General features: G+C 34.2%; 1 protein-coding gene across 1 annotated transcript; it reads left to right on the forward strand.

Annotated features, from left to right (window-relative positions):
• Positions 1-35,571: 35,571 nt before the first annotated feature.
• LOC123658832 lies at positions 35,572-60,148 on the forward strand. Its single transcript, XM_045594130.1, has 9 exons — positions 35,572-35,607; positions 38,102-38,283; positions 46,391-46,620; positions 48,250-48,699; positions 50,698-50,965; positions 52,903-53,002; positions 55,857-56,043; positions 58,207-58,356; positions 59,241-60,148. The coding sequence occupies exons 1-9, from the start codon at positions 35,572-35,574 to the stop codon at positions 59,570-59,572; spliced, it is 1,935 nt and encodes a 644-aa protein (XP_045450086.1). The 3' UTR covers positions 59,573-60,148.
• Positions 60,149-60,948: the final 800 nt, after the last annotated feature.

Here is a 60,948-nt window from a genome sequence, read left to right on the forward strand (position 1 = left end):
AATTAGGTCGCCATTGTGGGGGTCCTTGCGGAACCATTGGTTGTACGAACGAGTTCTTAGATGGCCCGGGCATATTAAAACTGAATGGCTTAAACTGCGGTATGCTATAACTTTGTACGGGTTTTTGAGGCGTCATTTGAGGTATCGGTGCTGTTTTCTTATCAGGTAATTGACTATTACGTTGCTGTAAATATACGACGTTTTGTTCCTCGTTGACGAACTCTAAGGCTTTTTCGATACTCTCCGGTCGCATACATCTAATTCGTGAACCTAGTGGGTCTCTAAGACCACGTACAAAAGCTTGTAAGGTTAATTTTTTATAAAGTTCCCTTTTTGCCTGTACGGTAGTTTCTACATTTTCGTGCAGTGAAACGTAGGTCATTATCGTACTATATAAATTTTGGCATTTTTCGTAGAATTCCTGAGGGCCGTCAGACCCCTGTGATAGTAAAGCTAAATCATTATATAACGCGGTTTCGTCGCGTTGATCAGAGAAGTTATTGACGAGAGATTTTCGTATGCCCGCCCAATTTGATGGGATTCCGTTCGAATTGATCAATCGGGCCGCGGCGCCAGTTACTTTATTTAATATTCCATTAATAAGAGCAATCTCGGAAAGTCTATTGGGTGGATCTTGGTTTGTAACGAATTCTACTACTAGTTGATCACATAAATGTATGAACCTAGTTAGCACATTGACATTCCCATCAAACTCGGGTACTAATCTAAGAGCGTTAAAAATGCGATCTAAGTCAGCCATTTCCCCTTTTGAATTATTTAAACTAATTCTCCTATTAAAATCTTGAACGCTATTCCTATTACTAACCCTATTCTCTAACCTAACGCTCCGTGATTCTCGCGGATGGAAAATCTTGGAAGGATATTATATAACACAGGACTTAAAATTAGGAGTGAGCAATCCACTAAAAAGAATTTAATGTACTCACATGAATTTCATTTCGGCTTCCTCGCTGTATCGATGGCTGGATACGCTTGCTGAAGGTCACGACGTGTAGATTCGGGTCCTCGAACGGGCTTGATAACCACTAGGATAACTCGAGGATCCTACCGACTGCGCCAATTATGTCAGTCCGACAGACAAGTTGCAAAAAAAACCGAAATTATTACAACTAATTTATTTATTACAATTACAATTTATAAAAATTAATATAACATGACAATCGTGTTCGATGTGAGAACAGAAAGTGAGGTAAAAATGCCGTGAACTTGATTCCGTTGTTTGTCGCAACTGCAGGTCACGTTGAGCCGATTCAGCGTTCCCATACTCGTCGCCAGGCTGATGCAATATTTATGAATAATGTAATCATTTCCCTTATCTTGCGTAATCCATGGAGTCAGGATACTTAACAAACTTAATAACCTCTCTCTTTTTCAAACTTTAATGACTTGTTATATGTATCAAAACTTTTATTTTTATTTTGGTCATATAGAACCTCTTTATTAGGTTACAAATCGTAGCTGTTTACAATAATAATTAAAGTAAACTACGATAGAAACGGTACTTCTGATGATGTTATTGCGCGTTTCTGAAAGCCTATAATCTCTCAATAAATAGTTCAAATAACACGGGTTAAATATTTGAAGGATCAATCTAATGGTAGTTCCTTTCAACCACTTGTATATTTTGTTTGAGTAAATTTCACTCAGAACAAATCGTTTATTTGATTTGTAAGTGGCTATAAATATATTTTATCATATATATAGCATAAACGCGCTATAACATGCCTTAACGTTTTATACAGCGGCTTTATCATAATAGCATCAAACAGGAATTTATATCCAGCATGTTTTATACCACATCATTATGCACCATTTATATCATTCAGTCCAGCACGTTCTACCAGAGCAAAAAATTTCCATAGGCATAACCTCCTTCGCACAGCTACAAGAGATAGAGGTAAGTTTGTTGAGCTGAATAATCAAAAATAAAAATAAAAATTCAATTTTAATAAACGTATGAATTAGTGAAAACAACAAACCTAGAAATGAAAACTATCTGTTAACGAGGATTCCGTGGCAAATAATCTGGAATATTCCAGTAACCGCTATACTGAAATTCTTGATAAACTGAATTCACTGGTTGGCAACACAAATCAAACTCAAAGATTCTTTGAATTATACACATGGACTGGCTAACATATTTAAAAAATATAAAAACATATCAAAAATTATTTTATTCAAACAAGCTTCAGACATTTGAATCGGCATTTTACAATTAAAAATTATATTCGATAGGCATAAACTATTAATAGTTAAGGAGAAGCTACCGTTGATTCAGAATGTAGATTCTGCAGAGAAGAATCGTTAGAGAATAAACGTTATTTATATCCATTTCATTTTAGCGAGACCTATCTGCTAATTATACAGACATAAAAAATAATAAAAAAAGAAACAGCTTGAATTCAAATGGCAGCGGTAAATCGTACCGTGCAGTTAAGAAATGAAACGAGCTTTTTGTATATTGTGTAGGATTGTGGACTGCAAAGCCTTTATAAAATAAAATTTTATAATTTTCATAGACTGGACTTATGTATGAAATTATGCTTCCACATAATATCCTTATATACATTGCTCGAGGTTGGACTTTTTTATTTTTTTTTTTTTTTTTTAAATAAAGTTATGTCCACAGGCTTAAAGTGCCCATGCTTTTGTTATTCCGATTTTAAGTTTTATTACTGATCGTTTACTTGTTACACTACTGCAGCTTACACTAAGAGACCTAATTATTCTATCTTAGTATCCCTAATGCAGACGTGAGTCCACCGACCAAAATTATGCTAAACTTAATTGATATCTTACATGCAAAAAGACATAGAATTATATTGCGCCTTACTTTAATTATTGTTGTCACTATTATAATAATTATTATTATCTATGTTTATATATACACTTACTTGCTATCTATAATATATGTACACTTATTGTCTAGCTAACGTATATGTACACTTATGGCCTACTTGGCCTACTTACAATATACACTTAACCTATGTTATTATTAGTAATTTTTTTTTTTTTTTTTTTTTTTTTTTTTTTTTTTTTTTTTTTTTTTTTTCTTACTCCTAAGTTTTTTCCTTATACAATTTATTCCTACAAGTAAGGTGTGCTACAATTTTAACATTTCGAGCACACCCTCAATGACGGCGGCATCCCTGTGGTGAATCGCCATCCTGAGGCTGTGCTCGAGGATATCTTTTTCAGAAGTTTCCGCTGCCTTCGTCACAAAGCGACCAATTGCGTCGTCACGGTCGTCGGTGTAATAGACACAGGTGTTGGTATGCCTAGTCACCGCGACTACAGCGTGCGAGACGCTGTCGTGAATCTTGAGCCTCCTTGTCTTCGTCTGGAGGACAACGACGTCCTCATAGGTCTGGCCCTGCGCCTCATGGATGGTTAAGACGCGCGATCCCTCACCAGACCCGTATCCCTGGTCAGTCAGCAATCTCTTCTCCTCTTGCGTAAAGACCAGGTACAAGGTCCGGTCCCTTCCTACAGGAATGCGCGCGCCCGTGAGGCTCTCCACTCGCAAAGATCGGATCTTTGTGCTTGAGCTGTACACGGTCTTGTAAACCTCACTGATGGCAAAGGCGACGTCTTTGGGGTTACGATGCGTGCATGACAACTCACATGAGATGGTTGTTAACAGGTTTGGTCTGCGGTACCGCATTTCGAACAGGTTGTCCCTGTCGATGTACGGCAGCTGATTTATATCTCCAATGAGGACTACCTTCTCTGCTCCCGATAGTCGGGCGGCCATTACTATGGCTCCGAAATGGTTCATGAGGGCTTCGTCCACCGTTAGGCGTTTGATTTTTGAGCCCTCACGGAAACCATTTACCAGCACGGATGCCATAGTGCGCACCTTTTGCTTGGCCTTGTTGCCATAGCGGTGCGCCAGTTTTTCCTTTAGGTCTTTGGCCGCCTCGACTGTGGTCGTAATCACGACCTCCGTGTCCTCATCGAAGTCCCTGACTATGCGAGTTGTCTTACCGCATCCCGGTACACCGTTTATCCACTCCAGCGATGGTAGCCCCCAGGTCACGGACGGTAAACCGGCTTCCCGGTCGCCCGAGATGGTTTTCGCCATCCGCAGCATCCGGTCGCCCAGCATTACTTTCGTGCATCTGGCCACTACCACCACCGGGTCACCTTCAGGTGTGTCGAAGGTTTGAGACTCCTCGTCACTCCCCTCAGACTCGACCGCGCTCACAAAACCTGCTGTGGTGTTATATGCAGCCATATACCTACCCGACATCTTGCCCTTGAGTATTTGTCGGGTTTTGCTGTTGTATATGGCTGCTTCGGCTTCCTCGAGTTCCACCTCCAGTAGCCTTTGGTGATCGTACTGGTAGGCCTGCATGATCTTTTTGCAGGTGGCCAGGCTTACCTCGCGGTTTGCCTTTATTATGGCCAGGAACTCGATTAGGGCGTTCTCTGCATGTTGAAACGGTGTGGACGCAGGTCGAAGTCTTGGTGGTTCTACTTGTCCCATATCGGCCCTAGTTCGAGCGGCGAGTGACGCCTCCGGGTGCCTCGGACTGTCGTCTTTGGTGAACCCGCTCAGCGTCCCCGATAGTCGCTCTCCCTGTCCAGCCTTTTTGGGAGAGGGGTGATGCGGGAGCTTACCTTGTTTCGGGGAGATGGTTGCCTGGATAAAGGTCGCCAATGACATCGAGCTCGGCTTAGACTCAGGTGCGGCCCTTGCTTTGCGTTGTTCAACCTTCTGGTTCTCGATCTTTTGTTGTAGGCGCTCCGAGCCACTAGGTGCGGGTTCGCTGACAGTCGGCAATGCAGGGGATGAAGGTGTTTTGGATTTCGGTCTTAAGTAACCAAGATCCTCCCCCCTGTCTTCGTAAACAATGACCTCACTGTTCTTAGAAGCCATTAGGCAACCGTACCTATCCGATACGTTGCCTCTATCATAACCGACTCTCATCGAATCGACACTGATTCTTCCGGGGATTCCCCCGGGGATCTCGCCCAAGCGCTGTAGCCACAAGCTGGACTGCGCGAAGGCGGACGTCTCTCCCCATTCGAAAAGTGCGATCTCTTTGTTTTTCAACCGCAATAAACGATAGGTCGGGTCGCCCTCCTGCTCTTGCGCTAGCGCTGTGATTTTTGTGCGCTTTATGCTTGTCTTTTGGGTGCTACCGTTTATCAGTAAGGCGAGCCCCGGCGAAATCGCCAGCTGATTGCGTTCTTCAGAGCGACAGAAGCTTATTCCCATCCTCTCCGTTTCGCTGTCCATGAATAGAGCCACGCATCTGGTCCTAATACCAACTTCTCCACTTCCGTTCACTTCACTGGGCGAGGATTGTGTCATCCTGCTCTGAGTCGGTTGCGGAGGTGCGTTTTGGTTGGCTCTATTCCTGAACAGGTTCTGCAGTGAGGAAGACATGGTCCTAGTTATTTGGCCCAGAAGGGTGCGGCCAGGAGACATCCGCGGAGCCGTGATGTTGTCCTGCTGAGTTACTTGTTGGACACGGTTTTGTTCTATTTGTGTTTGTGTGTTGTGTGTCTGAGTGTGTGTTGTAAGAACGACGGTGTTGGCATTCTGCGTAGGTGTTAAAGCCGGTGGTGGAGAAAGCGTGTTGTTCCTCTTTGCGGCTGTATTGACGGCCTTTCTCGCGAATGTGAGGAAGGACGTTCTGCTAGTCTCGCTCTCCAGGATGGTATGGAGCGATGGCTGGTCTAATTTAATCTGGAGTTTGAGTTCCAGATCCAGCCTTTCCTTACTGAACCTCGGGCAGCTCAGTATAATATGCAGAACTGTCTCCTCACAATTCGGGTCGCAGACGCACGAAGGACTGTCAGTGATGTGGAATCTGTGAAGATACGCCGCAAATCCTCCGTGGCCGGTCAGAATTTGTGTGTCGACAGATGTTGGTGCCGATTTCCTTACCAGTCTGCGAGCGGTCTTTACATCCGGTAAGAATATTTTCGTGACCGAGCCAGTCTCCGAAGAATTGTATCTGTCTTGCCACACCCTGGCAGACGCTTCCCGTATCTGCCTTTTGACATACGAGAGTGGTACTCTGTCGTAGTCAGGTGCCGTCTTTTTCGTTAAAGCCGCCCTTTTGGCTAGTTCGTCCGCTCTCTCATTGCCCGGTGTTCCAACATGGGCCCTCAACCAAAAGAACCGTACTGTCTTATTCTCCTCCCGGAGCTGTCTGATTTGACTCTTCATTTCCACGGCCAGAGGGTGAGTTACTGAGGGGCTCCTCATCAGATCTAAAGATGACCTCGAGTCGCTCAGGATGTTGATGGAGCGTGACTTTGAGGTTTTTGCCATTTCCACTGCTCTGAAGAGTGCGTACATCTCGGATTGAAAGACAGTGTTGTGCGGCTCTAACCGGAAAGTGGAGTATCTTACTTCCCTGTCTTGATCCCAGCATGTGAGGGCAGCTCCTACTTTACCCTCTATTTTGCTTCCGTCGGTAAAGATGAGAGGTCCGACGATGCTGTGTTCCTCAAGGACTTCGGGGTTCAGACTCTCTAAGCGCTCGTACTCTGTTGGCATGAGTAGAGAAGGGTGGGGGTTTTGCATTGGTCCCACCCTGCGCTCCAGTTCTCTTCCCGGTGGAAGAAGGTCCGTGCTGTAACCTTTTTTTGTCTCAAAAAGTGAGGCCGCCTCTCGAACGCGAAGGTCTAACGGGAGTAAGCCTGTGAGGACTAGTGCCGATGTAAGCGACACCGTTCTGTACGCCCTGCACATTTTCAGTGCAAATCCTCTCTGCAGGGAGTTTAGTTGCTTTCGTATGGTTAACTTCTCTGCTGCAGAGGACCATACGCTCGCTGCGTACAGAACGATGGGCTCTATTACCGCCACATATATGGTCCGTACGATCTCTCCATTCAGACCCCAAGTTACTCTCGCCGCGCGCGCAAGCTGTTTATAAATGTCCGCAGCTTTTTTGCATACGGCGGATACGTGCGCGTTAAAAGTGAGCTTCGAGTCCAAAATGAGCCCCAGCAGTTTAATTTGATCTACAAGCCTCAGTCGGGTGCCGGACATATGGATTATGGGGGTATCGTATTTCAGCTTTTTAGTGAGCACCATCGCGTTGGTCTTATGCGCGGCGAAGCTCAGTTTGTTATGTATACCCCACTCTTGTACGGCAGCTAAGGCGGTTTCGGCTGAGGTCTGTAGGTTGCCGGATTTTTGGCTGGAGAAGACGAGGACCACGTCGTCCGCAAAGGCCTGGCAATACACTCCCATATCGCTGATCTTTCTCAGCAGCGAATCCAGTATGAGGTTCCAAAAGGTTGGCCCGCCAATGGATCCTTGGACGCAACCCTTCGTGGTCTCCTTCTCACTGGTCGCTCTGGCGTAGTTAACAATGACCTTTCGATCCTGGAGGTATGAGGCGACCATAGTAAATAGGTTTCTCGGGCAATGCTTGTCCACCAGCTGTTTTTTGAGAGCCGGCCACCATGCATTATCGAAAGCGCCCTCTATGTCAAGCGATACCAGAAGTACTATCTTCTTTGAGTCCATTTCCTGCCTGATATGCTTGACGAGATCGTAGAGGGCGTCTTCCGTTCCCCTCTGTGGCATGAATCCGTACTGGCTTCGGTGCAGCGTAGGGAAGAGCCTCCACTGAAGTCTACCTACCATCATTTTCTCAACTGTCTTTCCTAGGATCGACAGGAGTCCGATAGGTCTATAGGACTTCGGGTGAGTATAGTCCTCTTTGGCTGGTTTGCGGAGGATGCATACGTGGGCGACCTTCCACTGCTTGGGGAAGTAGGATAGCAATAGGCATTTGTTCGCCAAAGCTAGGAATAACTCCCTGTCGCAGTTTATTGCCGCCGCGCATATATCCGACGTCAACCCGTCTGGGCCTGGAGCTTTTTTGGGATTTTGGCTCAAAAGAACCTGTTCCAGCTCCGCGGCCGTAAACGGCGGGTCGTCGTCGGACAGATCTTCTAACTCCGCGGGAGTTTTGCTTTCTACGGCTTCTCGGATCTGTTTGTGATAGATGGTTTCGGTGTCTACAGAGTCGTCTGGGTAGAACGTTTTGGCCAGAAGTTTTGCCGACTGTTCTGGTGACAGCGTTTCGCCGGATTCGTTTCTTAGCAGTACGTCCTCGTGCCTACGAGAGGTCTTTCTGATAACTCTGTAGATACCGTCCCATACGCTTTCACGGTCCTGTGCCGTACAGAACTCCTTCCAGCTCCGAGTGGCTGCTTCGTCTGCTGCCTTTTTGTATTTCTCCTTGGCCCGTACGTACTCTTCGATGACGCCAGGCCTTCTGCAGGGTGCAGCGTTTCTTATGCGACGTTTGGCTCTTAATTGCTCCCTTTTCAGGGAGTCTAGCTCAGACGACCACCAGGGTGGTCGGGGGTCGCCTTTCCACGGTTTTATCCTCGGAATGGTCCTCTCACATGTGCGGTGAATAATCGTGACATATTTTGCGATCATTCCCTCCAGCTCATCCTTGTTCGAGACTTTATGGACGGCACTCAGAGTGACGCTTTCTTCTGCGAGGCTGGATGTTAGGGTCGCGGTGAAATCGGTCCATCTCGCTTTTTTAGTGTTGTATCTGCGCGTCGAGATTGGGACCAATGGTTTTAAGGGCCCCTCAGTGCGCAGTCTAAACGTTATGGCGTTGTGATCAGATGTGATCAGATTTCGTTCCACTTGCCAGGTTTCCAGTCTCGCGAGAAGTGACTGACTGGTTAGGGTCAAGTCCACGCAGCTCGAGTATAACCTGTCTCCTCTGTATGTCTCGAACGTGGGTACATCCCCATTGTTATGAATGTGGAGGTCCATTTCAGTGATAAATCCGTGGAGTTGTGCTCCTCGCTGGTCTTCGGAGCTGCTGCCCCACCAGTGACTCCAGGCGTTGACGTCACCGGCCACTATGTGATGGTGTGTGGGAAACTTCGCGGTAGCCGTTCTCACCTGTTTGAGATATGGTTCTATATCTTGGTCCCTTGGTTCGAAGTAGACGGACAGTATGCCAAGCTCGAGTCGGCCGGCCTTTACGAAGACGGCGGCCACGTTCTCGGTGACAATTTGGGGATCATAAATGACTTCCACGTTGTCACCGAACACGATACAGACACGGACTTTTTTATTTGTTACTATTGCTACAGAAGTGGTGCATGGTTTCAATTTGGCTAATAGTTCTTTTCTTCAATACAATACCATAGTGATTTTTCACTGACTTCGTGATGGATAAAACTTTAAACCAGAGCTCGATGTTTCAATGGAAGCAAGTTTATAGCTGTAAGTGTATGTAACATACAAATATAGCATACAAATATGGCAACTGACATGTTAAATAGCTCTATCGAACTATTTGTGGAAACTAAAAGCTAATAACCAGAAATTATAATAATCTCACTAAACACACTTAAAACTTGTTATGCCAACTCGGCTATCTTTAATTTAGTTGATTGAATATCGACATTTTTGCATGACTCGCAAGATCAGAACAAAAAATATAAATATTATAGCCACTTAATCATAGTTGAGTTTTTTTTTTTTTTGATAACTTTACTTATCTTTAATTAATTTAAATTTACACTGTTCTAACAGAATAGAAAAAAATATTACCCATAATGTGATTTATAGGTAGAAAAAATTTACCAATACAATATTTTATTAAATTAATTATTTGTTATTGTACAAAATTTACTTAATGAGCATTTTGAATATTTTTTATAAAATATGTTTTAATCTCATTTCCAATAATTACATACAAAAGTATAATGCAATTAAATAACAAATTGAAATTAAATTTGCAATCTACGCTAAACTAACTACATTGATAATTGTGAAATACGAGTAGTTTTACTATTTCAAAGATAAACACATTGGATGGCAAGTTTATCAAATAGACATAACATGATATGTATCGCTGACATACATAAATCATAATAGTAACTATTGTTTTTATTGCCTATAAAACGACTTACGGCCGAACCCAATATTCAATCTAAAGATAGAGATAGGTAGTTATCATCGACTGCTAATAACTAACTATCTATCCTTTGTAGTTGTCCCAATAATTCGCATAGGGGACTACTATCTCCAGTTAGCTGTAGATAGACCGGCTACCTGAGCTCTTCCTTACATTCCAGTATACGCAGCGTCACAGACGGCCTCAGTTATGTTACACAGATGTTTTGTAGTATTTAAATTTGTCATACAAATTTTATTCATATTAAAGTAATCTTGTTTTATAAAAATATGGACAAATTAATTTTTACATAGACTTTTTAATTTATAATAAATGATATTATTTTAATATGGAATCCATGGTAAATCTAGTAACGGAACGTTTTAACACGACACGAAAAGACGCTACGACGCCATTACGCTTTATTGAATCGTCGTTTCGTTTGTATTTTTTTTTTTTACAAATCAAAATTCAAATTATACAAATCATTGCAAATTATACAATCATTCACCAAATTTTTTGTTTTATTCACAAGATGAGTAAAGTAAGTATTATTTCACAAGAAACTTATTATTTTTATTCAATTAATTGTTGCAAAAGAGCAATATCACTTGAACTGCTACTTGAACTTGAGTCTGCCATTACTTTTCACTCGAAATTAATTTTATTTTAAACAAAGAAAATACTTTTTCAATAAATAAATCTTAGTTATCCCCCGAAAACTATAGATCGGATATTGTTGTTACTAAAGATAACCAACGCTACTGACAGATAGAACTCTATTATTATTGGGACGTTTACACTGTCATTTTCATACGAACTGTTATCTCTGGTAAGCTATCCTCCCTCTCGTCGATAGACAGCTTTGAAGGATAGGATTGCCTATCGTCGACAAGTTTATTGGGTCAGTAAAATGAATGATAGATAGATATTTCTGTCTCTAGTAGGACATAACCAGAGATAGATTGAATATTGGGTTCGGCCGTTAGTGTATAATTATTCCTAATTAGGTACTTCGCTGTTTTAAGTAGTATTATATTTCATTACTTATTTATATATGTTATAAAAATATAATATTACATTTTTAGTGCAAAATGTTTGCTTCCTGACTTATTTCTAATCGATAGAAAATGTAGTCGGACGATAGATACGGAGATGTTTAACTATCATCTGATGAAAGACCAATAATATCCTTAATAATATAATTGTTGACCATTTTGGCTATAGTCAGAGACTCTCATAAAAAGTATATCATTCGAATAGAATAATTGTCGAATACACTTATCTATAAACAATAATTATATATACATTACTTGATATAAACTAATATTTATTCTGTAAATTCTTTTTATCGTCATATTTACATATTTGTAGCCTATTCCATTACCATATTGCAATAAAATACGGTATTGTGTCGCAAGTCGATGCCATATAGAATCACTAATAAGACTTTTTGACATTATTTTCTGTATTCCACATAATATATCATTGTTTATTGTTTCATAGCCTTCCTCTTGAAATGAGTAATCGAATTAACTATGTAAAACAAACGTGCAAATACCTAAGGTATATATAACTAAGTAAGTACATAAATGGTACACAAATGGGCCTTATTATGGACTGCAACCTTTCTTGGAACGCTCATGTTAATGAAATCAGCAAAAAAATACATTACTCGATCCACTCTCTCAAGCGTCTCCAGTATTTTCTTCCTTTCAAAACCAAATATATGCTCGCGCCTTCTACTACCTATCCTTGACTATGCCGATGTATGCTATCTGGATGTGACAGAGGAGCTGCTTAGAAAATTGGAGCGACTTCAGAATCTCGCAGTACGTTTCATCTTTGGCCTACGAAAGTTTAATCGTATCTCTCACTTCCGTGCTCAGATCAAATGGCTCCCTATTCGCCTTCGCCGTGATATGCATATCCTATCTACTCTCTTTAACATCATACGTAACCCAAACTCTCCTTCTTATCTTCGATCCCGTTTTCACTTCCTACCCTCTCCTTATCGTTCCAGGCGCCCTGGCATTACACCAAAGCTGGATGTACCAAAGTGCAATACCAAATTCAAACTGAATTCATTTGCGGTACGCGCCTCCTTACTGTAGAAAAAAAACTCCCAGAAAGCATTCAAAAGAACCCTTCCCTTGTTTCCTTCAAACGTAAATTAAAGGAGCATTTTATTTCTCAACTCAATTTACAATCATCTACTTAATGAATATGTAAGTATATAATTACCTATAATATTATATCATATATTTGTATTTATGTGTGTACGTATGTATGTATGTAAGTAGTGTGTGTGTATATGTATATGTATGATATCTATATCTATGTATATCTATGTAAGTGTATGTATTTATACCTGTAAGTATGTAATATATTACAGTTCTTTAGCTATTACGTTATTAATTCTTGCACTGTGTTCCCCGCTATATGACACTCTCTCTCATGACCATTGGTTGACTGGAAGAGATCTCTTCTAGAGATAAGTCCACCTTTGCCATCAACTTTATGTATAATTTTTCTGTACATTAATTTTAGTGCAACAAAGTATATATATATAAATAAGAAAACGTTAAGGAAAATACAATTCAGTTAGCTATAAAGTGCCTCGTAAGAGATATCAGGCAGTTAGTCACTGACTGTGAAGTACATCGTAATAGATATAAAAACGAGTAATTATTGAAACGATCACGTTTTTGTTCAGTGTGACAACAGTTGACACACTTTAAAGATAACGGTTGATAACAAATTAGCGTGTTGATAAAGTGACTTTGCGAGTAAGACCGCTTTTGTTCTGGATACGTATAAAATTTTACGGTGCTACGTATAAATTGAGGACTACTTTTTGAGTAATCTTTGATAACGCGGATTTACTTGACTGTTTTGCGTATAATTATTACGTTGTAATACTTGTCGATGTAATTGAAGTCGGAATGCAGATTCTGCAGAGAAGAACCGAAAAGATACTCCGCAGTTACTCTTTTAAAAAATATATTATATGAACTGTATTTTTATGCAGGTAATAACTTGCATGAAAAACAGCGTCACACATCTTTATCTTTTATTTTTTATCATACATGTGAATACCATAACCCAAAAAAGAGATGTTTACTTTGCACAGTCGGAAACGTGGAGTTACAATTTTGTGTTTCCTTCTCGTGCAACTCAATTTTTATAAAAAATATTTAATGCACCGAAAAACAACACGTTAGACTACTATGAACTCAATATATTAACAACTTGACATTATATAGTAGAAGCCTTATAGCATTCTATTTTCAAAAGATTAATTCATTCCAACAATTCCCAACACGGCATGGTCGCAAAACGAATTGTTTTTCGAATATAGAAACAGGACTTAAGACAACCCCGACTAGAAAAAAGGTCAAGCTCAACCAGATCATGTATCTGGACCGGAGCAGGATAGAATGAGGCATGCCAGATCCGGCAAGCTCTATCAGGACCAGGTCTGGTCCAAACAAGGATAGCCTGATGTAAAATATAATCAAGTATGTAAAGCATACTGGATCAGAACCCGGTCCGGTCCAGATCAGGATAGCCTGATGTAAAAAATATAATCAAGTATGGTAAGGCATACTGGATCAGGACCCGGTTCGGTCCAGATCAGGATAGCCTGAAAGAAATTACGCGAACTGAGCCTAAATCACGCTATTAATGTTTTTAAGCGCACTTAGTATATCTACGGTTATCAGCACAGTCTAGCAGGGAGTCCATTTCTACACAGTGGAGCAGTCGTAAGTAATAGGAAATAATTAATTAATAGTTAATTATTAGAAGTTAATAAATAAAATTTAATTAATAATAATAATTAATTAATAACATAAAAATAAATAAAAATAATTAATATTTAAAGTAAAAACATAAATAAAAAAATAATACATTGGAAAAAATAAACGGAAATAAATATCATAATAATTATGTTAAGTAACATATTTATAATATCACTTCGCTTTATTTATTTATTTTTTTTTGTTAAACAATTTTTTCAAGAATATTCGTGTTTTTTAAAAGGACCGGACCGAACCGGCTGATGATGATGAGACTTCCTGATCTGGACCCGATCAGGAAATCTTATCTCATCCTGATCGGGTCTAGACCAATCATCTGCGTTACATGCCTTATCTAGTCCTGATCAGGCATGCCTGGTCCGATCCTTCTAAAGAAGACGAACAAATTTCTACTCGGGACCTCTCGAACAAAAGTATAGAAATGATGTACAGATAACAGTTGAACTAAATTCCGTACCACTGCCTAATTCGATAATATTCTAACAAATTAGTTAGTCGAATGTTTCGTTATGTAGTACGTACTACAAATTATATAATATTGTTTCGAATACCTTGTAGATATATCTTGTAATCATAGTATAGTTATATGTTACGTAATAAATTACTCCGCATGTGCGTACGCGGCTTTTAGTTTGACTGTATTAACAGCATGTTAATCGAATATCAAACTACTTAAATACGTAAAAAGATTTTGTAAATTAACCTATTAATTTTACCTTACCTTTGTTACTAATAATCTCCTTTTACCTGGGGTTTGCTGGAAGAGATTGCCTAAAGCAATAAGACCGCCTTTGCATGCTGTCATTGTAACTAGTTTTTGTTTAATTTTATTTCTGTACTGCTGTTTTTTTTTTCCTTTTTTTACTAAGTAAAAGTGTTTAACTATATTTATGAAAGAAGTAATAAATGAAATAAATAATTTAAAACGTTGTTTAAAAATTGTTGGTATTATATGTATTAAAAAATTGTAACAAAAGTTTCCGTAACAGACAAGAGTAAAGTCAAGTCAAGATAGGTATAAAAAAATTAAAAATATGGCAGTACGAAGTTCGCAGAGTCAGCTAGTTAATATTAAATTACATGTATATGGAAACTATGAAAACCTACATCGAACGGGTTTGCACTCCCAATAAGGATCACTGTCGAAAACAAAAGCAATGGTCTCAAGTGGGACATAGTGAATAAAATAATGGCTTAAACCCACTCCGCTTGACCACCCATGCTGAACAAATACACACACTTACCACGACCATTGTCCTTTACAGAATTCCCCTGTTACAAAATAATACTTTTAAATTTCATCAAAATTTAAAAACACTATACAATATGTACTTTAAAAAGGCGAAAAGAAAAATATTGACTTATTCATTCATAATTTGTACGATTTTTTTTTTTGTGTTACCCACACATTAGGAAATTCTAAACATTTTTAATATCATATCAAAAATCGACCGTTCCAGCGGGGATCGACCCTGCAATCACTGACTGACCGTGTCGGTGCTCTAGCCAATTAAGCTATGGAACGATGTATCCGCTAGATCGAAACTTTTGATATGATGATTTTATATTCGGTCTAAGCGACCATGGCGCCGTCTATAGTGAGCTATTTACAGAAACCCGTAACTATTCAAAGTTTCATATTAGAATGAAAATCTTTGGCAGGAGACGACACCATGCTATTTTTAATTTGTACGTTTTTTTTTGTGTTAGCCACACATTAGGAAATTCTAAAGATTTTTTAATATCATATCAAAAATCGACCGTTCCAGCGGGGATTGAACCTGCATCTCCGACTGACCGTGTCGGTGCTCTAGCCAATTAAGCTATGGAATGATGTATCCGCTAGATCGAAATTTTTGATATGATAGTTTAGTAGATGAGTTAGTAACTGGAGCAGCCCGACTGGGGAAGTACCTCGGCATTAGAAAAGATCACAGCTAAATAACACTGCTTTCAAGCAGTGCTGTGTTCCTGTGGTGCGTAAAGTCACCTCACCTGTAAGGACTCCTGGGAGGGAATGTGGATAGGTTCGGCAACGCGTTTGCAATGCTTCTGGTATTGCAGGCGCCTATAAGCTTCAGTATTTGCTTACCATCACGTAAGACTATGCTTATTTACCAACCTAGTTGCATAAAAAAGTAATATTTAATGAAACAACTTTTTTCGGATTTTATCGCGGTTTATTATTAACTTTTGATTCCCGACGTTTCGGATACTTTACAGCAACCATGGTCACGGGATGACTGAGGTGTCAGTCGTCCTAACGTTACAAAGTTATTCGAAACTACGCGACAAACATCAATATTTTATTTAGTCCTATCTACGCAGAATGTGCTAATTGAGTTTTTAATCTGTGGTAAATTATGCTTGGTTTTTGATTTAATTACATTAATACTAGGGTCCCAAGCAGGTGGTAATTGCCAGCCATCTTCTCTATTGAAATTTGGATGTTTTTTAATTTCAATAGCCTCACGGATCATCCTTGGTTGGAATCGGTGTTCTTTTGCGAGGATCTGTGGTTTATCGAATCTAATATAATGGCTAGCTGTGTCTAGACTGTGTTCACAGATTGCGGACTTAGTATAGCGACGATGTTTCAAGTCAGTAAAAGTAATATTGCGATAAAATAACATAGGCTTATGTTAGTTCGACTCTTGAAATTTCTATGTACCATTCTTTTTATTACTTTATATTGAAAAAGTAAAAAAAATAATATTATATTACATTTATCTACCTATCCGATATTACATAAAAATTCTTTCTTTTTTTATTTAAGCGGATGTACATACAAAGCGTTTCAGTTTACATACATATAACATCTCATATACTTAACTCGGTTAATGACTTTTAGTCGATGGCACGTTGGTGACGTATCACGCAGTATTTCATATCAAAAACATGTCGATGGGTAAATGGTAGCATCCTTTTGTATACCAACATCAAAGCTTCTATTCTCTCACTATAATGGGTACTAGGCTTTCAGACTAAATGGCGCTGACAGGTGCTTTTAAAAATATTTAGTTGTTTTTATAAACTAAATTTAATTTGATAAAACTCATATTTGCAGACAGATAAAAATTATAAGAAACTCCGTTCACGGTAAATTTTGAAAATAATCAAAAAAATTGTTGTAGTCGATTTGAACTAATAAACTTATTTAATGAAACAACTTTTTTCGGATTTTATCGCGATTTATTAACTTTTGATTCCCGATGTTTCGGATACTTTACAGCAACCATGGTCACGGGAGGACTAATGAACTTAATTTTTGTACTGTATCCAACGAATAATTTATTTATATTGCATGAATCTCAAATACTCTCTACTTTTTAGTCAATAAGATAATAAAAAGCGATTGAAGATAATTTCTTTAATATATTTGTATGATTGTAAATCTTTTGCAATAATTAAAGTCGGTGTAACAATAAAATCTTCGCTACCGTGAACTAGCGATTAATGTCAGTTAACCCAATAAATAGTAGTAAAAATTTAATGTGTTCCGTTGATCGCTTCGAATTCGAATAAAACGTGTATCCTACAACAGTGAGTGATGTACGATGTTTAAATGCAATACCTCTGAGTTCAATTCGTTCGTTCGAGCGTTGTAAACCCATTTCTTACGCAATATAACTTTTGTGAAAATATTTTTCGAAATTTTCAGTATCGTATTCGTATACGTCTATTTAATATTCCAATATAAATGAATCACATGATTTCATCAATCACCTTGAATTTTTTTTCATACCATACATTTAGTCAAAATTTTTGCGTTGCTATTCACCACGTTTAAGGAGCCATCGTCCCTCGACACAAAAATAGTACGTTATAAACAGATGAATACGCGTTGTCACATCAAATAAATAAGTGAACCCACTTAAATTTCCTGTTTATTTCTGTCTCTCCACTTCTTGCGGTGAGGGCCTTTCTTAAAATGGAAATTGAATTAGTTTCACGGATTTAACGAACCCATGTTCCTTTTTATTAACATTTCCTTGTACGTTCTTTAGCAGAATTTTAATCAACCTCTAGTGTAGTTCGATTAATAATGGAACTCATTTTGGAATCAGAACGATCCGCCGGAATTTTAACACAAGGTATGTAACCTAATTTGCATACTTAGTGTTTATTAAGATGTTGAAGGCACATGAATTGAAGCAAAGTGGGCGGCGACGCTAAATGGAACATTTCCTCAAATCCGTAGTTGTTACATGACTTTGCAGCATATGCGGTCTACTCAAAATAACTCACTAATTTTATCTTACTGCAGTCTTGACGACGCGGTGATTTGATACACTGCAGAGTCGCTTTAAAGTTTAATCATTCGTTACGTTCCACTATCTGACATATTCGTATTTATGATAATGGCCACGATTTGTCAAACATGTGACTCGAAACATGGGGCGACTACGTATATAATTTTGTAAAATATTAAGTTTTGTCTGTAATAGAGAATAGAAAACAGATCTTGTCATAAGCCATTTTAATACAGTGTTATAATGACCTAACAGATAATAATGATTAAAACTCAAGTACCATTGCGAAATCCTATTTCGGAGATTCGATAATACACTCAGAAACTCGGAAATCGAATTGTCAACCATAAAACCAATTACAGCGAAGGCTGCGTTAATGGAATATCATATTATGAAACAAGCATTGATTTGCTAATAAATAACAAATAAAGTGTTGCGGATATATTACTTCGTTATAATACTTAGTTGCCGAATGGTCGAGTACATTTCGGACATTTAGGTTAATTAATTTGCACAATATTCTTGTCGTTTAAGATCGATAGACTTTTTGTTATTTAAATAAATTTCCGTTCATTGATGACCTTATTACTTAGCAGTATTGTTAAAAATAACCTTATCCGCTTTATTATGTACAAAATTAAGACGGAAACCATAAATCGGTCAATGTTGACTTGTACGCGTTAGCTGTCTTAATACAATAGTATTATCAAAATAAACAGAAAAATAAATAAATTAATAAATAAATAAGTAAATAAATAAATAAACACCTCGTACTCAACGGCTCCCAGTAGGTTTTTTCTCTCATGTCGGGGGTTAACACACATAATACACAAGCACAAATGACTAGACCAAGACAAACATCTATATGGCCAATACAAATATTTGTCATGTGCAGGGATCAAACCCGGGACCGCCAGCGCAACAGTCAAACTGTGACCACTGTCCCAACACGTCGTCAATTCAGTCAATTCAATAGTTGTAAAAAATCGTATGTTTGTTATAGTTTTAAATATAAGCTTACCTCTCCAAGGTTGATGAAACCATGCTCCGAAGCCACAGCTTCCGCTGTCTCCTTCCCTCCGGGTATATGAACTGCCCATGTCGGCGTATAATGCGCATAAGCAACTTTTATCAGCAACATCAAAGACACCAAGATGGCAAAGGATACTATTACTCCCCGCGCCATCTCACTCACACTCACGAGCTAGTACTTATTAGCATGGCACACACACAACTTATAAGTGGTTCTTTTTTTAAGTTTTAATTTCTAAAATCAAACATAGAGGATGTTGCCTTATTTTAGCGTTCTGAAATTATACCCATTCGATATTACATAGGTACTTACAAAAAGTTGTGATTTTGTAAATGACGATATTTTTTTCTTAAGAAATTATTCGTAAGTGTATTAGTATTTTTACTGTTTATATATTTATACAGATATATATGTATATATAACAGTTAAAAAATGAAGGAGTTTCAAACAAAATTATAAGAGCCCTTAGACCACTTTAATCCAGCCGTATCGAAAAATTAGCAGACGTCTACTTACTACAAACAACTCTCCTGCCAAATTTTACCTTTATTAACCCACTTCCAAAAAAGGAGGAGGTTCTCAATTCTATTGTATTTGTTTATGCGTATGTTAGGTAACTCAGAACTTTTGACTAAGTGGACCGATTTCGATGATTTTTTTTAATCGAAAAGTGGTGCGGGTTATGTGTTTAGATATAAATTTAATTACGATCTAACAAGTACTTTTCGAGTTATATCTGATAAATAACGCCTAACTTACTTACACTTAGTATACCCATTTCAATTCTTATTCTGTTCGAAAGCTGATACTTGTCTTGTATTCCAATTTTTATTGAGATCTGATGTCTACTTTTTGAGTCATCTTTGGTAACGCGTATTTACTTGACATTTTTTTTCGGTTACTTACGTTGTACTACTTGTAGATGTAATTGAAGTCGGTATTTTATTTCTTTTCCTAGCAAACACATTTTTTTGGTTACTTACGGTGTACTACTTGCAGATGTCATTCAAGTCGATTTTTTTCGTTTGCGAGCTCAGTTTGCGAGCAAACACGATTATGTTATATAGCTTTGAATTATTCTTAGTAAACAAGTTATTTACCAATTAGTTTTGTTTGTAATAACAAATAAATAACTAAAACAATAGGTAGTTATCGTTATACTGTAAACAATAGTCATAAAAATTACTTGTCGATATTTGACGGCGGGGACTTTCCTTGCTTGTTTACAAATTTATAATGATTTTATTAAATTCTGTCAGTTTTATTTTGGGATAAAAAAATAAAGCAAATTCTAAAAAAGAACTTTTTCGTGTTATTTAGTCTAAAGTTTATTAGTTAAATTACTTTTGTTTTTTACCGACGCCACTTTCTATACGTTTATGTAGATACTTTGTAGTTTCTATTATTTTTTGTGTTTATTATTATATCTTTATTATAAATAAGCTTTGACCTACATTTTTTATGGTTAAAAATCACTATAAACGTGTTTTAATATAAAGCCTGCGTATAGTGTAGTACTACACCACATATCATGACGATTTAGACCCCTTTTTAAAACTACGAAGGCCTTCCAAAAATTAGGTCAAGTACGTGACAAGGACAACGGAGCCGCGAGCAAAATACAGCCGCATTCTATGGTTCGGCTTTATTAACGTATCAATCGGCTTTCATTAATCAAATCTATTTTCTTGTTCTTACAATTAAACAACAAAAAAAAAAACATTTTTTTTCGTAGACTACCAATGGATATACGCTTTTTAAAATCTATAAACATTGTGTAATTACGTATTTTAATATTTTTACAATTGTATTTTTGCCATGTTGATAAATAAATCCTTATACATTCAGAATACATATGCTATATACAAATATAACAAATTAGGTACAAGTTTATCGCCCACATTTTAAACATTAAAAAATTCGTCATTATGTTTACATATACTTAAATATGTTATCTCTTTCATCCGGCACAGTAATAAAATATATTAGCCTACATCATCGCATCAAAAGGATTACTCGTTAACAGAATTAGGTTTAGTCAAGTTTAGTTGTGTCCATTGTAATGAATCTTGCCTTCGACAGGGACGAGTTCATTGTACTCACTGTTAACATGCACTAAATTGTTAGTGATCGTATCAGGCTCGAATCAATCAATCAATGAATTGACGATTATGATTTATTTGTTAAAATTGACATGTTTTAGAGAGGCTTTTCGTCTGTGCTTAAGTATTCATGGAATAGCAATAAAAGATGTTGAACGGTACCAATTTCGGGGAAGCAAATATTGAATAAAGGAGAAATTTATATATGTATAAAATATGATTTAATATTTACATCTATATTTTACCATATAGATACAATTAAATGAAATTGTTATATTACAATATAATCTTATTATCAAAAATAAATAAAATGGTAACTATATAGGTAATGATAATTATGCAAATATTATGTTTAATATTTAAATAACATAGAATTATGGTATAGTAGCTCAACTAGTCGCGTTAACGCCCTGAGGTCGGGTTCAAGTCCCGTATGAGGCAAATATTTGTATTTGTACAAATACTTGTTTATAATTATATGTCCTAGTGGGTCTATTTACCGTGACTCGGAAAGCACGTAAAGGCTTCGGTACCATTTTCATTCATGCCGGTTTTCATAGACATCGAATAGCGACCGTCCCTTATAGTGGAGAAATTATCCAATCCTTCTCTAATAAGGTAAGAAAGACTGGCTAGCAAACAGTACTGGTATATTTATAGACTGATTTAGTTTAATAGAGTTGAAAAAAGTCTGGTTAGTTTTTTTAGTTTAAGTGGTTAGTTAACAACAAACTTATAAACGTCTGAGCATGACAAAATTGAGTAAGAACTTACTTCTTTTTAACCGACTTCAAAAAAGGAGGAGGTTAATCAATTCGACCGTATATATTTATGTTTGTTCGGGGATAACTTCGTTGTTTTTGAACCGATTTTGATAATTCTTTTTTTGTTGGAAAGGCAATATCCCCAGTGCGGTACCATGATAAGGAAACCAGGATCTGATCATGTAATCCCAGGGAAATCGAGATAAAACCTCGAAAATCGTAGTGACGACTAATGCGTTTGTTAATTTTGTTCGTCAATCTAAGATAGTATTACTTGTCTGCGTAATTGGTGTCGTTTTTTTTTTCGTTTGCGAGCAAACACAATTATATTCGTTATGTATCGAGTTATTGTTTATAAATAAGTATTCTGTTAACTTCATAATATACATTGTTTTCTTCATAAAAAGTGCCTTAAATATTAAACTACCCCCGCCTTGGGTACGACGATTTAATTATAATTGCCGACTGTATATTTATTTTGGGAAATGTATCCTTTTTCAAGATTTATAACCGCGTAGCAGACGTTTAAAATTTCAATAAATCTCTTCCCCTAGAAAGTGTTTCATTAATGATACCGTATAATTTACCCTCACTGTAAGCTGCAGACTCTTAATTAAAATATTATTATAATGTTTACTACTAATTATAGACAACAGTCCTCTTAATGTTTAAGTGAAAAGATTTTTAATATGATCAACAGGTAGCGAATTGCAAATCAAGTTTGAGTTATCAATTACTTAATTTAAAAAAATGTAATAATCAATCATTCTTTTAAATAATCAATGTAATTTTGAACTTAATATTGTGAAGGTTGCTTAATTACGGTACGGTATATTTTGAAAATGTTATAAATACAAAAAAAAAAATAACTTAGTACTATTGTTTGTATGTGTACAAACACTCGCTTAGTATGTGCAGTTATTTTTGCTGCAATCGTTCGTATAAATATACAATTATTTGCAAGAGCCCTTGGTCGCATTAAGTATTAAAAGAAAACAATAAACACAACATTTATTGAAAGACAATATCTTATCTGTTTTCAATGGTCGGTCGTGTAAACAATTTGTTTTTGTGACTAATCGTCATCGCACATATTTCGCGTGCAGTCCACATCGAGAAGCGGATGTTTCATCGATGGAATCCGATGGGAAGGACCAAGATTCCGTGGCACTTAGACAATAGTAACCGGTGAGAGTCGGCGCCGCTATGACGAGCGTTCACCTCTCTCATCCCGCTTCACTTTATACCATTACGTTTTACGAATCTTAATGATAATATCGAAATAGGCACGTACAAACTGAGGGCAACATCCACTATGTTTCACAGTTAAACACTACAGTCATTACAGTCATTATAAGACACGGCACAACTGTCAAGTAGCACGTGAATGTCGGAGCACGACGGTACAATACACAACCGCCACGTTCGCACACGTGATGCTGACTGTTTCGTTTCACTTGCTCTCGCCTGGCCGTTGCCGCGATTGGAGCGCGAGACGACGCCGAACTTGCCAGCCTTCTAAATGTTTGCCATTATTTAGGGAGTCTTTGTACCAACTTTATCCTTTCTGTTATTTACATTAATTACACATTAATTACACTTCGTAATATATTTTAAAGGCTTTTTTGACGCTATTCGCATTGAAACAGACATTTTTGTATAAGAAAAAATTAACAAACTCTTTCACGACTAGTTCCGTTAAAAGCCGTCTTTGAATAGATTGGCAGACGCGAATTTAAATATAATTTATAAATAGCCTACTTACTTAAAGATGTAATGTTATTACGTAGAACAGAAAATTAAACATATGATAATAATATATAACAATGATACGTTAAAATATTTAATTAAATGATACAGAGATATTTCATATTCTCATCATAATTATTTAATTTATTATGTAAGGAGTATGTATTTATATTATTTCGAAAACATAATAAATCTTTCGTTATCTTAAGTGTACGTAATTCGATTTGCCACAATATGCTAGAAAATTCTTTACTTTGACCAAATGAAAAACTTAGTAAGGGTTATTAACCGAACCTAGAGCTGCTAATATTAAAAAAAAAACATCATCAAAATATGTCTAAGCCAGTGTTTCCCAAAGTGGGCGATAACACCCCCTTGTGGGCACTGCAGTACTAAAGAGTAAAAGACCTAGAAAAAAAATTATGGCGTTGCTTGTATGGGGCGATTTGTCATTCTAATAATCTACAACGACTCTCGACTACAACTTGTGAATATCAACTAATATTCATTAAAAGATTGCTCAAAGAGAGCACTGTTAAATAATTTATTCTCTTAATGGGCAGTAGACAAAATAAGTTTGGGAACCCCTGGTCTAAGCCATATAACTTTTTAAACCAGCATGGTCATAAAAACGTGTAATTGTTTTATGGTGAAAAAAATTTTTTAGGCTGGAACTTTATCAACAACCAGCGAAATTTACGCAATTTCTGATCCATCCATCCATCCATCCATCCATGAGCCCTTAACAGTCCACTGCTGAACATAGGCCTCCCCTATAGTTCGCCACTCCGTCCGATCCTGCGTCCTCTGCTCCAGCGGCTCCCCGCTGTTTTCTTAAAGCCGTCAGTCCACCTGGTTGAGGGCGGCCTGTGCTCCTTTCGCCAAGACGTGGACGCCATTCTAGAACCGAGAAAAGAAATTTCTGAAACTTAAAGCTATCCAAAAAAATAAAAGTTTACGACATATTTTTATTTTCAACTATCTAACTCCACTTTTTCTGTCTGAGATTTATATTCGCAACCTATACTCAACAATAGGGTACTTTTGGTAGTGAAAAATAAATTATAAAATTTGATAAAAATTAAAATTTATGTAAAAATACACTTAAATATTCTGATTTGGTATCGTAAGAGCACATTATTGTTTTATTATATTAAAAGTAAAAGTCGTATCTTTTAATCTGTATATCACGTGATCTAAAACACGACCCGCCATGGTATGACGTCATACGAACAAAAACAAAGTTCTGTCAAAGCTGTAAACAGCTAGGCACATAATTATATCTATCAACTTTAACTTCAAGGAGTAACATTTGTGCTCTTATGTTAGTGCATTTCAGTTGTACCTAATTATTTATTAAAATGCAAAAAGGTTTTGTAAAAGCAGATAGTACGAATCTGCCAAAAATTGATACAATGATGGTTGCAAAGATTTTGCATGTAACCCAGACTTCTGTTCTGCGAATTTCGAAATATTAAAACACCTTTATAAGTATTACTTGTTATATTATACTGTTTTTTTTTTATGTTTTAATCCTGATGTTACTGCCAAATTAAGACTTAATAGTTTTTTTATTGCTAGTATTTGTACAACTAGACACTACACTAAAAATAATACTGTAAAATAATACTGTTTTCAAGCAGTATTGTGTTTCTGTTGATGAGTAAGGTGACCAGAGCTCCTGGGGGGATTAGGGATTGGGTCGGCAACGCGCTTGCGATGCTTCTGGTGTTGCAGGTGTCTATAAGCTACGGTAATCGCTTACCATCAGGTCAGCCGTACGCTTGTTTGTCGACCTAGTGACATAAAAAAAACACACTAACGATAGCTATTTTAATTCATTATTTTACACAAAAACACCAAATATTTGTAGCGTTAAACGACAAAGAGTAAATGTATAAGGTATTGAACTTTTGACGTATTGAACGAGTTCGATCTTACATACATACACGACTTTTGTTATTAACCATATTACGTCACCAAAATGGCTGATAGCGTTTTCGCGGAAATAAAAAAGGTTTAAAATGCTGTTTATTTTGCCGAAATCTATTTTTTTGTAGCTTTTTTTATTGGAAAATCAACATTTTGAAGTTCTTTTTCAAACATTGTGGAATACCCTATTGTAGTTTATTAGTTGAGGCGAAACAACCCCTATGGGCCTGTTTTACTTCCTACTTATAAAGCCTATCAAGGTTAAGGTTAGGTGTAAGGTAAAATTTATCTAAGTACTGTTGCTAGTGGAAAATGCACTAAATTATCCAGTGACTGGCAATCTTTGATATAGAGATCCGACTCAGTTGTTGGATCGGTATTTCTTTATTTCGGATCGGTAGTTCCGAGTTTAGCAGGTTCAAACAAAAAAACTCTTCACTTTGACAATTACTATAGAATTCGCTAGCATTCATTTATTCTTACGACAAAGGCATTACTCTTTGCAAAGTTTATCGCACCATGAGTCATTTCTGTGATGATCTACAGTGATAGCTAACGTACCATTTCTGTCCCAGTTTACTGACGTTGCACATTATCACCTTTTAGCTACAATAATAACGGTAGTTTCAAAATCTTCCATTTACTGTAAATGGATTTTTTCGAGATTTTATCACGTCACAGTTTTTTTTTTTTTGTAAACTAGTTGACTCAGCGAACTTCGTAACGTCGTATTTCTTTTCGTGAATACATCGATTTTTATTTTTATTTTGTTTATCTATAAACCGTGCCCTGATTAAGTACAGCGTACACAAAAAAGAATTATTTAGATAATTATTTAGATTTAGTGCCGCCGTCCGGAAGTTATGAGCGTACCAATATACATTTGGTGATTTATTCTTATTTACACAAATTGGAGCACAAAATTATTATTGCAGCTATTTTTGACTTTCGTGTACAAACTATAAATGCAAATAAAATATCAAAGCACATATTTGTGTACAAAAGACAATGTCCTAACTGACTCCACCACCAGGTAAAAGCGATGAAAAATCGATATTTTGAAAAGATATTGATTTTATTGTCATTTGAGGAAAAAAGTTTAACCGATTTCAAAAAAGGAGGAACTTCTAAATTAGAGACTGTATTTAAAAATTCGTAAGAGGTGATATATTTTTGTTTTCGAAAGTTACCCTTTAACAAAAAAGGAAAAACTAAGGAAATATCCTATTTTTCGATTAAATTAAAAATCATTAAAATCGGTACACCCAGTAAAAAGATATGCGGATTTTCGAGGGTTTCCCTCGATTTCTCTGGGATTCCATCATCAGATCCCGGTTTCCTTATCATGGTACAACACTTGGGATATCTACTTTCCCACAAAAAAATAATTATCAAAATCAGTTTATAAACGACGAATTTATCCCCGAACATACGTAAAAAATATATATACAAAAACACACACACACACACACACACACACACACACATACACGGTCGAATTGAGTAACCTCCTTCTTTTTTAAGTCGGTTAAAAAGCATTTTACTTTCATAACGTTAAAAGCCCTGTGTATCTGTGTTTGCTTAAAACTCTATATCAATTCTTCCATTACCTTTTACACAATTTAAATTAAAAAAAATATTGTGATAGGCCATTTACTTCCGACTTAAAACAATAAAGACAATGCATATATCAATATTAAAAAACTGCAAGTGCAAGTCATGGTTCATTTTAGTACGCAATGTCCTTCAAATTCTTCTATTACACAGCGCATTGAATGTCGTGCCCGTGCATGGCGAATTTTACTCTAACTTATCCCCATCTTAAAGAAGAGGCTTTATCCATTTCGTCCCAGTAGAATTAACAGGCATAATATTGTATATATTAATATTTATATAAAATATAACATTTTGATAGCAATTCACACTCAACTGCCTCCAGTAGGAAATTCTCCTGTGTCGGTGGTACGGAAACACACAATACACAAGCACAAACGCCCAAACCACGACAAACATCTATGTGGCCAATACAAATATCTGTCGTGAGCGAGATCGAAGCGGCGACCTCCAGCACAACAGCCAGTGCTGTAGCTAAAAATTATTAGAGTTACAATAAATGTAGTATTACAATAAAGTACATTTAGTTTAATATTTTTTTAAAGAAAAATTATGACATATTTAACGTAGACCGTGTATAATATAATAACAAAACCGTTTTACTGGTGTTTTTGCATTCTTTGTAGCCATACTCATAGGGTACCTGCTTCAAAATAAGCTAACCATGGCACGTGTTTCAGACTTAGTGGCTTTACTTTTTCTATTATTTATCCTTGACTACGTTAGTTCAGTTATTATGAGTTAACAACAAGTTTTACTATATGATAACCAACGTACTAAAATATTGGGCACTACTTGTTTGACGTCAAAATTGAGCTTCGATGTAAATGAACAGAGCATAATGTTAATTCCTAGCGCTCATTATTGGAATAATTATGGTACGTTCATTATATGGTAGCGAGTACGCTAGAATGTACCTATATATATATAATATATATATACCTGCATGATGTAAGTATATCAAAGATACTAATGTATAAACCTCTATTTTGATATGATTATGTAAATATAGTTACACATATACATATATGACGTGATGTTTGTTAGTCGTGCTAACACTAGAGAACGGCGAGACCGAATTGGTTGAATTTAGTTTTGAGCTTATAAGCATTTTTCGTTAATAAATGGAACCAAATTTACTTTGAGCTTTAAAAGTTATAAAAGAATACATAAATTAAACGTGACTTGTAACTTTGTTTCATACATTTTTTTTAAGACATACATTTGGAAGGCGACATAAAATTAACTCCGATAATTAACGAAAAGGACGCAATTCCGACAACGCCCACGTAGCCTACAATACTTTTAGGGCCAAGTTCAAAGAGTTAGTTTCCTCGAATCATTTTAATTCTTTAAGACACAAAATACTACATCACTTTATAGCATTGTATTGTCATAATCAAACTGCATTGTTTGATGGCGTAAGTTTGCTTTAGCGTTAACATGGAAACGGAAGGTTTACTTGCTCGTGTGTTGGCAAAAGCGTATTGCGGAAATAGGAAACTGTGCCAACCAAATATTTCAGAAGTAATTATTAACATATAATATGGAGACACTATGATGACTTTTGGATACATATAAAGAGTAATTTGGAATCTTGAGGGAACAATCCTGAGCCTTATTTGATATTGATTGATTTTATAAAACCTCGATCGTATCAAAGTATATACTTATCATCTAAAATTTTATGAATAGGTGGAATAAAAAAAATTTACTTACATTTAATAAATTTGTACATTGACAAACAAAACAATACATGTTATTAAAAGTACTTCGTTCCCTTTCATTTTTTCCTATTTCACAAAATTTTAAAGTCTCGCAAAAAAGAATACTGTCTATCGAATTTTGGAATTTGAATTTAAGGATATCATACATGACAATCACTTTAAAATGTTTAAAAATTGCTTACGAAATATTGCATCAAGCGTCTGACATGATATACTTCTGTGCCTCCTGTGATAAGTGTCGCTTAAATATTAAGTGATAATATGAGTCTAGTTTATACTCTTTCTGTGATGTGATCATGGGCATTATCAGAAAAAAATAGCTCACGTTGTTCTATCTGCTATAGTTAACGGAATAATTTTTGTACAAAATTATATAACTATGTGAAAAAGTAGGCAGATCGTAAGCAAATCCTCGAGCACAGCCTCAAAATGGAGATCCATAATAGAGATGCGAATGTTATTGAGGATGTGCTCGCAAAGCTGACGGCGGGCGCTGTTTTAGAAAAATGAGTGTGGGCGTCGACAATGCGGTAAATTAACATTGTAGAGTTACACATGTAATGTATAAAGCAAGTAGTGTGTTATAAAATAGTAATGCATAGAGCATGTAGCATGAAAAAAAGAAAGAAATAATTTTATTTGCTCGGAAACGAAAAAAAACCGACTTCAATTACATCGACAAGTAATACAACGTAGATCGACGAAAAAACAGTCAAGAACAACGCGTTATAAAAGATTACTCAAAAATTAGTTATCAGATCTCGATAAAATTTAAATTTGATCACATGATAAACATCATTTTCTTGTTGGAAAGGAATTATCAAAAAAAAAAAAAAGAATTATCAAAATCGGTTCATAAAAGACGTAGTGATCCCCAACATACATAAATATATCGGTCGAATTGAGTAACCTTTTCCTTTTTTGAAATCGGTTAAAAATAAGAATAATTTTATATCAGGTTCTGAACTTCCACGATCACTTTGAACATTTTCGATTCTACACTAAGCTCCCGATAATTCGACAAATCAGTAAGACAAATATACAAATCTTACCCTTACAAGGTATTTTGGGTTTATTTTTGGGCTTTAACTCACTACAAAGTATCTATCACCTCCTCGTATATTTTGTTATTTTTTTTTGAAAAATTTATACAAGAAATGTCAGTGATTTTTTTATTGCTAACTAACTGTACCCTGCGCGCGTTGCTACACTTTTTTTTTAATTTAACCGACTTCCAAAAAAGGAGGAGGTTCTCAATTCGATTGTATTTTTTTATGTATGTTACATCAGAACTTTTTACTGGGTCGACCGATTTCGATGAATTTTGTTTTAATTTAAAGCTGTTGCGTGACATTTGATCCTATTTTAATTTAAGTGAGATCTGTCAAGTACTTTTAGAGTTGTATCTAATAATGCTTACTTACTTATTTCGTTGACCTACGTTGTATTAAACAGCATAACTTTTCACTGGGTTTATCCATTTTGATGATTCCTACTTTAATTAATAGCTTATAATAGTTTATGGTTGTCATGTAGTCTAATTTAAATTTTATCTTGATCTGATGACTACTTTTTGAGTAATCATTAATGGCGCGTATTTGTACTTGGCTATTTTTTTGTCTGCTTACTATTATATTTATTACTTGTCGATGTAATTGAAGTCGGTTTTTTTTTCGTCTACGAGCAAACACAATTTTTTTTGTCGTACCAACTCAAAAACTTTTATGGGCTCATACACAACACTTGCTGAAGATCATGACATGATCAAATACATACTTTACGATTCTATAAAGGACATACAGAAAAATATTCTTATATACACACACATATATATATATATATATATATATATATATATATATATATATATATATATATATATATATATACACACACACATATATATATATATATATATATATATATATATATATATTCAATTATATGCTAAATCGTTGTGATTGTCAATGCCTGTATAGATTTTGAGTAATTTCTTGTATCAGAATACAACTTCCGCAGACATATAAGGCATTATTATAAGGAGAAGGATCAGAGCTTAATCCACCACGCTGCTCCAATGTGGGTTGGCGGATATGTTGTTACTATGAGTAACGATTGCTATCAGGTCAGGTGTACATGATAACAACCGGGACCGACGGCTTAACGTGCTCCTCGAGGCACGGCGGGGAGACTCACAAGGACTTGACAAACACCCAGACCACGGCAAACATCTGTATGGCCAATATTAATGTTTTCGTGTGCGGGGATTGAACCCGTAACAGCCAGCGCAACAGCTACAAACCAATGATGTGACCGTTGCGCCAACGCGTCGTCTTCATTATATATCTTCGGTAAAAATAAAAATATTTTTTAGGTATATTTTACAGAAAATTATTGGCCTTCTGGGCTGAGGTGTCTTTTTAACCAACTTCAAAAAAGGAGGAGGTTACTCAATTCGACCGTATATAAATATTTATTTTTATATTTAGAATAATCTCTAATGGTGTTGCATTGTGAATTGACGATCAATTTACCAGTTAGGAGTAACAACAGTTATAATGACTTTATATCAGCCATCAGCCTGGACTGACGGACAGGTTCTTAAAGATGGGCTAAGAAGAACCTCAATTTTAAACATTAAACGAGAATCAAGTATTTGCTCGAAATATAAATATACACTCCGAACGGGAATCGAACTTAATGCCTCTGTCGATATGTTAATTTTTGCCACCGTGTCATCAAAATAATTATCTAACAATTAAAATACGTAGTATACATGTGTATGAACACATTAAAAAGAACCTTACACAGTAACATACCTTCACGTTCATATTTTTCTTTATGGCCTTTTTGAGGCGGCTCCTTGAATAAAGTCGTATAAATCACGGTTTGAATTTTCAACAAGCAAGTAGGTATTCATATGATCTATTACCCGGTGAAACGATAACTGAACACGCTATCGAGTTAGCTCATTTCGATTTTGATTGTGAATTATAGTTAAGGATTTAGAGGCACAACTTTTTATACGTAGGTACACATCACGACATTCTTCGCCACTGATAACTTAATAAGCCTAAACTAGTACTTAATATCAAGAATAACTTCTAATATTTATAATTCCGAAACTACTGACTTGACCTTAATCATATAACATTCACGATTAAATCCAAAAATAGCATAGGTACGTAAAAACTTTATTTGTTTCTTACTTAAATTATGTCCTGTATTAGTCTGATAAAGAGCGAATTGAGAATCGACTGATATTAAATAATGATTGATACTATAGTGTTGCTTCGCCTTTTAATTACAAATACTGCAAAATAGACTATCTGATATTCGTTATAACACTTTCCCATATTCGTTATTCACCAGGTACTAAATTCAAAATGCCAGTGCATGAACCTAGTTCTAAATGTATTTTAGATCGTAATAGCTCAAACAGTTGCATTTCCAATTATTCCGTCTGGGTCCGTTGACCTAGTTTTGAATTTCCAATCCTTTACGGTCGATTTCTTTTTGCAGTGATTTGGTAACAAATATCCTAAAGCGTTTAATTTTTATCTCTCCCACTCCTGTTATAAATATATAGCAAAAAAGTGCAAAAGCAAGTTTCTAAACTCAAATTCATAAATTACAAGGACCAGTAATAGGTATAACATAGGTCTAGGTATACAAAAAATAGTCAAGTACATGCGCATTATTAAAAATAACTCGAAAAGTACTCTGATAATCTTGATAAAATTTAAATCGAACGACAGTAAACGTAGCGCTTGACAAGCAACGAACTTGTCATGACAAGCACTGCCTTTTAAACAAAAAGGAATCATCGAAGAGGTGAGGTGTTACCTCACACACACATAAAAAAATACAGTCGAATTGGTAACCTTTTCCTGTTTTGAAGTCGGCTAGTTAAATAGTCTTGCGACATCGACTATAAACTAATATATTTTTTTATGTCGTCCCGTATGACATTTCTGATAGAACGTACTTATTTTTCTGAAATATTTTGAATTGTTGAGTACCTGGAGGTACCAGTAATGACGGCGTTTTTTGTTAGATCCGGCTAATATTGATGCATTTCTAACCTGCTACGCAAAAAGGGGGCATTAAAATGTATACATCAATGTTTGCCTGTGTATCTCTCTGTCTGTAGCATCGTGGCGTTGGAAATCATAGACTGATTTCGATACGGTTTCTTTATGTGAAAGCGATTTTACTTACGGTGGTACTAAGACATCGAAAATAGAAATCGTTCCAACAGTTTGACAAGTATCAGCTCAAATCCTACTAATATTATAAACGCGAAAGTTTGTATGTATGGATGTTTGTTCCTCTTTCATTCAAAAACTACCATATGAATTTTAATGACATTTATAATAATATAGCTTATACATTAGTAGGCTAGGCATAGTCTATTATTATATATTTTTAAAGATAGTGTGTGAATTTTCCAAAATATAACGATAATTGTCAAGTAAGTCGGAAAAAAATCTGCCATCTGCGAACCATTCTGGCGTACGCTGCAAAAACTGTAAATTTTACGAAGAGAAATACGAGAAATGTTTGTCTTAATTAGTCCCACAAATAATTGTATTTGCTCACAAACGAAAAAAAACCGACTTCAATTACATCGACGAGTAATACAACGTAGATCGACGAAAAAATAGTCAAGTAACTACGCGTTATCAAAGATTACTCAAAAAGTAGTTATCAGATCTCAATACAATTTATATGTGACCACATAACAAACATCAGCTTTCGATTAAATTAAAAATTATTAAAATCGGTACACCCAGTAAAAAGTTATTGCGGATTTTCAAGAGTTTCCCTCGATTTCTCTGAGATCCCATCATCAGATCCTGGTTTCCTTATCATGGTACTTACTAAACTAGGGATATCTTCTTTCCAACAAAAAAAGAATTATCAAAATCGGCACATCCACTAGAAAGTTATGCGGTATAATACAACGTAGGTCGACGAAAAAAACGTCAAGTAAAAACGCATTATTAGATATAACTCGAAAAGTAGTTTAGTTAGATCTCAAATAAATTTAAATGGGACCAATTAACACACAACCTTTCGATTAAAAAAAATTGTCGAAATCGGTCCACACGGTCAAAAGTTCTGATGTAACATACATAAAAAAAAAATACAGTCGAATTGAGAACCTCCTCCTTTTTTGGATATCGGTTAAAAAGTAGGTACGCCACAGCACATGTATCTTTTTGTAAGCCATTATCGCAAAAACAGTGTACCATATAAATAAAAATTGGTAATATATTTCTAATGCACATTTGGTAGTAAAAATTGATTTTTTTGTCGCAGAATCAATTTTGATGAATAGATATTGAGAAGATAATTAGCTACTCAAAGTACTTAATAATCCTGCGCAGACGAAGTCGCAGGTACCGGCTAGTAAAAAAATATATGTTTCATAGATACATATACATAGTACCTATACATAACGGCAGCAGTGGCCAGTGCACTAACTAAACCAAAGAGTAAAATTACCTGCTTAAACAGAACTAAACTATCAAAACTCAAAACAGTATAAGAGTTTTCATAAGTTAACCAAACGAGTCAATAGATGGCAGTCACTACTTATTCTGCTTTACCATTGCTGTCAATTCAACTCCACCAATGAACAAGCGAAAAGTGTCCTACTTTCGTGACGTCATTATTTCCACGTTGGAAGTAGTATAGAAATGTCATGTTTTAATAGAAAGATTATTTATTTTGTAAACGACATTTACTATGAAAACAGCGTTTATTTGTGATTTATATTGTGATAAAAAGAATTAAAAACAAACAAATAAAAGTTTTTATTCGACATAAAATGGTTATAATGATAATGCGGAAAAATTCTTATCAAAATGACTCTTGTTAATGAAGATATGAGTAAGATCCTAGATTATCTGTCAAGAAATGACCAGGACTACGACGGAGTGTATTCTAAAGTAGAAAAAATGGAAAACTTTCAACCGGATAGATTACTGGTTCGTATCTGTATATTTACAAGGACTTTAACAAATGTTACGCTCGTAGATTGATAACGTATCAAATCGTCTCTATAGTTAACTCAAAGGCCACAAGACTGAGAATATGATCGCTATTGTGAAGTGAATGAGCAAGCGGCTTAGTAGACGCGCGGTGAAGCAATGAAATCGTGAGTCGTGACCAGTGCACCTCGTTTCGTAGCTTTCGTTGGCTTACGCTCCCACTTTTACCGTTATCTGACTAGCCGTTCATTTCATTATTGGATCGGACGTGGCTCGGACTCCAGTATCTTTCACATTAACAAACCCGGCATTTCCTTATCTAATTAGCATAGCATGTGCCTTCGTTTTACACTGAACTGTACATTAGTTGAGTGAGTTCGACGGTTCGATATCAGCGCGTAATTCGTGAGACCGGCGTAAACGACGTAAACAAGCTCTGCTTGCCACCTAGGCACCATGCGGTCAAAGTCTTATCCATATGCTAAATGAATATTTACCTGTGCAAACATAATTTCTGACTTAAAATTAATGTACACACTATTAAAGTGATTTAGTGAGCGGGAATAGTTTCTGTGCTAAAATTTAGTGGAGTTGCAATACTGTCACCAGTGAAATATATGCTCTAATGTGTTATTTTAAAAATTCAAAATGGATAAAAAGCTAGACCTTTTGTCCTTGTTTGAGGTAAACTTTTTTAATAATATTCTTTAGTTTCAATGTTTTTTATACCGTTATTGTCATATATGAATTTTCATATAAACAAGAATGCTTTCTTGACTAATTTATAACAAGGATTACTTTAAATATTACAGTACTTTAAGTTATAAATATGATCAGTACATAACTGATGTATATATTTATAACTTGAAAATGATTGCCTGAAACTTATGACATATATTGATAAGAAAAAATAATTTTGATATAAGCAAGATAAAGATTATATATATCTTAATATATTTATCATGTATTAAATATTGATATACATTTTATTTGCCACAATTAAAAACTGCACATTCAAAATGTATCTCCTTTCTCTTAATCTCTGAGTAAAAGTTAAAAATGAAAGTAACTTCTATATGACAAGTAAAAGGCAAGAATAATTAAATTGATATGATTTTAAAACCAAGCAATGAAATAAATATTCTTTTTTAAAGAATTTTTTTTTTTGTTTTTATATTAGTAAAAAGGATGGTTGCAATAGCAAAAACAAAATAAGCTACATCCCAGAAGAAAGAAATGTTAATTTTTTTTTTTGTTATTATCAGAATCTCTAATATATAAATAATAAATAAATAAACGTTCCACACTCAACGGCCCCCAGTACGATTTTCTCCTGTGTCGGGGGTCTGGAAACACACACAATACACAAGCACAAACGCCCAGACCACGACAAACATCTATATGGCCAATACAAATATCTGTCGTGAGCGGGATCGAACCTGCGACCGCCAGCACAACAGTCAGTTCTGTGACCGCTGCGCCAACCCGTCGTCCGCAATAGGTATATGATATAAGGTATATGATATATTTATCAAGCATTTAAAATGTGAGTTATTGCTCTTTATCAAAATAACTATAATTTTTTAACAATTGCATTTAGATATAATGGTATAATTAGTATCCTAATGGGGCTGTAATTAATAATGCACAAAATGCATTTTTGTATATTGGATAGAGTATCATTCTGTAATATTTTAGGCAAGTATGTTGCTAGTATGTGACAACATATTTACATTATTTTTGAGACATAATACAAAATTTGTGGTGTTTGTTTTAGTCATTTTGAGTGAAATAAGAAATCTCAAAATCCCCTGTGACATAACTCACTTTACGTCGTAATAATAGTGTTGGTGACTATGATGATTAATTATTTATGAAAGTAATTATGACCTATTTACAAGAAATAATTTCATTTTTATTATTTATCTAATTAAATTATTAATAATATGGAATTATGTTTTGTAATAATTGGATATTTATTAGTAAGGAAGTAATTGCAGTGCATTACACATTTACATTTACATTTTTAAGTAAACTGAGATTTGAGATTGACTTTATAAGAATTAAAAACAAAATATTGTGAAAGAATTTTATTAGGTTCTAATGTAGACAATATTATCTACTTATCAATATTGATGCTCTTTAAGATAATCATTAGCCTTATTTTTTTCTCTAGGTATAATACATTTATTTATATTTGCGTTTTTATTTAAATAAAATGTAATACTTACTACAGCAAAAAATTTATATTTTCTTTATTTGAATTTTGTTATTTATTTGGTTAAAAATTGATATTTATCAAACTTTAGCAGCTGGTTGTTACCTGGAACCTATCTTTTTTCATTGTGTATGCTATATTTAATATTATTATTATATCCTAATACTATTTACAAAAGATAAATAATCAATTTTAAAAGGCCAACCAATGGCGAGATAACCATCCAACTGCTGGTTTTGAAATACACAGGCCGAAGACGGGCAGCAGCGTCTTTGGTGTGACAAAGCCAGCTCTGCGGTCACCAACCCGCCTGCCCAGCGTGGTGACTATTGGCAAAGCACATGGGTTCATGCCCTTTTTGGCACGATCTTATGGAGGCCTATGTCCAGCAGTGGACTGCAATGGGCTGAAATGATGATGATGAAATAATCAATAGAACAAAACCGATGACTTGTGAAACACCCATAAAAAATACATATGGCTGATTCCATTTGTTGGTATTGATCTATTCAGTGTCAGAAAGAATGTTGTGGAGCACAAACACAGCACAATCTTTTCAAGTAATTATAGACTATTGCCATCGAAGTAAAAAAAATTTTTTTGTTCATGTTTTCTTGTTGTATCTTGTTTTAAAAAAAAATTATTTAGTTACTGCCATTTGCAGTCAAGGTTTTAACTTTTTTTTTCTCTGTTTTCTCCCTTTTTTTGTTTCCCCCTTTTTTCATTTGAACTGAGAATTTAAGCTTATACAAAAATATACAAATATAAAGGTTTAATATATAAATAAAAATTTGTTTTAAATACAGAACAAGTTTGCTCTCATTACACAATGATTTCGATCCATATGAGTGTAGCGCAAGATAATGGTTCACATTTCGCACTTATAATATGCAATTATATTTTAAGTTTTTTGTTTTTGTTATTAAAAATATGGTTTTTATATTTAATTATTTGTTGCAGTCTGATTCCTGGCAGACTTCGGATGACTTCCTGGAAAATATATTTTCTTTAGAGCAGGGGTCGTTGAACTTTTTAGAAGAATCACTGCCTGATTTAAATCTAACCACTGACAATGCATCTCAGCCAGAAGGACTCAGTAGTTCATGCTCAGACAGTGGACTATCTAGTGACCCAGCAGAATTGTAAGTATCAACAATTTTATACTGACTATACTAACGCTAGAGTATAATTGGAAACATGTTTTTGTACGTAATTGTGTACAATTGTTGTGTGACTTGTTCTATTATGCTACTAAAATGTAACAAGTTTAGTAATTTTTATAATCACACATCTGTTAAAAAAATGTTATGCTAAAAGGAGAGATACACTTAGCATTGCTCTCTGTTTATGATAAAGATTATAAAGTGGAAGAAAATTTTAATATCTTGTTCTTGCTAAAATCTACAAATAACGACATGCAAAGATAGAAAGGCTTGTTTATTGATAAAATATAAGTAATTGTAAATTCTATGAGAATTTGTATATTATTTAATTTTATCAGGTATGCATGATCCACATAGGCCTTTAATGTGACTGAATCTTTTATAATTATTAACCCCACGATATAAAGGCTTCATGACACCTTTTTTTAAATCAATCTATGTTCAACTAAGATTAGCGTATTAAAATTAATAAACTTTTCGTTTTACTGTATTTGTTTAGTTTTTTGTTATTTAAATATTTTTTAATTGTGTAATTGACTAATAAAAAAATTGTAATACTCGAAAGCAATAAATGTACATTGGAAAAAAATTATGATTGCACCTAAAAAAAATTTTTTTTTCACTACATCTATACTAATATTATAAAGCTGAAGAGTTTGTTTGTTTGTTTGAACGTGCTAATCTCATGAACTACTGGTCCGATTTAAAGAAATCTTTCAGTGTTAGATAGCCCGTTTATCAAGGAAGGCATATATAGGCTATAGATCATCACACTAAGCAATCAATAGGATCGGAGCACTAATGAAGAATGTTTCAAAATTGGGGATTTTCGAAGTGAAACTTTTTTAGGCGCATGAGAGTAAAATTTTTACGGATGAAACGGCAAAGTTTTTGTCGGTGGCGCTGAAACGGAAATCTAAAATATCTAAAATATAAATCGGAAAAGTTTGCCAATGAAGTTTCACTTCTGACGTGTAGTACGTACGCCGTTATTTTTTTCAAGTAACTATTCACTACACTAAGTCGCGGAAAGTAACAAACTGTATTCCAAGCAAAGTGCGCACTATTATTTATAACTCGCTAGTCAAATGTGTTAGAATATTTAATTGAGGTATGGGGTTCAGCAGCGGTAACTAATTTATATTCACTTCAAAGAGTCCAAAATAAAATAATTAAAATTCTATTCCATTATCACCACCTAACTCCTACAAAAACCTTATACGAAAAAACCAAATTATTAAATATTAGACAGCTATATATTTATTATACTTGTATTCTTATCAAAAACATTACAACTAACTCGATTCAAACTAATATACAACTAAAGAAAAAAACAATGTCACATAATTTGAGAAATAAGAACAAACTTGAGCTTATCAGCGTACGCACTAATTACGGTAAAAAAACCATATTGTTCGAAGGAGCACAGCTGTTCAATAGATTGCCGGCCGATATTAAAGAATGCGATAACGTGAATACATTTAAAAATAAGCTTAAGAAATATGTATGTTCACACACTGTAACTTCTAATACTCTAGAGGTAACTTGACTTTATTGTGTTATTATTTTTAACTTTGTATCTCATTATAAGTGGACTGTGAGTTCTTATGAGAAATAAATTTCTTTAAACCGAACTAGCTAAAATATAAAAATTAAAAAATAAAGCCGAGGTGTACATTGCCAGCCATTTTTTTTTTACGAAAAAAGAATCGAAGTTGCACAAGTTCACAAAGCCAACAATTACATCAGACAGCTATTAGGACGTAAAACTAGTTGTGTATAATACCGTAACTCGAGTTTTGTGACTCAGTTCCCTCCATTAGGAATGCGCACCACGAAAGCGCGGTTAGAATGTTTAATCTTGTGAAGTACTTGACACTGTATTTGTTTTAAGTTCAAGTTTGATACAATTATATTTACTTTTAGCGATTTTAATTTAAGGCTTAAGGATGGAGGAGGAAGGAAGGAACAGGATTACAATATATACGTTATTTTTAATGCTAAGAATATGATCACACATGACCTTGGCGAATTGGTGTAAAATTGACATAGTTGAAGCCATATAGCGAATAAATTAATTAAATTTGATATGAATGTCTCTTTATTTCATTTTACTTCCGACTATCCAACATGCATTTTACTTTAGTTCAAAGTCTTGTATGATGAGAAATAGAATACAAAAATTCACAATGTGAAATAAGAATTGGTAGGTAACCCAATATGCGCTATTAGACAATAGAGTTGAGCCAGAACCTAGTTCAGAGCCGTCTATCGTTGCGCGTACTAATGAGTATAATTTTGAGAATTATGTATAATCTAAGTATATATTGCATAGTAACAGATTAAACTTGTATAATTTAATATCGATGACCATAAGTACATTACAATTATCAATATTAATAAAATTCGATAAACATATTTATTTTTTATTTATTTATTTACATAAAATTAATCACTACGGATTTACCACTTACACTAATTAACATAAGCATATAAGATAAGCCCTCTTTTCTTTAGGCTACTTTATATCTAGACCAATTAGGTTTGTCTATTATCAACCCTTCACGATGGCTTCGGCGTCCTATTTCTATTCAGATCGACGTACGGCTATCAAACGTTATAAGTTTTATTGGCAACGATAATCACTGACAATAATATTTATTTATTAGGGTTTTATTATTTTAATGAGCAAATTACACGCTCTTCTTTCTTCATTCTTGTTGTTAATTAACCATCTCAGTCAGTAGACAAAAATTTGCTTGTCTGTCCCTTTCGTTGGTCTTTGTTACAACTTACTGTTTAACTATACTTAAATTAGTGTGATTTAAGAGATTATTACTCAAGAAATGCCTCAGCATTAATTTATTACTTTTGCATATTAAGTGAAACAGAAGATATACTTATAGTAGTCCTCTCTGTAGACTCATTAAGTAACAAAGAATAATTAAGGAATTGTTATACTATTTATAGTAGGTTACAAACGACTTCTTTTAGTTTTACACTCATCACATTTTATTTACAATAATACTCCTTAAAATTCATACGTATTATATCGTTATGTTCTGTTTCAAAGCTCGCAAGTAATTAATTGTATAGATGTATTCAATTTATTCGTTTAACTTTCTTTTTTATAATAATTTAGGCATTTATGGCGCACAAACTGTTGTTACTGTACTGACATTGTATGACGGTAAATGGAAACCATTTACTTTTATTTAACATTAATGGGTAGACATGAATGTATATTAAAAACTAGTCGATACCCGTGACTTTGTCTACTTTACTCTTATGTATGTGTGTATAAAATGATTTTACTAGAATTATTTATATATAATAATTAATATCTTCACTTCCAGAAGATGTATTAAAATTTAAAATAAAACCTCCATAAGTTTTTTAATATTCTTCAACTTAGGTGTTTCCTGATGACGGAATAAATATACAGACAGACTAAAATTCTAAAAACCTAAAAAAAATAATTTTAGACAATAAAAAAAAAGGAAAAAACACATTTTTCGACATTATTTATTTAAACAATCATCGCAAATGCTTAATTTGCAACTAATTCGCCTTTATAAGATATACATCGATAGATATACCTATTTGTTTTAATATATTTTATCTTATCAGTTTTTGAGGTCACCACATGTTACCGAGGTCTCGGCAACTGTTTAAATTATATTTGCATATCGTTTTAACTGACTACCTTTGATTCTCCGTTGTTTGATTAACGTGTAAATTGAGAATTTGGTCGATCTTATTGAACGAGTAACCGATTTTATAACGAAGTTTATATAATATGCGTATTTCTGGTAGGATTTATCAACAGTAAGCAAAACAAATTCTTAGGACCTGATTCACCTCAACAAAATATGTATTGAGTTCACAAGTTGCGATTAGAAAAACGTGACAAAAAAAAATTGAATAAAAAAAAAATATTTTTTGATTGTTGTATTAGCAGCCGACGAAACGGGCCCTGTGAATACGTATTACATTGCGATACAATTAAAACGTCATCTTCAATGTTAAAAGTATATAATGCGTTCATATTTTGCCGTTCAAGTTTTAAGTACTTCCTACCTTTCACTCGTTCAAGACTTCGAAATATTTGGTTGCATTTACGATTTCTCCTGTAAATATAATAAAAATATATTTCTGTACAGTATGAATATAATTTTTATAATCATTATTTATTTAAATGAGTTTGATCACGAAGTGATTATGTCACTCCTCCCTATAGGAGCAGCTTCTATACAATTAACCTCTAATACAATATATTTATTACAAATATCGACGTCTTAATCCTATTAACACTAATTTGTAATAAGTAGCATTCATGCCTCTCCAGACGTTGGAAAGACCAGAATTCTATTCCATATTCCTGTATCAAAAGAATTTACAGTACGATTATAATTGTATAAAATTGTAATGACATTCTAGTTACATCTATTTGATAATCAAATGACGCAATGCCCTGAAATACTAGTAACATATATATGTATCATATAAGCAGCGGTCAGTACAAATACAACTAGTATTTCGCAACTTTACATCTAATAAATGAAGTCTAATTGTCTACATGAAAATTAATTTAACAAAAACCACTTTTTGCTTATCTTCTTAAGAAAATATATAATTTAATTAACATAAATAAATACATAATATTTGTGTCCAACGTAATTATATTTATTCCATTTCATATGAATTTTTATGAAATAAATTTTTTCATCTATCTTTTGAAAATATGTATAAAAAAGACAATAAAATACAACTAGAAGGTCCACTTCAAAGTTAAGGTATAAAAAAAGTTTTAATACATTGCTGTATGTTTATAATATATTTGCTGGAATATTTAGTGTTAGTAATGTATAAAGTAATAAAATAATTTTTAACAAAAAAAAAACTGACTTCAAACAGGAAACTAAAAAGTGAAAAATAAATTTACTTAATACAAAGTAATTCGTATTTTGATTTAGTTAATCAGAAATGGTTAAATAAATATTTTATAATTTTGAAGTCGCCCGTACGACTTGAAAGTTTCCCTCGATTTCTCTGGGATCCCATCATCAGATCCTGGTTTCCTTATCATGGTACCAAACTAGGGATATCTCCTTTCCAACAAAAAAAGAATTGTCAAAATCGGTTGATAAACTTGACTTTTGCACGACAATGACCTTATTACGGAATGAGCTAGGTTCAGAGGTTTCGTCATTCTGCGGTTTTCTGCTACGCATGGTTCGTAAAAGTAGCCTTACAAGGATCTCTTTCATCTTTACGATACATGGTCATGTAGTTAATAAATATCAATACTATTAAACGAGCAATTCTTGTATATGTATATATATATATATATGTGTGTGTGTAATCTGAATCTCGGAAACGGCTCCAACGATTTTCATGAAATTTAGTATGCAGGGAATTTCGGGGGAGATAAATAAATCTAGCTAGGATTCATTTTTTGAAAATGTCGTTTTATACCAGTTTTTAGAAAATGAAAAAACGGCTACAATATCGTTAGAATACGAAAGAAAATTTCGCGAATGTCAATAAAGTTGTAACAGCTTAGGTGGGAAATCGGCCGGTTGCGATCGGCCGTAAAGACCACGGTTCAAATCCTCAAATTTACATATCGATTTTTTTTTCTAATTGTACTAGTTATATTATTAATTCATATTTTATCTCTATTATTTTTTAATTTTTTTTTTTATTTTTGATTTTTTTATATTAGTTTATATTTTTTATTATTGTCGGTAAAAAAATGTTATTTATATTTTATAAATATGTAATTCGTATTTAAATATGATTTCCAAAAAATACGATTTACTAAAAATACCGAGCTAAGCTCAGTCACCTAGGTACTGATTATTATTTACATAAGGCAAAGTTTACATTGAATATAGTTTAATTTAAGTGTTATTTTATTTTCTCTCACTTTATTTATCGTTGCTTCACACTGCCCGCTGGGCCAATCGAAGCTCTGATATTTTTTGGGTCAAACATTTAACTTATACACTAATTTTATGCCTATATGGACTTTGCAATGATTGTTTTAATGTATTAAATAAAAAGATACGAATATGTTTAAAAAAAAATACTATGTTATAATAAAAATAATAAATTAGTAAATTAATTTAAAAAAACATAAAAGATAATTAGTAAATTAATTAAATCTCTTTATTATATTTCTTATTCAAATTTTATACGAATAAAAAAGTAAAAGTAGATACAGATTTCTAGTGATTTAATATCTATAACGGCCAGCAACTGGTCCACGTACAGCGCTGATATTATATTCGTTATGTAAGATAGCGTAAAGGTTATAAATATGATAAGTTTAAGAAAAAAACGTGTTCTGAGACACGTTTGGTGAGTTCCTTTATATCATTAGAAAATTTACATCGAAGCCTCGTTTTTGCTTATAAGCTTATTAACCTAAAATTTATATTATAAGGGTACATATAATTATGTATTACGAGTATAAGTCCCAATAATATACTGATCTCGAGGTTTGTTTGTTACAGATATTTTTTACATAAAGTTCATACGAATTATGTCAGTAATCTATATTACACAAGCAAAATTAAAAATAGGTACCTTAGGTATTTATTATAGATAATTCTGTCCATCGATAGTATATTAAAATGCAAGTTTTTCAAAAGTTCCTTTATAATATCGATCGGTTTCATATTAAACCAGTTGTTTACAGTAAAACATAAAAGGCAAGATAATAATTTTACATTTATGGCTGTAAGTACCTGTTTCCACGGTCAGTGGGATTCTGTGAAAATATCCTTGATGAAATACCATTTTTTTTTTCATTACGGGAGACTCCTCTGATAAAAATTACTCGATGCTGCACAATCTATATAAGTATATATATCTGTCTCGCTCGTTATATATTCCGTGATATCATTTATCACAATTTTAAAATGTGTTACTATGAACAAATGATTCTCGTATCCTTTTTTGATAAATTTCGTTTAACTTAAAAATTAGTCTCCTAGCCTGTTCCCTAGGCAAACTTCTGCAGATTTTGAGCAGGATTACCTGCTTTGTGCCCTACCATGTTCGAAATCTAACAGTTTGTGAGAAGAACTAATCGTTTTTATTTTTTAAATATAGGAACCACGCTATAAACAATAATTATACACATTAAAAATAAGGGCGTCGATGAGGTCCATAATCTGAACACTTTTTAACGCTACAGTTTTATGTCTTTACTAGCAATACCCGCGCGAATAATTCGCACTAAATATAACTAAAAAATTTACCGACCGTCAATCATGTTGATGTTATTTCAAAATTAAAGCCGTCATATATATAATTTTAATAATTATTTATTTTACAAAAACAACAGCAATAATTTATTATTGCTGTTGTTTTTTAGTTTTGGACGCCGGTAGAGAGATACCGTAGATGCCGGAGAGGCAAATATCTTAACCTTAGCGTAATAATTTATATGATTCTGTATACTTATTCAAATTATGAGATTAATAGGTACCCGTATAACATTTCCTAACTGCATTAAAATATGAAATTTTTGGAAATTCCTTATATATCTTGTCTTATATCAACATTGTTTATAGGTGTTTATGATTTTATTTCTAGCATGAATGAGTTATAACGAAAATTTTTCGTATTGTACATGTACGAGCTCGTAAGTGCTATTACATGTTTGTATAAAACTCGTCGTTTTGCTCATAATGAGAAATTAATTAACTTTGCATTTATATTTTTAATTATTTTCTTTTGTTTTAATTTAGTGAAAAATAGAATATTTTAAAATGTTTTTTTTTTATTTTTAATTTCGTGTGCTTGATTCAGTATTAAGCACAGAACACTAGCATTGATTAAAACGGGTTTTTCGACATTTCTCTTTTGTCAGTATTGTATTTAATAGATTCTTTGTTACTTTTTAATACAAAAGTGAATGAATTTAATTAAAGTTGTTTTTCTTTTATTTTTATCGTCTTGCAACAATTATTGTGATCATATAAAATTATTCATAAACTCAAGAAATAATTTAGCTTCAGAACCTCCTTAAAAACAGGTTTTTATGATGGTTCATTTAAAAATATTGTTCTAGTGACTTCGAGCAGCAGCTATCACCGTTCCTCATCCAGAATTCCTGTGATGAGGATCTCTCAGCGCCCGTGTTGGAACCGATGAGCCCCTGCAACACGCAGGACGTTATCATTCAAGACACGAATGACACATCGAACAGTTCCACGGAAGTACAGGAAACGTTCGACATGCTCGACTTCGAGCAGAACGTTGTCCCCGGCTTCCTGAACAACAGTACATTCCAAAGTCCTGGTATGTTTTGATTCGTATCGTAATAACTGTCTGTTTTGATCGTTTCTATATATCGTTTGTTATCAAACAAAAAAAAAAGAACTTCAAACAGACATTAGGGATAGCACAAAAACTACTTATCAGATCTTGCTCAAATTAATTTCAAAATAAAATATGGCCACCTTATGAATCGAAAAAGAATCCTCAAAATCGGTTCATATAGTAAAGTTATAAGGTGGATGATACACACATGAAAATACAATCGAACTTAGAACCTTCTTTTTTTAATCTGTTAAAAAGTTTGGTTTTGCTCACAATCCATTCCGTCCGTCTGTCCGGCCGAAGAAAACGATTCGAATGATTTTGAATATACACAAATGAAAATACAATCGAATTTAGAACCTTCTTTTTTTATCTGTTATAAAGTTTGGTTTTGCTCAAAATCCATTCCGTACGTCCGTCCGGCCGAAGAAAACGATTCGAACGATTTTGAATATAGGAACCGTGCTTAACAAGATCGTGGAAAGTTAAAGATAAAATAGATCAAATTTCCGTCTATCAGCGTTATCAAACATTCTCTTGTATTATCTTTGTATGGATACAGACGAAGACGATAAAATGCGTCACGCTTAAAGACTCTTTTGACAAACTTTTTGTCTGGGATTCCGGAACACAAGACGACATCAAAAATGTGACTCAAACCTGTATTAATGTTTGTCACGGCAACTACAGAATTCTTGACCCTATTTAATTGTGTATCAAAGCGATGACCACTAGGTTACTGTTAGTCACAAACACGATAACATGATGACAATATTGCAGTATATAAGTAATTATACAATAATAATATTATGTTATACAATATAATTACAATATTTACCTCCAATTAATTTTTATTTTGCATTCATGTAATCTATGCTTAATTGAACTAAACCTGCAAGCTAAATGCAAGTACGTAAGTGTAGAAAAACGAAATACCTACTTTGTAATGTTATAGGACATAAAATGGTTCTAAAAGAAAAATTCATGATTATATTATTTTAACCAAATTTTAACTTGATCAAAATTCGATTAGGATGAAATACCTTCCCTCGCGAGTTTGAACAGATGTTTTTGAAAATGTCCTTGTTTTGTTAGCATTTTATTTGTTGCCTCGGTATTGCGTTATACCATAGCACAGTGTGAGTGAGAACAAGTCATAATTATTATTAACACGTTTAGTCTCATGTAACTGAATACCGGTAATGATAAAATTATTTCGGTATCTTGAATACATTTAGAAAATTATTTAGGCGTTAATTCTATCGCAGGATGCTGTAATTGCTTTATTGAAGACGATTCATTGAAACATGATACGACGCTGAACATACAATTTTGTAAGGAATAATGTTGATTTAGTGTTTTCGAAATGGAATAATAATTTTATGTCGAAAAATAAATTACTACAATTCTAAACACTTTAAATTTTAAGTTTGTAGTCAATTTTCGCCTCGAGAGTGGATGTAATATATATATTTATTTATATATACTTTTATTATGAAAAAAGTATGTATCTATATATCATTCAACTGTTACCTAAAACACATGCCTACCGTAGGAACAGACGACCGTGTGTATACGTTAAACTCATATGTTGTATTTTTTTCTTAGATAAAGTTGATAGAAAACGCCGTCTCACCCACACACAACAAGTCGTCCAGCCGAAGGTCCAAAAGCCAACAATTAGGCTACCAGCTACATCAATCAAAAAACCCCAATTAGTCGTTAAGGCTCAACCACAGAAACCCCTTAAAGTGACCAACGTTCAAGTTATTAACCCACAAACAAAAGTGTATTCGAAGCCCGTGGAAAGCGTTGCGCCACAGAGGAGAATGATTCGCGTCGCGCCGATGGCTGGCAACCCTAGATCCATACTACTACCAGTAACAATAAAAGACATGAAAGACCTAAAATCAATCAAGATCATCAACGCCGCCGATCTCAAGAACGCGTCCAATATCAAAATAGCTGCGGCGAATCTTCTCTCGCAGACTAAACTGCAAGATTTCAAAGTCGAGTCTCGCAGTGACTGCGATTACGATCAAAATGGCAACCCATGTGGTAAGTGCTATAATGATTCTTATTCTATTAGATATTGAGTTCAAATTCATGTACTTGTAGTAGCTAAAAGTTAAATTAATCATAAACATCAGCTGCAATTGACTGTTTGTGACTATTATTTCAACGCCGATCATTTTAATTGTATCGAACAAACGCAGCGTAGATACTTTAGTACCTAAGTCGATTGATGTCAGTTGTACTTATTAAGGCACGCGGCTATGTGTAAATTGTCAGTAAATATGGTCATTGACCTGGCTAAATATTTTTATAGTGTCTTTGAACTCGGTAGAGGCCATCATTTTACAACTTATCCGTTGAAATATCTTTAGAATCTTCTTGTAAAATAAAGGAAATCAATACGTTACTTTATTTTCGTATAATTAACTTACGTTTTAATACAAATATCAATGCTTGCATGCAATGCTACATGTGAAAACTTTTTATCACAGATTATTTAATTATATTGTAAACTATCTGTGCCCGCGACTTCGTCCGCGTTTAATTAAAAAAAAAATCTTCAGTTCGCAGTTACAAATTAAATAAATTAAAAAAAAAAATAAGGAGTAGCTTAGCTGCTCCTTATTACACTGATGTAAGTAGCAGATATCTGAATATCTGCCAGTGAAAGTCCTGTCAAAATCGGTCCATCCGTTTTAGAGATTAGCCGGAACAAACAGACAGACAGACAAAAATTGTAAAAAAAATATATGTTATTTTGGTATATGTATACATCCATATGCATTTAGTAAAAAGCGGTTATTTTAATATTACAAACAGACACTCCAATTTTATTTATTTGTATAGATAATTTCCTATAAATATTACTTTTTAACTTTACGAATCAACGTTGACATTCAGTGAAGGCCGTCTTCCCTGAGATAATTTTAATCAAAACAACGGATAAGTAGGAACGTTCCAATTATACAGTGCGTCACTAAGTCAAATCGAAACTATTAATATTATGTAAAAACCGCGATAACTGTTGTCACAATTCAAGTTTTGGTTCCCTAATTATTAATAATCATTAGTAATAGTCAAATGAAGTTAAACTATTTTTATCATACCTATTTATAGAAAACTTAAATGTACAAAATCTAATATAACGTGCCACAACGACCTTCAGTAGTATGAAATGTATTGCGTGTATTCAGATTCACTCATGCCTACATAAACAGCGAGACTCTTTATAACCTGTGTTTGTACGGAGTGTTGATCAAACCCGCGACAGATATTTAATGTGACTATTGCGTTACATTGTCAATAACTCTATCATAGGATATTATGTAACGTAATATATTTTTTTTACAATTCCATACATTTTAATTATCTGTAAATAAAGTAGTCAATCTTGTCAATTTGACTTTGTAAGCGCCTTGTTTTTAAGTGAACACCGCGTTGTAAGGAAAAAATCTATTTGATACTTTTCGACATATAAAAATTCTATGATATATTTGAAAACACACTATTCAGTTCCTTTAAGTTGGCTATCCATTTATGTATCAATACATAGCAGAACAATTAATGCGTTACATTTGTAATAACCAAGAATAATAAATACCATGTACTTTGTATCCTAAATAAGTGAGGTTAATAAAATGATCAATAATAAATATTTTTATAACTTTTTGAACGAAATTAGCAACTCCAAAACTTTCTATGACCTTAAAGTGTTCTGGTGGTTTTGGGTGTATTATATTTTTGATCTTGAAAGTTTCCTTTTAACGTATTTATGAGATGTAGAGTATGTAGATTGTAGACATACTCGTAAATATATTTTACCCTCATTTTCCTCGAAAACTAAAAAGCCAATTACAATGTCGTTTAGACACAATAACACTTATTAACCATTTATTTTCTTATAAATAACTTTAGGTATAGATGTTTAGTGGTTTTGATAAGAAAAGAGTATGTAAAAATTTGAAAGACACCTATAGTTATGTTATATTAAAATCGAGGTCAGACATAAGCAAAATAGTAACTTAAAATACATTTTAACAGATGACTCAAGCAGTGATCGCTCTGATGACGAAGATGACCATAAGGAAACCCAATTAAATGACGGTAGAAACGGCTATCCCCGTCTCGTTCTAACAGCGGAAGAGAGGCGGTTGCTAGCAAAGGAGGGAATAACACTACCGACTAGCTACCCACTAACGAAACACGAAGAGAGGGAATTAAAGAGGATCAGGCGCAAAATACGCAACAAAATCTCCGCTCAAGATTCCCGTAAACGCAAGAAGGAGTACGTCGACGGATTGGAGGATAGGTAATTAAATAAATTATAGAACTAACGTCTGATAAGATTTTATATGCTGCCCAAAATGTAGAACAGTCCGATTGGGAAAGTGCCTCGACTTTATAGTCAAGTAGCGTTCTGTCCCTGTGGTATGTAAGGTAGTCTGAGCCCTTGAAGAAAAATGGGTGTAGAGTCAGCAACGCGCTTACTATGCTTCTGGTGCTGCAGGCGTTCATAGACTAAATTCATAGGGTAACTTCTTACCATCAAACAGGCCGTAAGCTTATTTGCTACCCTATTCGTATAAAAAGTCTCTTGTTTTCATTCTTGTTAGAAGAAGAATTGTCATCTAATGTTAAGTGATAACCACGTACTAAACATTCATAAATCATTTTTTTCCAACGAACTATGAAGTAGGTAGTTATCCTAGGTCAAAGGTGGGGAAAGGGGTAGTATAACCAATTGGTTATAGCATTACTATAACACAGCGATAGGTAAAGAATGTAATAAAATTAGTTCCTCGTTTTATAGTTTGATTGTTTTTTTTTTAATTTCTTCAGATTAAGTATCGCAAATTGATTAGATTAGAGAATTGTGTCTATCGTGTTCAATACAGTTTTTTTTTATCTGTTACTATGAGATAAGTATAGGAAGGGAAGGACATTAGGTAAGGATATATCTAATTATCTATATCTGTATGGCACAGAAGCTTTATTTTTTAATAACGAGTTGTTCAAATGCTCAATAATGTGGCATATTAACCTAACTTATTTAATAAAAGTCTATGACTTGATTTTTTTGGATAAAAAATTACATAAAATATCCCACTAAAATTGTTACGTTATTCTTCGACATATTAGTCTCGCTATATGTTATATTTTTGGAAATTATACAATGATTAATTTCCTTTTAAACACTTTTGTTTTTTAATATTTTCATCTGTTTTTTTTTTCTGTTAAATTAGAAAGTATATTGCATCATTTGCACCTGAGTCACAGAACTCGCAGACCAACAAATAATAAACACGTCGATACAAACCACGTTGACAAACGATGATTCATTCGAATGGTTGTTTTATAAAAAATAACGTTAGGGTTTTCCTTAAACACATCTTATGCTTGTATAGATTAGTTTCCTTCAAATTGATAATAGAAAATCGGTCCACACGGTCAAAAGTTCTGATGTAACATACATAAAAAAAAATACAGTCGAATTGAGAACCTCCTCCTTTTTTGGAAGTCTGTTAATAAAACTGTTTAAATTTTAGTAATGTATAAATAATATTCATACGGTCACAGCCATGGATTGTACCTGTTGCGCTGGCGGTTGCGGGTTCGATCCCCACACATGACAAACATTTGTATTGGCCATACAGGTGTTTGCCGTGGTCTGGGCGTTTGTGCAGTTCTTGTGGGTCTCCCCACCGTGCCTCGGAGAGCATGTTAAGCCGTCGGTCCCGGTTGTTATCATATACACTTGAGAGCGATCGTTACTCATAGTAGGGAATATATCCGCCAACCCGCATTGGAGCAGCGTGGTGGATTAAGCTCTGATCCTTCTCCTACATGGGGAGAGAGGCCTATGCTCAGTAGTGGGATATTAGAGGCTGAAGCGTAAATAATATTCGTCATTTGATGTAGCACGAGTCCGACTATTATGATGCCGATGAGCTAATATGGCGTCATAATTACAGTACCTATACAATTTAAATTAAAACACATTTATTAAAGATATACGAAAAAATTATGTAACTACGTATACTATGTGAAATAATTACTATTTATGTTTTTCGTTTCAAATTTAAAATTTAGTAAAAATGTAAATTGAGTATAAAATGGGTGATTTAATCACTAATCAGAAAAAGCTAAGATCAGATACACTATAAAGAAAATATTTAAAAACCTTAAAGGAACAACCTTTCAGTAATATAACGCATAAAAAATCTAACGTAATATTATTTCTGACAGAGTCAAACAGTGCACCGCAGAAAACCAGACGCTTATCAGGCGAATAAAAATACTGCAGTCTCAGAACCATTCCCTAACGCAACAGTTGAAGAGATTACAGGTAAAATTTGACTTTATTTCTTTTTACGGAGTTTTAATAAACCTTTTTTCAATGAGACGTGATTATAAGTCTAATATGGAGTCCATCGTTTTTTTTTAGTTCTAGTAGGGACGGAAATGCGTATAGTAGTTAGTAGTAAACGATGTAGACTTCAATATTATTTTAAATGTACTATTTCGTTACCTCTACAGTTATTTTTATCGTTTATCTTGATTTAATAAATCAACTTATCTGTTTATAAACTTTATACATACATGTTATCATCGCCATGTTGACAGAAAAACACAATTTTATACATTATATTTTTTTTTCTTTTTTAATATTTTATTTAAATTCACTTATAAAACGTATCTTATAATACAAGAACTAATGAGTAGTAATAATAATAATAATAATAATAATAATAATAATAATAATAATAATAATATACTTTATTGCACATTTAAATAAAGAAAAAAATTTACATTACAAGCAATTATACCTAGTAACAAATTGTAGGCCAGGCAATCTTATTCCTAGAAAGCAATCTCTTCCAGACAACCTAATAATGAAAGGGATATTGATTTTAATAAGTAAAAGAAAAAAAAATAGAATATATAACAATTATATACTCGTATACATATACACTATACACATACGTACGCATTAAAAAATAAATAAATATAAACATTTACATACACATTAATATATAAATACAGTAATCATATAATATATAGCTTCATGGCCAATTTAGTGATATTTTATCAATTGAATGTAGTGAGTTTAAAATAATTTATAGACTGCGGTAATATGCTTTCGAATGCTTCTTAAATAGCAACAAATTTTGAGCTCGTCTTATGGCCACAGGTAAGTCGTTCCATAGCAAAACGGCTTGCACAGCAAAAGAGTCTTTATAAAAGTTATAAAATATGAATTAAATTAAAAAATTCCAAAACAATACAAACGTGCTTAACATTATACTCGTTCGTTAAATGAAGCCTGATGTTTGTTTTCGTCAATGCAGTCAAATGCTAAATTTACAGTGCAGTTTTAAAATAATTTCTTTCGTAGCTAATGAAAGAAAACTTTAGTAAACGACTAATACGCAAGAAATACACGAATGACCGAAAAACCAACTAACTGCTTGCAGCTCTGTTCAAGAAAGGAAACATTTTCTATTAAATAATAAAAAAAAAGAAACCGTCAACTAATAAGAAGATTCCAAAATATTTCATGTACATATTTTGTAACTGTGAGTAAGAAAATATTCCTGTAAAGCCGCTTCTAAACTTTGGCTAACACATTGTGTTCGCGCATTGGGTCAACAAGTACAGACCCACTTGGCGTATTACTGTAATACAGTTTGAGTAAGCGTTCGACACCAGATCTACAAGCCAAAATGGTAGTTTCTTATTACCACATCTATTACATAGGAACCGTAATATTTATAATATTTTTAAAGTTCTAGCTAATACCTGCCTAATTTAACAGTTTTTATGATTTTGTACATAGTTTATAGGATGGATGTTCGACTCCTAACTGCGTTCACGCAAATGGGGGGTTCCGTAGGTGTAATAGATCACCTACCGCGTGAAAAAACTTACTAGCCCTTTTTAAATTTGACTTTGTTTAAATAGACAAGCTACTATGATAAACTCGTTCTAAAAGCAGAAATCTGTGCTGTTAAGCAATTTTGTAAAATAATTTATATTGTTTAATAATATTAAGTTAACAAACTAATATTAAGTTAACGAAAAAAGAGAATTAGTCTGCTATGTATTAAAGTATATCTATATACACATTACACAAAATATGCGGTATATTTTATCCGTAAAACGTTAAATTAAAGTTGCAGTTCAGCGCTCATTATCTCCACTAAAACTCAGCGGTGCCCTCATCGTCATATCGGGGCGCCACGGGATCGCTTTCGCACGCTACCGTGACGCCCCGACCGGGTTGGCCCGCCTTCGTCTGTAGTACGCCCGCGGGCACTACGAGCGCTTTATCGTCCCGGTGGCGAGAGAATGGTGCCCTTCGAGTATTGCGAGCAGGCTTGCCAGAAAGTTTTGATTCAAGTCGCTCCATCTATGATCGAAAGTCGCAAAATATTCTTAGCAGTCGCCCAATGAAAGTTTGAAAATACACTAGCATCTGTCTGTCAGTTTTTTTATGACAGTCTATCATAACAGACTCGAAATTAAAAATTATTTATTTATAATATTATTAAATTACATGATGTCCCAAGATACAAAAGATAAAATAAAAGATACAGATAAAATATATTGACTCAATTTCAAAATTAAAGGAAACTTATTGGGACATTAAAAAAAAAAAAAAACAATATTTTTTGTAACGGTTTTTGTACTTTTAACTTGTTGCCAACGCTGAGGATTAAAAAGAGTCTAATTTGCGACTTGTCGCCCAAACTTAAAAAAAGGAGCGTATCCATGAAAAAAATCGCCCAATTCGCGACGAATCGCCCCATCTGGCAACACTGAACTGAGGTAGGGCACAGCAGGAATTTCCTGCTCAAAGTATAGAGCAGCCCGACTGGGGTAGTACCTCGACCTTACAGAAGATCACAGCTAAACAATACTGTTTTCAAGCAGTATTGTGTTCCTGTTGGTGAGTAAGGTGACCAGAGCTTCTGGGGGGATTGGGGATTGGGTCGGCAACGCGCTTGCGATGCTTCTGGTGTTGCAGGCGTCTATAAGCTACGGTAATCGCTTACCATCAGGTGAGCCGTACGCTTGTTTGCCGACCTTATGACATAAAAAAAAAAACTGATTGCGAGTGAAGAAGCGCATACCGGCGTCCCCTTGCCCCGGTCGTGTCCACGCCGAGCTCGCCCGCTAACGCGCGCCCCCTACCGCAGAGCGTGCTGACGGGCGCGGCGGGCGGCGGCAAGGCGCAGCCGGCCACGTGCCTGCTGGTGCTGCTGCTGTCCGTGGCGCTGGTGGCGCTGCCCTCCGTGCGCGACCGCCGCGCGCCGCACGCGCACGCACACGCGCCCGCCTCCTCGCCGCTCGCCATCACGCGCGCGCTGCTCTCCGCCACCAACAGTGAGTACATTCCTATACCTATTGTTTTCTATTACGCTTACGCGAATTTCGCTCATTATAATGAAACTACTTTTTAACTGACTTCAAAAAAAGGAGGAAGTTACCGAATTCGACTGTATATATATATATATATATATATATACACACAATATATATATTTTATGTATGTTCGCGGATAACTCCGTCGTTTATAAAACGATTTTGATAATTCTTTTTTTTGGAAAGGAGATATCCCTAGTTTGGTTCCATAATAAGGAAACCAGGATCTGATGACGGGATCCCAGAGAAATCGAAATAAACTCGAAAATCCGCATAGTTTTTACTGGGTGTACCGATTTTGATGATTTTTAATTTAATCGAAAGCCGATGTTTATCATGTGGTCACATGTAAATTTCATCGAGATCTGATTACAACTTTTGGAGTAATCTTTGATGATGCGTATTTACTTGACTATTTTTTCGTCTACCTACATATTACTTGTCGATATAATTGATTGAAGTCGGTTTTTCTTCGTTTGCCTGCAAACATAATTATTAGGATTATATATCACGGTTTATTAGATTTTTTACATACCCGACGTTTCGGATACTTTACAGCAACCGTGGTCACGGGAGGACTTGTAAGGGCCACTTATAATTTAGCTCAGGTAGGGCAGAGCAGGAAATATCCTGCTCAAAATCTGGATTAGCTCGACTGGGGCAATACCTCGACCTTACAGAAAATAACCGCTCAATAATAAAAAATATTTTAAGCAATTATTGAGTTCTTAATTATTTTACTATTTCATAGACAAAATCGTACGTCTACTTATACGTACTATGAATTGAAAATGTTGCAATCTAAGTAATATAGTCTATTTGTATTGTTTGTATGTTGTAGTCAATAGTCTATTTGTATAACTTTTATATTATTCTATTGGTACTGCTATAACTTTATAGAATTCATCGCAAAAGTTCGAGGCACACATTCGCAGTACACTGTTAAAAACAAAGACATAATTTACAATTTTCTGTTCTTAAAGACTTAAAAGAAAAATATATGCAGGTATTTTTTTACGTAAATATGATGAAATCGTTACGATTACTGTCTCACAACCATTTTTGCCATTAGTCTAAAGAGTAATATTTTATTGAAATCATAATTTTTACGTGATATAAAAGATTTTTACTTCATTTAAAAGTAAATTTAAAAAAAAAACAATAGATTTATGTAACGAATAGAAATAGTGTAGCTCGAATTACGTAAATGAAAGTTTACCTGACAAGCTAAGCGTGACGACTGGATCAACTTTATTTGGATTTTAAGTTTTTGTTGTTTCGAGTGTTATTTAATATAACATATTTTATCGTAATCCAATACTTGTTATTATCCCACTGCTGGGCAAAGGCCTATTCTATTAATTAATATTATGTTTGCTTAATAGTAGAAACACTTTTAGGCAATACCGTGTGGACGCGGGAATAACCTTAATATGATAAACAAGCAAAATATTATATATCTAGTAAAATAAGACTTATGTAAGCAAACAGAAAAATGATTTATCGCAGTCTCAAAATATTATATTTACTAAAGTATAACGTGGTGACTTCTTTTAACTTATAAAAATATTTTTGAAAACGAAATACAAAGTACTTTTAATTTTTATTTGTCATGATTTCTAGTTGTCTAGATGTTAACTCATATTTACCCTGTATTGTTATTGAAAACAAGTTTTTGTCGGATTCGTTGTAATTGTTGGATAGGGTGGGTGGGTTAGGTGTACAAAATCGGCTTAATAATAGAAATATTTAAAAATCGAAGAGAATATAACTTCAAGATAATTAATTGGCCGTAACTGGGCGACCAGAGCGAAATACATCTTTGACATCAAAATTTCTTGACTGAAAACTGACTTTTTTAAAGTAAGACTTTAAAATGTACCGAATTTCTTCGATGGATGCCCCATTTTGGCGGAAGAAAAACATATATAAATAAAGTGGCGGGAAACAGTTTTTAACTTTCATGGTCTCAAAACCAGTTAGAACCAAAAATATTTTAATGTAACTTTTGATTAGAAAATACGAAAAGACTTGACCGACCTATTATTAAAACCAATATATATAACGTTCAAAGTAATAATGATTAATATTTATTATCTTAATGATTGTTTTTTTTTTTTTCAGCGATGGCTCTAGACGAAACTGTAATAGATGATGGTGAATTCAACATGGACGAGCTGATCACTTTCAACCGCGCTAACTCCGATCACGATTACCAAGTGGTGAAGAGCTCAGAGAGCAAGCTTCCCGGTGGCTACGTCGATTTGCCTATAGGTATAAATATCATATTATATATCATATTCTAAACATTTTTTGAATATCATATCAAAAATTGACCGCTCCAGCGGGGTTCGAACCCGCGTTTCCGACTGACCGTGTCGGCGCTCTAGCCAATTAAGCTATGGAACGATGTACCCACTAGATCGAAATTTTTGATATGATGATTTTTATATTCGGTTCAAGCGAAACGCTGGAGTGGTCAATTTTTGTTATGATATTCAAAAAAATGTTTAGAATTCCTAATGTGTGGGTAACACAAAAATAAAATCGTACATATATCATATTATTAGACGATCTACGTAAGTATGCTGGTTAAGGTAGAATTTTATGCCACGTAAAAAAAAGGACTGTGGAAAACCGGGATGTTTGACGCGATAACTACGCGAAAGTCTATACTCAGCAATACAATAGGCTGAAGAAAAAAGAGAGAAATCATTTTATTTGTGTTTGACGTGTACTCAATTCTACGTATGTGTTTGTGAGCTGCTCCTATATTTACGATTGCTTGCGTTTTTATAGGTATTGTAACACGTTAATTTCTAAAGCTTGGCTGTGGGTGCAGTATATAATATAGCCACCCCCTCTCTTCCCGTGGGTGTCGTAAGAGGCGACTAAGGGATAACGCAGTTCCACTATCACCTTGGAACTGTTAAGCCGACCGATGGCGGGATAACCGTCCAACTGTTGGCTTCCAAATACGCAGGCCGAACATGGGCAACAGCGTCTTCGGTGCGACAAAGCAGGCCCTGCGGTCACCAACCCGCCTGCCCAGCGTGGTGACTATGGGTAACACACATGAGTTCGCGCCATTTTTGAAGGCTATGCCAGCAGTGGACTGTGATAGGCTTATAAATATTTTTTTTATTCATATTTTATAGATGAAGATTGGCCACCTAATAAGAAACGGATGAAACTAGACTTCAACTACGACGATGGGAAAGACTACCTGCCGCCTATAGTCAAGGATGAGAAATACGAAAATTCATACAAAACTACAGCCAAAATTGAAGATAATGATATAAAGTTTGATAACGATTTCTTTACAAATACTTTGCTATCGACGGGCAGGAAACTTGGCGAGTTATTAGAGTATTTCCCGCCCATACCTGTAAAGAATGAAGATATTGTCGTCGAGGAGGTATCAGACTTCGATACTAGAAATAATATAACAGGCGTGAAAAGTTTCGTCGTGAACGCCACTTTAAATTAATTCTAATTAAATAAATTGTTCTAGCTATTCTCACTTTTCTCGTTATTTCCTGTCAGATTTTTATTTTATAATTCTATACAAATATTTTTTTATTTTCTATATTCGATGAAATTATTCCTCGATTTAGCTTAAGTCGGTAGGTGAACTCGTTTACCATAATTGTTAAGATTTAAACGCTTCTCGTGAATGTTTAACAATTATGATATACGTAAGTGATTGATTAGTTTAAGTATTCGTTGGTAAGTATATCGAACATAATAATTCGTTAAACATGTATTTATTTTAAAAATCAAAAATAATATATTGATGAATATGTAATATATTTTAAAGGTTTTATTACTTTAGAATGTCATTCGTATTTGCCTAGAATAAGATGTTTTTAAGCATTTTTTGTTTTACGACTTGGTGCAATTACGATAAGTACTGATTTTCAGTGTTAGTTAGTATTTAGTGTAGTACATTTATAATAATACAGGATAAGTCAGTATAATTCCTTATAATTATTTACAGAATTGTCGGATCATGAGATCGTTGAATTTGGAATGCAATTGTTATATGAAATATATTGTGACAGAACATTGGTCTTTTAATAGTTATATTTACCTTTACCTTTTTTGTGGACCCAGGGGAGAATCCATAATGGGTGCCTCCAGTCCTGCCGGACTGCTAGATCTGGAGGGTATGTCGGACCGCCTGGCCCAATAGATACTAATAAGATTATGTAAAAATTTATTAATTCTATAGTATGGATCAATTTAAATTCCTCAAGGAATTTCATCTCTTTAATACCTTCAACGTGTAACGTAGTTCACGTTCTGTAGAAAGTAGAAAGTTTTTTTATTTGGAACAAGTAATAATGGTACAGACATATTTGTATCTCTCCGGTCATCAAAACGGAACAGGGTTCCAAGAGATAAGCAAATAAAAAAAATATGTGGTGTCATGGGACACCAGGTAGGAACGAAGTTCCTTCGGATAGTATAGAAGAAACACAGTTTAAAAAAAATGTTGAATTTTATATAAACTTTCTAGTTCTTGATTTTCGTTTTTTAATTTTGTTGAATGGTTTTTTAATTAAGTACATAAAAGTATTTAGGAAATCTAGTATTTTAAAAAATAAGAAATACCGTAAAATAAAATAAATCAAAGAAAATAATAATAATTCAAACTAGTGAAATAAAAAAAACATGTCTTTATTTTTGTCGACAGTATAAAATTACATAAATAATTTAAAAAAAAAAAGTTTACTAGTAATATTTTAGTTTTACAAACGTCATATTATACAGTCGTGTGACTGATATTACGTCACTTCCGTTATATATTTTTCTTACGGTTTTAGTATCACATTTTTTTCAGTTCGGTCGCCCAGCCAAATG

This window comes from Melitaea cinxia, chromosome 13, assembly GCF_905220565.1.
Source record: "Melitaea cinxia chromosome 13, ilMelCinx1.1, whole genome shotgun sequence".
NCBI classification, from domain to species: Eukaryota; Metazoa; Arthropoda; class Insecta; order Lepidoptera; family Nymphalidae; genus Melitaea; species Melitaea cinxia.

Excerpts from the sequence above, each read along its gene's own strand:
- LOC123658832 (XM_045594130.1), top strand. The coding sequence starts at position 35,572 with ATGGATAAAAAGCTAGACCTTTTGTCCTTGTTTGAG. Across the intron at positions 50,966-52,902 it reads GTCGACGGATTGGAGGATAG|AGTCAAACAGTGCACCGCAG; the intron begins GTAATTAAATAA and ends TATTTCTGACAG. Across the intron at positions 56,044-58,206 it reads GCTGCTCTCCGCCACCAACA|CGATGGCTCTAGACGAAACT; the intron begins GTGAGTACATTC and ends TTTTTTTTTCAG.